Source organism: Salvia splendens, chromosome 20, assembly GCF_004379255.2.
Source record: "Salvia splendens isolate huo1 chromosome 20, SspV2, whole genome shotgun sequence".
Classification (NCBI taxonomy): Eukaryota; Viridiplantae; Streptophyta; class Magnoliopsida; order Lamiales; family Lamiaceae; genus Salvia; species Salvia splendens.
Window position 1 is genome coordinate 12,473,947 of NC_056051.1, and position 72,089 is coordinate 12,546,035.

Genomic DNA, 72,089 nt, shown 5'->3' on the forward strand with positions numbered 1-72,089 from the left:
GTTCAATGTTATTGGGCAGAAAAATAAAAATAAGATGTGATTAGGTGACTATTGGTAAACTGTCGTACATTAAACACATAACAGTTTTGGACTTCCAATCTAGTCTGTTGGTGGGCACAGAAAAGTTGTAAAGACGAAAGGATGGAAAGCTAAAGATGGCGACAAGCACACGGTGGTCCCTATTTCAGATGGCTGGGTTATCGTCCTCACAAAGCAACACAGAAATACAAAAACTCAACTCCATGGATGAAGGCTCAAACAAAAACACAACGCAATATCAGATCGGAACTCGATTTGCAAAATCAAATGACTAATCATACTGAACCAACAATTACGCCCACTGGTTGACAGATAGTACAAGATTGCAAAAATCAAATGGATCTCATGCATTCTATCAAGACCACCCTTCCAATACTCAATCAAAATCTCTAGATCCACTATCTCAAACAATTCTTCTTGGAAACAAAAGGATAGAAGGTTAATCCTCATATCTAACAACTATAAAGGTAAATAAGAAATTGGAATGAAAATCATGCATAATAAATTGAAAGACTCTATTGAAACCGCGATCCAAACACGATACCCAAGTTGTTAATCAAACTAAAATCTCCTTCAAAATGTTAACACACTAGAAAACATTAAACTAGAATTGCAAGATGAAATGAATGAAATTGTTGTAGAATCTGGTGAAGCTTCTGACTGGACAACGAACTGGAACGGTGAGGTAAGTGAAATTGGTAACTGAGCACACTTCTCTCTTCTTGTGACCTCATATTTATAGGACTGACTTCCTCTGATCTTTAGGGTTTCTCCCCTCATGAAATGGGATCCTTGCCCTTCTTAGGAGTTGGTTATTCTGGGCAATTTTCTTCTATCTCCAACTTGAGCTTGATAGCTTGCATTTTGGGCAGTATAACACTCTTTTTTTCAATTCCTTCATCCGAACTCCTCTTGACTCCTTTCACTTGCACCTAATCCTGCACACTTCAGCAACTGTTTTACATATTATCCGTTAAAAACATGGTAAACTGACTAGTAACCAAGGCACTAAATGAGTCTCATCAGATTTCAGTCAAGAAACTCTAAACCAGCTAAAGCCACATTTGGTGAGCTGTTTAAATACAAAGACAAGGCGCGATTAGAGGAGAAGATAGTGCGTTTCGTGACGAAAGATGCACAAGGGGTTTTGTCACAAAAGAGAAATACACGAGGTTGGCAACCATAGTAGTGCAAAGGTGAGGGTGTGTGAGGATATGATTATGAAACCAACGGTTGAGAAGCAGGACATGCAGGAACTGGGAAGACCTCCATATCGATAGAATGATGTTCTTATAATGACATTGGGTTTGAGCCCAAATGATGATGGAAATATGATTGAGGCGGTACTGTGCCATACGCAAGGAAGGGAGCTGGTTTTGGAGAATTTTTAGTCATTTTTTAATGATTTAAAGTTGGAATTGTCAAGGCCTATTTATCGAAGCTTTGGAAACTCTGATTAAAATGCATAACTTACATGTCATTGTGTTGTTTGAACCACACATTAGTGGGGATCAAGTTGACAGAACAATCAAAAGGTATTACGCAACAGTGGAAGCGGCAGGTTTTCTGGAGGTATTTGGTTATTATGGGATGACTTTTGGCATGTTGAGATCCTTGCAACAGCTTTGCAGTATATTCATGTTTGTATTTGGGATGAGAGGAATATGAATTTTTTGGTTATGGTTGTCTACGGGCATCCTGCTCCAGTATCACGCAACATGCTTTGGGAGCAACTGTTAGAAGTCAAGGAGAATGCGTACTCCTATGGGTCTTAATGGGAGATTTTAATGCTATTGCTCAGAGCTCGGAGTGAAGGGGAGGCCCAGACAAATGTTCTAGAAGTTTGTTAGTTGGCTACACACATCGATGCTGCTCAGTCTTGGGTTTCTAGGGCCACAATTTACTTAGCGATGAGGAAATCTTTGTGAGAGTTTGGACAAACGCCTCTGTTGTTCAAATTGGAGGTTGGTGTTCCCACATGCTTCCATGACTCACCTAGCACATTACCATCGACCATTATTGTTAAAGCTTTGCATTTTTCCTCTTGAGACCATTCCATTTTCTTAGAGCTTGGATGTCACGTGATCAATATAATGACTTTGTCACTTCCTCATGGATACAAAGACATGGTTGCATAGATTCTATCCATCATTTTACGAAGCAAATTAAGGTGTGGAATAAAGAAGTTTTTGGGATATTTTTCGGTGAAAAAAGAATCTCTTTACTAGAATTGCAGAGCTACAAAGAATACTAAAATACAGAGGGTCGTCTAGTCTTTTGGCACTAGAGCCTAAACTAAAGAAAGAGTTGGATTTAGTTCTCCAGCAAGAGGAATCATTATGTCAACAGAAATCTCAGAGTGACTGGATCAAACTAGAGGACCAAAATACCTCTTTCTTCTATTTGAGGATGGTTCGAAGAAGAAAGAGCAACATAATAGAGCTGCTTAAAAATGGAGATGGTGAGTGGGTAAATGACCCGGTTAGATTACAAACGTTGGTAATTCTATGAACGTCGCGCATTGCAGTCAAATGCTGGTGGGAATTTAGGTGGAAATTCAAGGAAAGAAAGAAGATATTACCTTATGAAGCCAAATCTTTTCCTTAACCTATAAATACCGTAGGGGTGTGTTATATTGCTAACTAATTCCTAAATTGCTAACTACAACTAAATGATAGATATTGTATCATGAAATTAATGCACAATATCATCCATTCATAAGTGATGGGGTACGAACTAAACCCTAATGGCAAGCCCAATAACAGTGACGGCCCATCAGCCCAGAGCCCAAGAAAGAGTATCTGTTCGGCACCAAAGAGTTCGGCACGACCAAAGAGTTCGGACTCAGCCTACAGCTCGGTAAAAGCCGACCAGTCAAGCTCTCCTCTCAGATCGGCAAGAGCTGATCGGTAAAGTCCAGCAGTTCGGTCTCAGCATTCGACCGAACTAGGAGTTAGTGGACTCATGAAAGGCCTCCACGACCTCCACTATACCCACGATCTATTTAGTGGTACGAAGCAGTTATTGAGCAGTTATTGCTCACCCACGATCTTGTTAGTGGGGCTGCAAACCACGATCCTAGTTCAATGTACAAATAGAACTTAGATCAGGTAGAAGGTAAAGCTCTCTAGAGATAAAATATCATATAGCAAGTCTGTGTTGTAAGCTGTAATCCCAGATCAAGCAATACAATCTTGCCCTCCCTTCTTCCCGTGGACGTAGATTTACTTCAGTAAATCGAACCACGTAAATTCATTGTGTCGTAGTCTTTATTCTCTACCAGCATTTACTAACATCAAAAATTCGCGGATTCATCACTGGCGCCGTCTGTGGGAATCAGAGAACAAAATTTGTGATAAAGCGAATTTTTGATCCATTCTTTCCACCCAAAAAATGCATACCAGATCGCAGAGTACCCGTATTCCTGCCCGTGAGAACCAGGAGGAAGCCAATCCATCCCATAGGTCTGGAAAACAGCCTAGGGATAAATCCACCACCAGTTCTCATGGCGAAGGAACAAGCCGCTCCAAAAATCGTCCCACTGAGTCTTCCCAGCAGCCCGATTTGAATGAGGCTGTCAAGCAGTTTTTGGCGGCGAAGCAGGAGGAATTCTTAACCTTCCTGCAAAAAAGCCAAAAGCAGCCGGAGACGAAAACGGCGGATTCTCCTTCTCCCTCCGCACAAGAAAGTCACTACCGCAGTAGTGTCGCATCTCCCAGGAGAAAGAATCCCCGTCCCCAACATGTTCCAGTTCCTCCTCGGTACCGGAATCACAGGAGAACTCAATCTCCTCCATACCGACGAGATATCGGATTCGCCGTGTACGGAGCACTGAAGACTCCGTTCTCGGACGACATCACCCGAACTCCCCTACCACAGAACTACCGAACTCCGTCGATGACTTACGACGGGCTCGTGGACCCTCACGATTTCTTGGGGCGCTATCAATATAACATGGCGAACCAGGGTCTCAACGAGGTCCACATGTGCAAGCTGTTTCCCGAGCTGCTCATCGGGAACGCGAGAAGGTGGTTCGATAGCCTCCCCCAGGGCAGCATCAGATCTTACCGAGATCTAATGGATGCCTTCCACAGGAGGTTCTTTCAGAAAGCGGAAGCCCGAATCACTTCGGCTCAGCTGCTTTCCATTCGTCAAGGTCGCGACGAAAAAATCAGCGACTTTATGACAAGATTCCACAAGGAATGCCTGCAAGTAGACGATCTCAACGATCTGCTTGTCATCTCGGCATTCCAAAATGGAATCCTGCCCGGAGCTCTCTACAGGAAACTCGTTGAGTGCGGTCCGCAGACAGCTCAGGAAATGTGGGACATTGCGGACCAGTACTCCCGGGCCGATGAGGCAGACCGTCGCAAACGGTCGTTAGACAGCTCATCGACCCGAGGAGACAGAAGGAAGCCCGATCATAGCGATCAGGGGCATCCTCGCCGGACTCCATTTGAAAGAATTCAAAGGGCTCCGGTGCAAGACAGATTGGGACCCCGTCTCAATCCCGAGAAGCCGCCCGCTCAGTTCGTACCGCTGAACAAGCCGAGAGCGGAAATTTTCGAACTGCACTCTGACCTATTCGAAAAGCCAAAGCGGATGACGAAATCAGCCGCGCGCCGACCACAGGATAGCTACTGCTCCTACCATCAAGACCACGGTCACGATACTGAGGAGTGCAGAAACTTGGCTGCAGGTATCGATGTTCTTGTGAAGGCAGGGACATTGAAAAAATACCAAAGCAAGCAGCCAAAGAAGAATAAGAAGCAGAGTGGTGCGAACTGCGCTCCTCAGGATCCGAAAAGGCAGCCGGATCCCGAAGACGATGACGAGCCGCAATATGATGGAGTAATCCAGACTATTGACGCTCTCCCTGCCGGGAAGACCAAGTCGTCCCTAAAGTCAGAGCGCAGAGGCTCCAATCGAGAGGAGCCAACGCATAAAAGGCTGAAGCAGGACGAAGTGATTACGTTCTCGGATGCTGATCCCGTCCCGGCCATCTCTCCTCACCAAGACGCCATTGTCATCCAAGCCGGAGTGGCAAACAAACTGATCCACAGGGTGTTTGTGGATACAGGAGCGTCGGTTAGCATTCTTTTTAAAGAGTGCTTTGACAAACTAGAAGTGGACCCAGCTCGGCTCAGTCCGGCTCCGCTTCCCCTGAAGAGCTTCGCCCAGGAGGACACCCGCCCTGAAGGTATTATCAGCCTTCCGATCACGGTGGGGAAAGCGCCTACTAGCTCCAGTACGATGATTGAGTTTTCGTAGTGAAAGCTCGGTCCCCGTACAACATCATCCTGGGAAGAGACTGGCTCAACACAGTTCGGGCCGTTTGCTCCACTTATCACCTCACCATCAAGATCCCTACTAAAGGAGGGATAGCGGTCATCCGAGGTGACCAAAAGAGAGCAAAGGAATGTCTGCAAATTGCGCTTAGAAGTGCCGAGCAGTCAGATCGGCACCACCAAGCATAGCAATCACAGCAGCCGGAGTCAGAGGCGATGACCGAAGTCATACCGGAGCCGAACTCGATGACAGTTCAGCTGTACGAAGACGATCCATCCAGAACGGTTAAGATCGGCTTCGCGGGAACGCCCCTACTTCGGGAAAAAACCATCCAGCTCCTCAAGGAGTATAAAGACGTCTTTGCATGGTCTCCGTTGGACATGACCGGAGTGCCCCCCGAGGTAATCACTCATCGGTTAAATATTGATCCTTCAGTCCGGCCGATAAAACAGAAGCAAAGACTCTTTGCGGCAGAACGAAGTCAAGTCATCCATGACGAAGTCCGTCAATTATTGAAGGCGGATGTGTTATTCGAAGTGAAGTATCCTTCGTGGGTGGCCAATCCTGTCATGATCAAGAAAAAGGAAGGAGGATGGCGGATGTGCATAGATTTCACCGATCTAAATAAGCACTGTCCCAAAGATTGCTATCCCCTTCCGAACATAGATAAAAAAGTAGAAGCTTTGATAGGCTTTGAAATTTTTTGTTTTCTTGATCTGTACAAAGGATACCATCAAGTTTTAATGGATGAGATTGACGCTTCAAAAACGGCCTTCATTACTGATTTCGGCATTTTCGCTTATAAAAAGATGCCATTCGGTTTAAAGAATGCCGGAGCCACTTATCAAAGGATGGTAGACAAGCTTTTTCGGCACCTGATTGGAAAGGAGGTCGAAGTGTATGTTGACGATATAGTCGTCAAAAGCAAAAGCACTTCGGAGTACGAGCACAACCTCAAGTCCACTCTCAACGTGCTCAAGAAAGCCAACCTCAAACTTAATCCCCAAAAGTGTACCTTTTTGGTAGATTCGGGAAAGTTTCTGGGTTGTTGGGTTTCAAAGGACGGACTCAAGGCAAACCCCTCAAAAGTTCAAGTTGTTCAAAACATGGCGATGCCGAAGTCCATACATGACGTGCAAAGGCTAACCGGATGTCTAGCCGCACTGAATCGATTCCTTTCTCAAGCAGCCGAAAAGCAACTGCCGTTCTTCACGGTGTTGAAAAAGGCACCAAAGTTCGAGTGGGGAGCCGAGCAGAAAAAGGCCTTTGACGAGCTCAAAAGTTATCTAGCCGAGCTTCCTATTCTCTCTGCTCCAACCGAAGCCGAAGTAATATTCTTATACTTAGCGGCATCGGATCAAACCATCAGCGCGGTGCTTGTACGAGAAGAAGGCCTAAAGCAGCTTCCCATCTACTTTACAAGCCGAGCATTAAGAGGTCCAGAAACCAGGTATCAACCTCTGGAAAAGATTGCTCTGGCATTAGTAAATGCAGCAAGGAGACTGCGGCCATACTTCTATGCTCACAAGGTATGCGTCTTAACTGATCTGCCACTTCGGCAAGTGTTGACCAAACCAGAAGCATCAGGCAGAATCGCCAAGTGGGCTATAGAGTTGGGAGAGCACACAATTGAATATCTACCTCGGAAAGCCATCAAGGGACAAGCCTTGGCAGATTTTCTTGCAGAAGCGAAGTTCGATCAAGCAATTCCTGTTATTGCCGAACAGAAGAATTCTGCCAGTGCCGAACTAGCACAGCCCTTGGAATCCGAAGTAGAGCCGCCGGACTGCTGGAGCGGGTTCGTAGATGGAGCTTCGAACAAGATGGGAAGTGGAGCTGGTATTTTACTTGTCGCTCCCGACGGACACGAGGTAGCCTACTCACTTCGGTTCCTATTCCCCACTACTAATAATGAAGCCGAGTACGAAGCCCTCCTGGCCGGACTCCAGTTAGCGCAAAGTCTGCTCGTCAAATCTCTCAAAGTCCATTGTGATTCACAAGTCATAGTAAATCACATGTTGGGTACAAGTGAAGCCCGTGACGAGAGAATGAAGAAGTATTTGGACAAAGCGCAAAGCATCAGCCGAAGTTTCTCCTATTTTCGGATAATCCGCATTCCCAGAGCGGAAAATAGCCGAGCAGATACCTTAAGTAAGTTGGCCTCAGATCCGAGCTCAAAGGCGGAAGAATTAATGCACCGAAGCATTGATGAAGCCGAGGTACACTCAGTATCCAACTCGCCGAACTGGATGACGCCGATCTTGCAGTATCTGGATCAAGGACAATTGCCCGAGGATAAGAGAGAAGCTCGGAAGATCACGTGCCGAGCACTTCGGTACGAACTTCATGAAGGAGTCCTCTTTAGAAAGTCTTACCTCCAGCCGTTATTGCGGTGCGTAGGACCAGAAGAGACGGACTACATCCTCAGAGAAGTTCATGAAGGATCGTGCGGTAGCCACATCGGAGCCAGAGCTTTAGCTAAAAAAGTTCTGAGATGGGGATATTATTGGCCAACCATGGTACAAGAGGCAGTGCAGCTCGTCAAGAAGTGTACGAAGTGCCAAATTCATGCAAATGTCCCAAGGATGCCGCAGACCGATCTATACACTATGCAAAGCCCTTGGCCTTTCATGCAATGGGGCATAGACATAGTGGGACCACTTCCTCAAGCTCCTCGGCAAATGAAATTCCTTATCGTTGCCGTGGACTACTTCACGAAGTGGGTGGAGGCTGAGCCATTAGCTACGATAACGAGCTCAAAGGCATTGGACTTCGTCTGGAAGAACATAGTGTGCCGATTTGGCATACCCCGCATCCTCGTCTCGGATAATGGGACTCAGTTCACCGACAAGACGTTCAAGAATTGGTGCCAAGAGCTGAACATTCAACAGCGGTTCACTTCGGTCTCCCATCCCCAAGCAAACGGACAAACGGAAGTAACGAACCGGATTCTGGTGAAAGGGTTAAAAGCTCGGTTAGAACAAGCCAAAGGACAATGGGTAGAAAATCTCCCTCAAGTCCTATGGTCCTACCGAACTACACCCAAAACCTCCAACGGTGAAACTCCGTATAGTCTGGTGTACGGCACTGAAGCCGTAATTCCGGTGGAGATCGGCGTACCCAGTCCCCGAACTCTAAATTTCTCCTCAGAAATGAATGACGACGGACTGAGAGCAGAACTAGATCTCGCCGAAGAAAGAAGAGAGTTGGCGTGCATAAAAGCAGCCAAGTATAAGGAGCAAGTAGCCCGGTATTATAACCAAAGGGCGAAAAAGCTTCAATTTCAAGTGGGAGATCTCGTCTTGAGAAACAACGAAGTAAGCCGAGCAGAAAAGCTGGGCAAACTCGAGCCCACATGGGAGGGTCCGTATCGGGTGTCAGAAGTCCTCGGCAAAGGGTCTTATAAATTGACTCACATGTCAGGAGAACAAGTACCCCGAACATGGCACGTCTCCAACCTCAAGAAGTTCCACTTGTAAGAGACAAAGTCCGGTCAGTCTGTCTTGTGTCTAGTTCGGTCATAGGGGTACATGTTTTTATTTGTTTGTTTTTTACTTGTACCTTTTACTTGTCGTTTTATAAAAAGTTTAAAGTTTTTTTTCTTTCATCTTTTTCATTTTTTCTCTATGTGTTTTATCTCTATGTGCTTGTCGTCTCTTACAAATGGTACCGAGGTATATCGTTCTTTAAAGGCTGATCCCCTTTTTAGATCGATTATTAAAGACTATTGTGAGTCCAAGCTTCTAAGGAGGATACAAGACCACAATTCAGCTTAACAAGCAGTTCGTCTGAAACGAACTACAACAAGCCAACGATTGTGAGTCCAAGCTTCCAAGGAGGATACAAGACCGCAATTCAGCTTAACAAGCACTTCGTCTGAAACGAACTGCAATAAGCCAACGATTGTGAGTCCAAGCTTCTCAGGAAGATACAAGACCATAATTCGGCTTAAGAAATAAGCACTTCGTCTGAAACGAACTGCAATAAGGGAAAGTCCGATCCATGCGATAAACCTCGCCGAATGAGGACGACCAAGTTCGGTCAAAGAAGTTTACTTCATAAGACCGAGGACGACCATGTCCAGTCAAAGAGGTTACTTCATAAGACCACTTCGGTTAACTGGGAAAGTCCGATCCACGCGATAAAACTCGCCGAATTAGGACAAGGGAAAGTTCGATCCCGGCGACAAAAATCGCCAAATTAGAACACAAACCAAGTCCGGTCAAAGAAGTTTCCTTCATAAGATCAAAGACGAGTCCGATCAAAGAAGCTCACTTCATAAGACCGATGACGAGCACGATGAAATTGTTTCGCAGAACTGTAAGTAAGCAGTGATAAAAGCGAAAGGAAAAAATTTCATTTATTAAATCTCGTTCGGCAGACAATTCAGCTCCCCTACGAGAAGGCATTACGCCATTACAAAGGACTATTCTACTGTCCGCGGTTGCTAAAGTTAAGCCACCTATCTGCAAAATCCTCTGGAAGCCGAGTTCGGTTGTTCCGAGCAGATGAAGAATAAGCAGGTCGACGAGATGCTATCCTCGACCCAACGCCTCTTCCCCGAGCCCGAGAAGTCCTAACACCTCGGCGATGAAGAGTCTCTGCAATAAGCATCTGTCGATCTAGCTCACTCATAGTCGCAACTCCTCGGCGAATTTCAGTCCGTCCCTGCCTTGACGATTCTGGTTGCTCCTGAGCCCGTTCTCGTCTTGACGTTTCCGGCTGTTCCTGAGTTCGTTGCTGACTTGGAGCAAGATTTTGAGCAAGGGAACCAGAGGTTTGATCTGGAGTGCGAGCATCTGTTGGCACGATATGCCGAAGGAATCTTTCTATGGAGGGGCGCCGAGAAAGAACAATGTTGTACCGAGAAGCCCAACGCCGCAGTGATGTCACAACTTGTTGGCAAGCCGGGCTCTCCAGCACATTGTTCCTACGGAGTACATGATATTCCTCCCACAGTTCGTCAACTCGACTCTGAACATCCGAGATGGTAACTCCCCCGCGCTCACGGATATAATCCTCATACGCAGTCCTCTCAGCAATGGCCGTATTCAGCTCGGCCTCCAGATCTTTCTTATCGGACTCTAAGTCCTTGATATCGGTCTCCAGCTTCACTAAACGAGCCAGAAGCTCGTCATTCTTCGTCTGATCGGCTATAGCTCTTTTCTCAGCTTCGTCTAAAGCCGAAGAGTACAGCCGTTTCCAGTGAAGTATCTCCATCTCCTTGGGTACAAAGCAGCTATATTAGTTCGGCAGCTGTACCGAGCAGATAGTAAAATACAACAGGAGTAAAGGCGAGTACGAAAAGCTATATGAAGACAAGTGTAGAGAATTTTTCATTCACAAGGAAAATTTTTTACACTAGGAGGGCTTCAAGGCCATTTTACAAGGAAGAAACTAGACTAAGAGAAGGGAGACGAAATCATACTCCGCCAGCTTCGTCTCCGGCTCCTCGGTCTGGCTCAGCTTCTTTCTCCTGAGCTACCTCAGCCTCGGCCTCGCCTCCTGCCGGCCTCGCCTCCGCCTCCTGATCGGCTTCCTTCTCCGGATGCCCGGCCTGCTCGACTTCGGCCTCCTGCTCCAGCGGCTCGGCCTCACCCTCTCCGTTGTAAGTCGAAGCGGGTGAAACGGGTCCCACGGAGGCAAAGATAGCCTCCAGGTTCTCGTCCCGATCAGCTCGACAACTCCGGACTCGGTCTGCAGAAAGCAGGACCGAGGATGAAGCGAGCTCCTCAAGGAGCGGCAGATTCTGAAGCCGAGCTGCTATCTCTCGGCTGTACAGAGGCAGCACGACGTCGGCCCCCTGCTCGCCCTTATCGGTAATTAGCCTTACCAGACTACCGACAAAGGCCGAGAACTGGCTGCTCAAAAAGAGTTTCTCCGTGTAAACACGGAGAGCCTCCCCCTGGGCAGCCACGGCGGCTGCCTCCTTCTGAGCCTCCCGGTGCTTCGTCTGCTCTTGCAGGATGATGAGCTGGTTTTTGGCTGACCGAGCTTCATCCTGAGCCGAGATCCTAGCAGCTCGGGCCCTCTCAAATTTGGCCTCAGCCTGTTCGGCCAGACTACGAGCAAGATGCAACTTCTTCTGCATCTCCTCGTAGTCGTGGGATGCTTTGGAGAGCTCCACGGAGACGAGCTTCGCTCTCTGAAGATGAACAAGGAAAAAAGTCAACAGAAGGGCCATCAAAAAATGTGGAAAAGAAGCCAAGTCAGAAAGCTTACCTCCACAAAATTCGTCGGCCATTGAAAAGGCTCAGGGACGTGTTCCGGGATGTCTGCAACCACCTCGGAGATGACCACGTCTTTCCTCGGCACTCTTGGGGACTCATGAAATTTCCCCTTCCCTTTAGCCGAAGACGGCTCCGGCTCTTTCGGATCCGAAGAAGAGGTTTTTTGCCTCTTCGGATTCTTTTCGGCTTCAGACGCCGACCGAGGGGCTCTCTGCCTCTCCGGCCCCACAAGCTCGGAGGATTTGCGGACGGCCTTGTTCAGCAAGTTCACTGTCAAACATCAAAAAAAAAACAAAGTCAGATTTTCTTCGTTAAAGCAGTAGAGCATAAAGAAAGAGAAAGCCTCACCCTCGGCCTCTTCGTCCGAAGACGAGATGTCGAACATGACGTCGCCCTTGACGAGCTCAGACTCCGTGTATTGTTTCCTAACTATGGGAATCTTGTTGAGCTCGCCATCGAGCTCGTCCAACGGTTCAGGCCGAGGATGACGGATAACGGACTTCGGCCCTCTCCAGGGAAAACTAGGAGCCGCGGTCCTATCATAGTAGAAGAAGCGGTTTTGCCACTTCGGCCACTTCGTTTTACAAAAGGCCCTAAAGGGCTGTACAGGGATCAAGTAGAACCAAGACCCCTTCCTCTTAAATTGAAAGAATTTAAGGATCGCCTTCAAAGACAAATCCCTTCCTAACCTACGGAGTTCGGCAGCGAAGGCCGACAAGTGCCTCCAAGAGTTCGGAGTCACCTGGCCTAAAGGAAGCTGAAAAAAATCTAGTAAATCTATAAAGGCAGAAGGGAGGGGGAAACGAAGCCCGCATTCTAAGCAGGCCTCGTACACGGTGGCGTAACCCTCCGGCGGGGAGTCAGCCCTATGATCACCGTCAGGTACCACCGCCTTCCCCCCAGGAAAAAAGTATTTTTCGGGTAGGGATATCACAGTATCCTTACTCAAAATACTATGGAAATACTCTACGGTCTTCTCCCCGGACTCTTTCCGGCCAGAAGACCCCTTACCGCCTCTCCTACCGCTACCCGACTCCGAAGAAGAAATAGAAGCCATTTTTCTTACTTTTTGAAGGTGAAGAAAGTCTGAGGAAGCTCTTGAAAGCGGAAGAAAATTTCTCGAGAAAGAGAGAGTATAGAAGACGCAACAGCAAAAGTGTTCAAATGAGGAAGAAAGAGCATATTTATCAGATTCGGGAAATATTTCGAAATCGTTGCGCTGTTTCGAATCCCACCTTTTCAGGATTCAACGGCCGGATTTTACTGTCGCATTTAATGCAGGCACGCGCAAGGCACGTCCCCTGACGTCAGCCTCCCCCTTACCGTTATCCAGAATGCCGAAGTGATTCACCTCGCCGAAGTGATTCACTTCGCTTTTCGGGGGGGGTAGTGATGGGGTACGAACTAAACCCTAATGGCAAGCCCAATAACAGTGACGGCCCATCAGCCCAGAGCCCAAGAAAGAGTATCTGTTCGGCACCAAAGAGTTCGGCACGACCAAAGAGTTCGGACTCAGCCTACAGCTCGGTAAAAGCCGACCAGTCAAGCTCTCCTCTCAGATCGGCAAGAGCTGATCGGTAAAGTCCAGCAGTTCGGTCTCAGCATTCGACCGAACTAGGAGTTAGTGGACTCATGAAAGGCCTCCACGACCTCCACTATACCCACGATCTATTTAGTGGTACGAAGCAGTTATTGAGCAGTTATTGCTCACCCACGATCTTGTTAGTGGGGCTGCAAACCACGATCCTAGTTCAATGTACAAATAGAACTTAGATCAGGTAGAAGGTAAAGCTCTCTAGAGATAAAATATCATATAGCAAGTCTGTGTTGTAAGCTGTAATCCCAGATCAAGCAATACAATCTTGCCCTCCCTTCTTCCCGTGGACGTAGATTTACTTCAGTAAATCGAACCACGTAAATTCATTGTGTCGTAGTCTTTATTCTCTACCAGCATTTACTAACATAAAAAATTCGCGGATTCATCAATAAGTATCAATACAATACACATAAATGTCAATAAGGGGTATTAATGTCAATTGACTAAAAGTTAGTTATAACGAACTTTCAAAAAATATCTACAAATTTTAAATGATTATAACTATTTCAATTAAAATAATATTTTTACACAACTTATATCAAATTAAAGATAGTTTTATAAGGATTCTAACGAGGTCTAACTTGCATATGCTCTGATGTCAAAATTTGTATTTTGTTTTTGAATTTTCGTATTTTTGAAAAAGCAGCTCAATGTCAATGTAGCTATCATAATAAGATTGAGTATGTTTTCTCAAACCAAGTTAAATGCAAACTGCGAAACTATTACACTGTTTCCATTCAACGTTCCTCGTCTCATATGCTTTCTCAAACCAAGTTAAATGCAAACTGCAAACTATTTCACTGTTTCCATTTAATTGCTTTCTTACTTGCTCTTATTTATTGTTTTTCTTAGTTTAATCAAATTCTAACTTTGTGTCTAAATAGTATATGAGGTTGAGTATGTGGTAGACGGTCTATAAAATTAATTCCTATGTTCGATATCCGGTACTGACCTTTTAGCTATACTAGATTTACCCTTTATACTTGCAGGTAATTTTAGTGTTAATAATAAGTGCATGAAAGAGGAGATCCATTCTATGAGAAAGAAGAAGGGCATTATGGCAATAAAGGTTGATATGGAGAAAGCATATGATATCGTGAGTTGGACTTTCCTATTTGATACTCTAAATGAAGCGGGGTTGTCTGCATTTCTCATAGATGTGATTATGAAGTGTGTGTGGACCACCTCAATGTAAATTTTGTAGAATGGGAGCTTAACCGATGAAAGGAGGAAGAGGAACCATTGAAAGGCTGCTTGATCGGATCTGAGAAAAAACAAAGTTGAGACCGATTAGGAACTGCATCGTGCACTGTTGTTCCTGGTAATCATGCCATTTCGACGCACTACTGCATCTGCAAGTTCCACAGCTACACCAAGCAATAGGCTGAGAGTGCTAGAATTCATCCCATACAATACGCAAGTTGGTGAAATAAGCACTGCTTGCCCTTATGAGAGATACATGATTTTCTGTTGCAATGATAAGCTCGAGCAGTGTCGAGCTAAGAAAAGTGCAGACGTAGATCGGACCAGATCTCATGAGCACCGTCAAGGTACATGATAATGGAACATATCTTAGCAGAAATAGAATTCCGCAGCCACGATACAACCATGTTGTTGCATCGAATCCAAGCAGAGAATAACAGATCATCATCGGCCGGCTGAAGAAGAATGTCGTTGATAAAAGCAATTTTGTTCTTCGCTATAAGAGCAGTCGTCACCGATCTACTCCAATTGATGTAAATTGGAGCCAGTGAGAACATGAGGAACAAGTTGAAGGCTCGGATTATCACTGAGATGCAGATAATACGGGCTAGAACTATCCTCCATTGGAGGAACCGGAGGAGCTGCATTAGCACCTCGTTTGTTGTGATTCATATCAGAGAAGATGAAGAAACAAACAAGCGGAAGGATTTAATTGTCAACTGATACCAAGCACTTTATTGATTCAAAACTTTAGAAGTTACAAAGCAGCAACAACAGCTATTTATTCTAAGGCTACAAAGCCAGCTAGCTAAACAAGCAATATCCACGTCTAACTAACTCACAACTAATTCTTTATTCTTATCTATTTGCTGGTGAGGTGCCAACTCATCAGATGCTAACTCAGCATGCATGCACACGGCGCCATTTTATTCATCACAGCACCAACTCTTCCAACTTTAATTTCTATCTCATTCTTTTAAAAATTCACTGCATTGCTTGCTCGTATATGTAACCAAAAGCACAAAACAACATATCCCCTGGACAGCTTATAACTTGTAAATGCTACTCAATATTTTAATAATGTTATTCAAGTTCAGCTGCTATATAGTGGGGAGGGGAGGGGGGGGGAGAGTTTTAGTTTGTTATTCCTATTTTTTTACATGATCTTTGTTGGTACTTATATTGCAGCTGATATTTCCAATGTGAAGCTGATTATGTTAATTATTACCATCATTATTTGTAATGGTATTCTTATGTTACCCAGAGAAAAACTATTTGAATGCTCCAATTTTGTTTAATTTTTAATATGCAGCTTCTGGCCGATAGTTGCAAATCCCCTACATCCAGTGAAGTTGAATATCAATAATGTTCCAACAGACGGATGAGTTTGTGCTGTTCACCTTGTGTTTCTGTAATAATGACGCCTTTCTAGTTTACTGGGTTTTTGCCTGGTTTATCCTGTGAAGGTATCAAAAGTTTTATGTAGTTGTGGATGTGTAAAACTAAAAAAAAGCATTTTTGGGTCTTATCTGTTTGGTTTGGATATGCTACATTTTAGCTCTAACCCTAGTCAGAGCATTGAGAGAACATTTAAACTCCTGAGGTCAGATTGTCAAAACAGGAATATGATATTCAGGTTGGTTGCTATGGCATCAGTATTTTATTGCTTCAGTGCAGATTTGCTAAGGTATTTGTCATTAGGCATGGTGCATGCTTCTTAATGACAAGGTACATTTAGGATGCAGTGGCCACTGTATACAGATCTGCAAATCAATGGTATTACTTATTCCCCTAACTTCCATTGAGAGTTGAGATCCCTCAGATTTCAGATGTAATATTGTGACGCCCCGGGTTTTTAATCCTTTATTTATGATTAAGTCGGATTTATTAGCTCGATTAATTTTTCGTCAGATGGCTTAAAAGGTTTCCGTTGTAATTCCCGACGTTGGGTCAAATAAAGTGTTGCGTTGGAATAATTCAAGTTCATGGAAATTTACTCCAATGATAAAAGTAAGAAATGTGCTTTTAATTAAGTTTCACCTTGGAGATACAGTTACACAGAAATATGGAGATGCTAATAGTACATGCTTACATGTATGAAAGGGACAATACAAATCTTGGGATTGCTAGAGTAATATAGAAAATAAGAGCTCCAAGAGGAAGTCTTCTTTCTCTCTTTTCTCCATCCACTTCTTCTCGATTCCCACCTCCACAAAGTTTTAGAAGAGGAATTAGAAGGCGAAATAGGGCAGCCTAGGGGCTGCAGTGCAAGGCCAGAAATCAGCCATTTTAGCCACCTCCCAAAGTTTTACCAAGGAAGGAAAACCAACAAAGGGGTCACAGTGAGACAAGCTCACTAGGAGAGCTCCAAATAGACAACCAAATCCTCTGTTTCCCATCATCCAAGGCTGAGGTAACAGCCAAGAAGAATCAGCCAAAACATTCACCAAAATAGCATAAAGAGCACAATCATCAAACTCAAAAGGGGGCCAAGTATGGAGCCTCAAAATAGAAGCACCATTCCCCGAAATCTGGCACAAAATGCCAATGTTTAGAGCTATATAAACAGACCCTCACCATCTCCTCTCTCCCCACTTTGGAACACCCAAATTTTCACATAATACGAGTGCAGCAAAGGGGAGAGGAAGGAGCAAGGAGGGCAGCCGCATAGACCGAAGAAACTGTCCAAACCAAGGTAATTTTCCTCAACGCCATCTCTCGCATCATGCTAGTCAAATAGATACCGAGTATAGAAACTCGATAAGAAACCCACAGTAGCATGAACAAACATCACATAAGTTTCACCTCAACAATCAAGAATTTCCCCAATCACCTCAATGACCATAATAGAAGATAGCAAATAGAATGATACCATAACCAAAGGCAGATTTTCACCCCACATGCTTGATCAGTTTAAGAACAATCAAATAACAACAAGTAAAGGGGAAGTGGGGAAGGGTGACTTAGCTTAGACGACGGGGCAACGGAGAGCACGACGGGGGAAGCTGACGGAGCCCGGCGTCCGACGAGGCAGCGTTTCGCCAGAGAGAGCGAGGAGAAGGCGACGCCTTCTCTGTCAGATAGCCGTCGGCTAAGCAGGCCCGACGAAAAAACAGAGGGAGGCCGAGAGATAGAACCGGAGGCGCTGTCTCCCGAGGCATGCGGCGGAGCGCGCACCGGCGCTGGACGGAGGGAGACGGAGCTGCTACGTTCCAGAGGAAACTCGCCGGAAAAAGGTGAGAAGAGGAATTAGCGCCGCTACTTCGTTCCTAGTCTACGGACTCACGGTTGGAGAACAGAAGCTGCGTTTCACAGGCGGAGAAGAGAGATGGTCGGCGCGGTGGAGATTCGACAACCGATTGAAACGGCGATTTTGCCGAGGGAGGGACGGAGTAGGCGCCGCTGTACAGTTCCCAAATTAGGGATTTTGTTGGAGGAATTGAAAGTAAGAATGAAGGAGGGGGAAGGGTTGACCGAAGGGAATGTTTAGAATGCTTAGTGGATTGGTCTTGGGCCAAAGAAATTATTCAAGAGTTGGGCCTTCAAAATTAATTAATTGAACTAGTATTGTGGAAGTAGGATCTAGGGCCGAGGAATAAAAAAAAGGAGAGACTGGGCTTGGAGTTAATTATTTTGGACTAGAAATAAATTAAATGGGAATGAAGCATTCACCAATTTTAATTAGTAGTGGGGCCGAGGAAAATTGTTGGTCTCGAGAATTTATTGAGTTCCTGAGATGGAAAATATTGAAGTTGAGAAGCGAAGGGCCGACCGGCGTCGCCCCGCGACGCCATGGGCGGCCTTAAGAAAAATCTGAAGAAGAAGGAATTTAAGGAGGGATTTTAAGAATCCATATTTTATTAAGAGAAATAGAATTTCTCCAAGAGAAGTAAAGAGAATAATTAAGTGCTGCAGAGCAGTAAAGCCGAGTTAGGATTTAAGAAAAATCCAATGAGCCGAAACTAAGAGATAGATGCTATCCTATAGGATGCATGCATTCTTTTTCAGAAAAATAGTTCAAGTACTAATTAGCGTGTTACGCTATTTATTTTCAAGGGAGAAAATATTCAAGGGCATGTGAGGCCTAACGAGGAATTTAATTGGAGATAAGCATACGAGGTGGGCTTTCTTTTAATATCCAGCACTATAGTGTGGATATAAAGCAAATATTTTGAAGTTACGAAATATCATCTTTTCTCAAAATGGAGATGTGATTTATTTTAAAAGTTGTTGTCATGCCATAAAATGTTTGTTTTCGAGACCTGTCTGATAGGGCTATATGCCGAGAGTTTGGCGATGCCAAAAGTTTGGTAACGAATTCGGTTCCCAATAGGACCGCAAATCCTATTCGGAATAATGTGCACAAGAGCCGTGAGCCATCCTAGAGAGGTTGGCCGGCGAGGGTACTGTTGAAGGTGGCCACCTTCACGGTACACTAGATTCTCAGACATGGCAGGATACACCAAGAACATAGACTGCAGTCGGACTTTTAAGATCACAAAAGAATTTAGTATGCTCGGGCCTTTTTAAGAAAAACCTCCGTGTGATACTGTTGATGGATGACAACTTATATATGTATGTTTTGTTTTCGGCACGTGTCCACTGAGTACTCCTGTACTCAGCCCTACATGTATTTATAAATGTGCAGGTTGAACGTCAAGGGGAAGAAATATTGATCGGAGTCGATGTTATTAAATAATCAAGTGGATTTCTCTACGATTCGTGTCTTCATACACGAAGTCGTTTAGTAAGGACCTATTCCGCTGTACTTTTGTCAAGTGAGAATTTCAAAGTCTCACCTTCGAACTCTGATTTAGTTGATATGGTGAATCATTCTATTTTGAGATCTTGTAATCAAATACTTGGCTTCTAATTTGTGGTATCAATTGATTGGCCTTTCGGCAAGTCCCTTGAGTTCTTTCCTCGTTTCGTTAATTCCACTTATTAGTCACGGATTTCCCGCTTTTGCTATCATTAGCAGAGTGCGGTCGTGACAAATATGACTAATAAAACTGTTTTCTTTCATCTCCTGTTAAGACATGTTCATGTTCGTTTGCTCTCTGATCTAATGGGGATGGAGTTGCTCTCTAATCTAGTCATCTACATTTTGTGCCTTATTTTTTAATTTAATTATGAAGAAAGTTTTCTTAAAAACTTTAGGCTATCGTGTTTTATTTGGGAATTGCTTGAAGTATGCTCTTTATAAAATTAGTCGAATAAAGTAATTCCCATCTCTTTCCATTTGTTTTTCACATGTCAATGTGGGGCTTCTTAATTGTTATTATGCTAGTGTTTAATTATCTTTCCTTGCATTTCTCATTCAATAGGTGTAGCAGGGAGGGCAATAAACAGAACTGGTTGTCAGCTGCTGTGAGCAAATAGCCAAGATGATGACCTGTTGTAAGTTTTATGATAAACTCTTTGGCAATAAACTCTCACTCAACAACACTCGGCTTTATTGATATGGAAGAAGGAAATGAACACCCAAAAGGAAATCCTCACAAAGGTGGCCTACGATACTATCATCGTCCCAAATACTAAATTTCCCAGATGAATTTACCATTGTGGAGACTCAATATTTATTTTTCTTTTTATTTTTAATCTAAATAATTGTATTAACTTTTTTCAATAAAAATGTAGCATTTCCAAATTTTATTTTGAAGTGAATTTTTCTATAGCACGAGTATTCTTCTCTGCCAAAAACATAATTTTTTTATTATTTCGATTTTATATGCTACTATACTAAACAACTCAAAATATTGTGAACTTTAAGTGAAAAACAATCATTAATTTTAATTCTCCAATAAGTAATGAATTGTAGTAATATTTATTATTTATGTAGGAATTGTATTAAAGTATATCCTCTTTTATATTGAGATAACAGTAATTTAAACTAGTAAGAAATTTGTTTTAATATTATCGAAAGTGCCAACATGGCAGAAACACTGATAATCAAACCGATGTCGTTTATTGTGTAACCTGCTTACTTGTTGTGTCTTGAGAGTGAACCTAATTTCCTCAAACATGTGAATTATATTCTTGCCACTAGCTTCAACAATAAATGCATTAAATGACTTAGCGATGTTACTAATAATCATGTCGCTACATGCAGAGGTGGAAATGAAAGCCTTATAAAATTTCTTTGTGTCCCTGCCAATGAAGTCTTTATAAGCGTCTCGACTCTCTAACTTAATTTCTTGAATGGCTTATTTGAATTTCTAGATATAGGTGCTTTTAACTGCCTTCCAATACGGTTTCTTTAGATCATGTTCCTTGTGTGCCTTCTTCCAATTCATGTACACATGGCGTGCACAATTTCTGTGTTTAACAAATGTCGCTAAAGTATTGATTGCATTTGTAAGCCCCTGCATATTCAAACACTTAGAATAGTTAATAAAAATTTTAGTTAATAACAGAATTAAATCATAAATGTATACCTCCTGTTGATCACTGATAAATGTCTATCCCGCTCCATCTTCAATTTTAAGATCCTCAATAAGAAACTTTAGAAACCATGTCCAACATTGCTCATTCTCTACCTCAACTATAGCCCAAGCAATTAGATATATTTTATTGTTTCCATCCTGTCCAACGGCACTCACTAAAATTCCACCCAAGAAAGTCTTTAAGAAGCAGCCATCAAGTGCAATCAGAGGCCTACAACTCATCTTGAAGCCTTTCACTAGTGAACTAAAGCTTATGTACAGTCCTTTGAAAACATCCCCATTACCCAAAAGCAAATCAAATCTGCCCTCTTTATCAACTTTTCTTAGTTCAACTATGTAACTCTTGAGTAAACCATAATGTTCTTCAATTGATCCTCTTAAGAGCTCTACAACAATGGTCTTAGCTTTGTAAAGTCTATTTTTATTGACTTCACTTGCATATCTTTGTAGATGCCCATTGCTAAATCCCTCACGATGAAGTTTGGTCGCAATCTAAACACATTCAAGTATTTTTTGGCAATGCATTTTGAATTTATAAGCTTGTTATTCATATCCCTTGGACAATCGTGTTCACCATCACATGCCTTGATTTCAACAATCTTTTTACTTTTTCTCTCTACCTCTCTCTTATTTTACCAATTTTACATTAAAACCTATGCTCACCCCAAAGTGTATATTCTTTGGGGATATAGGGAGTACTAACAAAATGGACGGCACATACTACACAATACACAAAATAAACATACTAAACACGCTAAACAAAAAATAACATACTTCACACACACAGTATTGAAAAAATACACACACTATACACACTACACTCAGTATACATACTCGCACCATATACATAATATATACATCGTAGCACACATTGCACATTGCTCACAAAGTATATACACCATGCAAAGTACACATAAAATGCACGTACCGGTGAATATACAAAAAATAGACACAGTATGCAGTAAACAGTTTACACACACCATAAACACACAAGACATTATAAATATATTATACACACAATATACAAAATTCATGCACTGCACACACACATAAACAATATACATGTAATGCAAACATAAATACACACTACACATATTATACATAATACACATAAAATACACACTTATACACAATACATAAAATAAACATACTAAACACACTGCATAAAAAATAACACACTCTATGCACTTAGTATAAACAAAATACACACACTACACACTGTACAATATACACACAATATACATGAACTGCACATACTGTACATAAAGTATGCATACAGAGTACACCAACACATATCATACACTATACACAATTTACACACGATAAAAAAAATACACAAAATACCTACACCGTCGGCACTACACAAATATAATCCCTTCATTCCCTTATAGTTGAGGAAAAACTTTTCGGTACGAAGTTTAAGAAAGGGATGACGAGTGTGTTAAATAAATAGATAAAAAAACGTAAAAAGTGAACAAAGTAGAGAGAATAAAGTAAGAGAGAGTAAAGTAAGATAGGGAAAAAGGTTACTATATATGAAAATGACTCAACTATGAGGGAACTTCCCAAAATAGAAAAATGACTCAACTATAAAGGGACGGAGGGAGTAAATACTTTACAGCATACATACAAAACAAACACAACACACTGTACACAATGTACGATATAAACACACTACACTTAGTATACATACGCGCCATATACTATAAACACTAAACACACTATGATTAAAATACACAAACATACACAAAATAAAGTCCTACAAAGATACATACGTCCATTGCACACACTACATTTACTATCACAAAATACATAATTTATATATACTATGCAACAAATGTACACATAAAATACACAATTCATACATAAATAAAATACAGAAACATAATATAAATAAAATACACAAAACATTAAGTGGACTGCACATACTGCACACTAAATGGACCCCGCATACTACACACATTTCATACAAAATACACACTAGTACGTAATACACAAAATAAACACACTTTACATATAGTAAAAACAAAATACACACACTGCCCACACAAAATACCCAATACACACACTATACACACTTCTCTCAGTATACTGCGCGCTATATACATAAATATACATCATAGCACACACTGCACATTGCACAAAATACACAATACACGCGTTGCACCAACACAATATAAATAAAACATGCCCACATACACACTATACACAAAATAAACACACAACACTCTATACAAAAAGTAACACACACTTCATACACATGCGAACTATATACATAATATACTTCATAGCATAATCTAGTACACAATACTAAAAATAAACATACTAAACACACTATACAAAAAATTACGCATGCACACAGTATGGACAAAAAACCCACAATATACACGCAATGCACACATTGTAGACAAAGTATGCATACACTATACAAAATACACTAACGTATGCTACACTACATACAAAATACAACACTATTAACAAAAAACACACATGATACACAATACACAGAGTGTACCACAAACTATACAAAAAAAACAATACATACACACTGAGGTACTACACAAGAAAACACACTTTGCATATATATATATATGTGTGTGTGTGTGTGTGTGTGAGATCAAATACTAACTTTTTACAGTAATAACTAATACTAAGCGTCAAATACTATCTAGAGAAACAAGAGTTTTGGGGATTTTTTGAAAATAAAACAAGTAAAAGGAAGTAACCAACTAATTGCAAATAAATCACAAAGATAAAAGATAAAAGATAAGAGATAAGAGAATTCCAAGGATGTGCGTTAACTGTTATTGTTATACAAATTCCAACTACAATACTCTAACATAGTTCTTACTTTGATAGAACGAGTCACGTAGTTTATGCTCATGCGATGCAAACGTTGATTACAAATATTAGGGTTGTCAATCCTAAATATGTAACTTCTAGAAGCTCCTAAACCCTAAAACCCATAACTTTGAACCCTAAACCCTAAAGACCCTTGAAAAGTCCTCACTCTCAATTAACAGTGTTGTTTTAAAGGAAGTTAATTGTAGTGTCTATTAAATGGATCTAACTCACCAACCTCCTCTCACGATTATGTAGCAAGTTATATTAAATCATCACCGAATGTGTCACTCAAGCGTAAAGTATTATGGAACAACTCAAGGAAGAAACAAAGTAAGAACAACGGATGTTAAATAGAAATATTAATTGTATAACCAAAGTCATTACTAACACATCCCTAGAATCGTATGAGTTTAGTTACACATGATAGAATAAATTAAAAACATAGATTGAAAGGAAGACAATGAAAACATAAGAACTAAAGCAAATAAAACTCGAAGGTTGAATCCTTGTAGCCTTGATGATCTTCTTGAATCCTTCTCCAACCCCTTGCACAATGAAGTACTCTTAACTTTTGAATTTTGGAAATATTAGGCAAAGAGAAGGTCTAGATGAAGGTTTAGGGTTGGAGGAGGAGCCTTGGGGCTCCCCCAATTTTGAAGGCTATGAATTGGTTAATAGTATGAATGATATATAGGCTTGAAAAAGGTTTAAACATGGTAAAAGGTGTCCTCCAAGTAATAGGAAAGATGGAATTTTCATGCCTCATAGGTTAATAAAAAGATTTGGCTTAACAAGGTAATAGTTTTTTTCTTTCCTTAAATTCCCGCCAGCACATAATAGCATTGCGCAGTCTTCGTAGAATGACCATAACTTTCTTTAGAGAACTCTGATTGAGATGATCTTGGTACTATTGCGAAGCTCTTTCAAAGAAAAAGAAAATGGTACGTAGCACGCCCTGATCAGACTTCAGAATCGCCGGAAATTCGGGTTTGAACTGGGATTGCTGCGCGCAAACAGGTTCAGCGGCCGCTGGGAGCTGCCCAGCGGGCCGCTGGACAGCTCCAGAACTCTCTGGAGTAGTTTCCAGCGACCGCTGCATTGTTTCCAGCGGGCCGCTGGTTTGCACTTCAGTTCCAGCTTCCAGAATTTGACGTTTTGATGTCCCCTTTCAGCTCTATTTTGCACATTTCTCACAAAACACGTAAAAATACCAAAATGGATAAAATATACAAACTATGGACATGAAATGTGATTTTGACATTAAAACGGACCAAATAAAAGCCTTAAAATAGTGCAAAATACAAGCGTATCACATCTCAATAGCAAAAATAATCAGAAACCAAAAGGAAGAAATGAGAAAGAAAAGATGCAGTCTGCTAAGGACATGACAACTTCAACCCAAATATGGTATAGAGAAAACCAAGGCCACAATCCCAGAAAAGGTATCTCTCTTTCTCTCTCTCTTGATGATACACACTCCTATGTGAGAGTTGGATATGAATTTTATGTATGTATAGGGTGAGAGGCGGATAACGCATGACCCGCTCCAGAAGATGGCAACGGAGAAGAAAGAACAGAGGATCTATGAGGCTGAGCTCCGGAAGCGTGAAGCCCAAGCTCTGCACGAGGCTTAGCGCTGCAACAATACTAGCGGCGAAACAACTGGGACTAGTGCTAGGACTGGCTTTGGAATCGGCGACACTTACTAAATACTACTCCACTAAACTACATCTTGTAACTACCTACCTTGTACTTAATAAAATGGGTGAATGTGTCCATCTCTCTCAACACACTCACACTTGACTCTTTGTATATTGGGATGTATTTTCATTTCCAATGAATTCTCATTTTAAATATTTACCTCTTGTTGTACCATTTCTTCTCATTTTTCCAATTGAATTGCTTCAACTAGTGTGACACATTTTCTTAGCATTACTTCGTTGTCACCCTATTTTTTGGAAATGAAAAAGGGTGTATTTGGTCAATAAATTTTAAGCAAGGGGTACAATGGTAATCTGGCTATATTTTTCATATGTTTTCATCATTCAACCAAACAAACTAATGAACATTTTCATGGGTCAATTTTCTTCTACCAAACATTATAACTTATGGAAATTACTATCCCCAAACCTATGAAAAGATTCCTATATGTATATCCATGAAAACACTATCAGTGAACCAATCACACACTTAGAATAAATAAAAATGTTCTGTGTTATTTTGAGAAGTGGTATGAAAGCTTGACCTGTGTTATGAAAAATACATGATTAAAGTAAAAAATGGTTCTAAACATATAGCCAGAATACGAATTTGGTCCAAAACATTCACTTTTTGAAAACCGGGTCCTAAACATTTGAAATCGTTATCGAAGTGGTCCTAATTTGACGGAACCGTTAATTTCCAACGGCCAGCACCCAATTAACGATTTTTTACTTAATTAGTAGTATAATGATACATAATAATTTAATGGAGCAGTGGCGATGAGCTCATGGAGCAGCAATACTGCTCGACTAGGCAGAGGCGATGGAAACGAAACCATCTTCCGGCAACAGTGACGACGTCGGCTAAGAGGTAACAACGTCGGACCATCGAGAAAGAAAATTGAGAGAGAGATGAGGAGGGCCGAAAGGAATGGGTGTTGATGGCGACAACAATGGTGGACGGTGACGGTTTTGATCGGACAGCAGAAATGCTGAGAAACATACGATGACGGCGAGTTGTGGAGGAGAGAGGAGAGAGAGAGAGACACGACGGGGTTGAGCGCCGGAGAGAGAGAGCTCTATTTAGGAAGAACGAATGAGAGATGGAAGAGAAGGAAGAAGAGAGAGAAAGAGTCTATTTTGGAATTTACTTTTTCAATTTTTATTTTATTTTCTTTGAGTAGTTATGCATTATATGTTAGGATCGTCGACAGAAACATTAGTTCGATATTTTCCACTTTGAGTCAAGCCCGCACGGATTTATTTTTTATCACTCCCAAAAGGCCTCAAACTAATTGGGGTTGGACAGGAATTATATACACCTTCCAACTTCCCTCTCTCATCCGATGTGGGACGAGTTTGTAACCCAACAAACCTCCCCTCAAACCGAGACCACATCGGCAACGCAGTCGACCCCAGTGGCGGATCCAGAAATTTATATTCGGGGGTACGAATCATATGATAAATCATTATATAACATACCAAAAATAAAAACTAATACTAAAAGCAATATATTTGGAAATATTATAAAATTTTAGAGTCATACATTTTAAAATACAAAATTAAACTACATTATATCTAATTTATTTTTCAACGAGTCTTCATTTCTTTAAAACGATTCACTATATCGCCATCGGATACTTGTAGAAACACATTTTTCTCAATGAAAGTGACCAAACAATCATTCAAAGGTTGATCACCCATACTATTTCGCAACTTATTCTTCACAAATGTCATTCCAGGAAACACTCTCTTTACACTTGCAGTGGCAACCGGAATAATCAAAATAAACTTGATAAGCAAAACTACAAGCGAATAAACCACATCTCGTTTTGTTTCAACAAGCTTCACCAAAAGAGAACTAATATCTCGCAAATTCTGAAAGTCTTCATCACTTTTCATATCTCCAATGAATATATCAAGTTGGCACTCAAGGTCTACCAAATCAATGTTTGAAAAATCGGAAGGATAAAAAGTGGCAAGTTTGAGTACCTTTTCCTTGTTAAAAGAAGAGAAGCCATCTTTATGATTGAAGCAAGCCATACATCTGAGCAACTCCATATTAACTTCATCGAATCGATTATCAAGTTCTTGAAGTAATAAGTCAATCACTTCGATAAACACATTAACACGAAAATGATGAAGATATGAAACTTGTTGAACAAAACGTTTTGATCTTCCATGAGGGCTATAATAAGCTTTCATATCTGGAACAACAAGGCCATGTTATTGCAAATTGAGATTACCTTGTTCAAGTGAATCTCCCATCCATCCTCATTTTCTGTAGTTGATCTTTGGTTAAAGTGACAAGCCTCGTAGCATTAATGATGATGTCTTGATCACTTCTTTGCAAAGCAAGACACAAATTGTTAGTGTACCCAAATATTGTAATCATTAGTTGTATCATAAACACAAAATCAAATGACTCTAGTAAGTATAAAATGTCTTGAGCTTTTTCCTTATCATCGAAAGTGGAATCTTTCTTTCCAATCATCGTAAGAACTTTAAAATTTGTAGAAAATAGGTCCATGATATTCAAAAGAGTCTTGTAGTAAGAACTCCAACAAGTGTCTCCAGGCCTCTTCAAACTAAGTTCTTGATTCAACCGCGATTCTGAATTCTGGTTCACCAATTTCCAAGGCTTGAGCAACTTTTTGTGCTTGAACTTCGCGAAGCAATTCATTTCTTTTACAAGAAACTCCAATTACATTCAACAAAATTCCAACAGTTTCAAAAAGCCAACTACAATCATTGTTCTTTTTTGGAATGGCTACCAATGTTAGTTGAAGCAGGTGGGCAAAACAATGTACGTAGTAAGCGCTTAGAGTATCTTTCATGATCAAAGTCTTGAGTACATGTATCTCACCCTTCATGTTACTAGCCACATCATATTCTTGCCCTCGAATCTTGGATGGGCTTAATGAATGTTCAACAAGTAAAGTCATAATTGCACTTCTAAGAGACAAAGATGTAGTATCACCAACATGAACAAGACCAATGAATCGTTCAACTACCATTCCCCTTTTCTTTTCAACATAGCTCAAACAAAGAGCCAATTATTCCTTTTAGGATACATCACTAGATTCATCGGCTAATATAGCTAAGTAGTCATCACCAAGATCATCCACAATTCTCTTCATTGTTTCTTTAGCACAACAATTGATGATGTCTTTTTAAATATGGGTTGTTCCAGTCTTGGCCCTGGGTCATCTTGGGCCCGACTCTACCTCGAGTCCTTCAGGGCCCAACCCTAACCGGGGCTCATCCAGGCGCAACCCATAGCCACCTGGGCTCTGATACCACTTCTTAGGATCGTCGACTGCAACATTAGTTTGATATTGTCCGCTTTGGGTCAAGCCCGCACGGATTTGTTTTTGGGTCACTCCCAAAAGGCCTCAAACTAATTGGAGTTGGACAGAAATTATATACACCTTCCAACTTCTCTCTCTCATCCGATGTGGGGCGGGTTTGTAACCCAACATTATAGTATATTAATTAAGTTAAAAAATCATTAATTAGGCATTGACCGTTAGTTTTTGACGGATCCGTAAAAAAGGGCCACTTCAACATCAATTTCAAATGTTTATGACCATTTCGATAATGATTTCAAATATTTAGGACCCAATTTTTAAAAATAAATATTTTGAACCAAATTTATATTCTAGCTATATGATTAGGACCAATTTTGACCATTACTCAAAATACATTCATCCCATAAGAGATAAACTTATCTGCATAAACTGACACTCATTTCACAATTCTGGGCAATATATAATATATGACTGAAGGATAATTAAACTGCAAAAGAGAATATCAGAGAGTTGCAATGATTATCCATTTTTTTGCAGGAACTAACTATCCATGCAAAATAACCTCATCATTTTGTGCAGGTACTAATTATCCGTACATAATAACCTCGGTTTTTTTTGCCAGGAACTCATTTTTAATACACTGCGTTGATGGGTTAGCAAGTTAACAACTTAAAAAAAAGTTAGCAACGAATCACACCCATCTATAATAATGAGAAAATATTCCATAGTCTAGATATACCAAGTTGGCAATACGACTTGGTATACCCTAATAGTTTTTAGACAAGTGTAATATAATATGAAAAGTATGTACACCTAATTTATTGAAATAATATGAAAAGTATGTACACCTAATTTATTGAAATAATATGAAAAGTATGTACACCTAATTTATTGAAATTTTCTTCACCTTTTTCCTTTATTTTTTCGTAAAAAAACTTTTGAGGCATATAAAATTGAAGTTCTGTTCTACTGCTCTATTTTATATTTTAAAATTTGCTTTAATTTTTGCTTTATTTTATATTTTAAAATTTGCTTTAATTTTTTATATACTATTCTATTGAAATTAATTAATATATATACTAATTAAAGTTTGCATAATTTAAACTTTGTTAGTAGTACATTAATTTATTAATTACATCTATATCTTTTTAAATTTTACTTTATTTATTTTATTTTAATAGCAAACAAAAAAATTATGTTAACTTTGTTAGGATATTTCCGAAAAAAGTTTGGAATTAAATAAATTAGTATATGTTTAAATTATGTTAACTTTCTTATCATATTTGTTGATTAATTTTAATTTGTAAAACTTTTAATAGTATATATAAAAATTTAAAAAATTAAAAATAGAAAAATAAACAGTAGAAGAAAACTCTAATTTTATACGCATCCAAAAATTTAAATGAAAGAAACAAAGGCTAAAAAATTGAGTAAATTTTCCATATATTAGGTGTATATAGTTTTCATATTTTATATGATCATTAATCACAATTGTCAGAAAACTATCAGTTAAGCATACCAACTCATATGGCCAACTTGGTGTGTAGACTAGGGAATATTTTCTCCTATAATAATAATCAAAACGGTTGCAGAGAAATAAATAAGAATGCAACATTAAAACCTACGCATACAATAAATGGGCCAAAAAATCGGACATTAAATAACCTACTACAGGAATACAAATAGGGTTCAATAAAGAGTGATGTTATACAACCATAAGGTGGAGTCGTGGACAACCACTGACCACACCGGGATGAATTAGTAAATTTTTATATTAATTACTACATAAAATAATAGTTGGTGGATAAATTAGAATTACTTTTATAACCTAATTTTCTGTTTTAGAATTACCTCCATTTTAGTTTGGAGTGATGCTAAATGACCATAATATGGTCAGTCATAAACTTAAAATATTAATAAAAATTTGTGTGATTTATGCTAATTCAAAAAAATTGATACACCTCAAAAAGAGTAAAATATTGAGACTATTGTGCCCTTTACTTGAAATATACAACTCATACTATCTTTTATGCAAATATAAGTATAATATAACCCATGTAGTTGTATATATATATTTTTATATTTTTAATTTATTATACTCAGTAGTTTGTAAATGCATCGGTTTCATTTTCTTTTCTTTTTTTTAATTTTAATTATCAATCATATCCTAGTTTGATTCCATATTGATTTATAAAATATGATACTAATATATACAATTCAACAAATATTATTTTAATCTATCTCAAATTCAACTAATGGTTCAATTGATTTTAATTTCAAATTTGAAAAATTGAATAATCAATTCATCTTTAATTCAATTTTTAGAACTATAGATCTCAGTTAATCTCTAAATTAAGTTGAGTACTAACTTGATTAATTTGTAGATAAATTAAAATTCTACTTTTTTCTTATTGGTAATTATACTCCCAGTTGATACATCTAAACTAAATTGGTCGTATAATTACTTAAACATTGATTAAAATATTAATTTATTACATTATTTTCATAGCTATTATTATTCATTAATAATTACATAAATTATGAAAATATATATAATATTACAAAGTATAGCTATTTTTTCGTATTGGTAATTTTTATTGAACCATTTACTAATTGTGTTTACTATAATATTCATTTGCGAATTAAATATTATGATGGTTGGTTGTAGTTGAATATATATCAAATTTGCAATTACTACATCTTTATGATAAAAAAAAAATTATGCACTTTGCATAGAGGTATGAGATCCCCTGTGGTGCAAGAATGCATAAAAAATATTGTTGTGCAAGAAACACAAAGGGTAATGAATGAAAGTATGAAAAGCGGGTTATTCTATTTTATTATCTTTATTTTATTGTAAACTGTTTTTTATATTTAAACAATAAAAAAGATTATAAAATTTATTTACATTCATAAATTAGCATACTTACAAGTTACACATACAAATTATCATATTTTTAAATATAAATAAATTTAGTAGCATTCATATTTATAAATTTAATAAATATTTATAATAAATTTTTTTGTTTAAGTGTAGAAATTGGGCAGTTCATAACAAATACTTCGTAAAGAGTACATAAATAGAATAATATTTGTTTCATTCATAACCTTGTGTATTTCTTGAATATCAGCATTTGATGTGCGTTCCTGCACCGCATGGGATCTCATCTCCTTTGCATGTAGGTAATTAAACAACTACCCATCATACCATCATCCATGTAAGCTAAAGAATACAATAGTGATTCAAAATATAGTAAAAGCCTCTTCAAACAAAATTTCATGCGGATATTATGTTTTTACATTATTTTGAATAACGAATATTGTGGCTAATATAATTTAAATTGAAAAACAATTATTAGATTATAAAATAAAATAATTAAAAATAGAATAAAACCTTGAATGATAGAGTTAAGTACTCCCTCCGTCCACGAAAAATAGGACACATAGTGAATGACACGAGTTTTAATGTGGAATTAGTAAAGTAAGAGTGAAAGAAAAAAAGTAAAAGAGAAGTAGTGTTAATGGAATGTAGGGTCCGGTCCATATTATTAGTAAGAGAGAGTGAAAAAAGTAAGAGAGAAGCAGTGTTAGTGGAATGTGATTTCATATTATTAGTAAGAGAGAGAGAGAAAAAAAAAATAAGAGAGAAGTTGTTGAAAACTTTCACTTTTTTAATGTGTTCTATTTTTTGTGCATAACCAAAAATGACAAATGTGCTTTATTTTTCATGGACGGATGGAGTATTTGTTTTGAAATAGAGTAAATTTAGTAATTAATTTGATACAAGTACTATAATAAAATAATCATATATGAAAAAGTAAATGTCAAAATTAGTCATGAACATATGCTCATTTTATGATTTTGATCCTAAACTTGATCTTTTGATTTTTTGCCTCCCGAACATTTTAAATTGGATCACAATTGGTCCTACACTAATTGTTATGTATGTTTTCAACGGTCAACGGGTTTAATCCCGATTTTAACAAAATTAAGCTATTAATTATGATTACTTACTCACTAATTATATTGTTAATAATTTTAATAAATTATCATTTAAAAAATAAAATAAAAAAAGAAAATGAAATAGAACTGGTTATTCAAAAAACTTGAATTTATGTAAATAATCGCATTAGAATTTTGTTTACGGCAATTTACAACAATGTAGACAGTAGACTTCTCTTCTTCCTCTTGTCTTTGCGCTGCGAAAAAGCTGACTTCTCTGCTCTCTTCTATTTTCGCAGATAACCTCTTGTATCGGCCGCTCGAGATCACATATAATGGCGGCGAGCCAGAGATCCATCTGCTCGCATCACATATAACAAAAAAGAAGAGATTAAGAAGAAAAGATGAACTCGTGTTCTGGATGTAAAAATGGGGAAAAAGGTTGAGGAGTTAAAAAAATTATAAGTGAATTATCAAAATTTCTATCACTACTTTACCCCTTGCCTTAAATCTCCCATAAATGTTTGCTTAGCTTATATATACGCTCTATACTAGTAATCATTTCTTATCTTATTTTCTTAGATTTTATTTCTTTTTAGTCGTAGTATTTGTTCTTGAAGGTGTCTTAATATGCATAAAGCAGTGGAAACGGAATGATAAAATAGTAAGGCACTTCCAATTATACTACGGATTAATTTACTGTTTAGTTATAGTGAATAATTTAATTTTAACCAGAACACACACTATAATATAATGTTAATAATTTGTCAAAATAATTCAGATTTAATTATTTACTAAATTTTAAATTTTATAACTAATCTTGAATATAAAATACTAACTTTGGTATTATATCACAACATACTCAATATTAAGGAAATGTAATGCCACATAGATCCAAAAATTAATTTTACTCAAACCATTTACATCATTTTTAGTATATGTTTCACAAAATTTTTGTAGTAGCTTTATATCTGACGTTTTGTAGAAAAACATAAAAATGAGTTTGAGTTTACAGTATGATTCAAAAAATTTCTACATAAAAAATGAGATTTGGTGTATGGTTGGAGATGGTCTAAGTTTAAAAGCCATAATAAATAGAACTTATAATTTTATAAGTTAAAAAATCACAAGTATGTAAATTGATATATGAACAAATTCTACTACTACTAAGTTATAGAAAAATGTTATTTTGTTTTATATTAATTTATTAAGTTATAGAAAAAAATGGACAAAATGAGTTTTGATTTTTAAACAAATTAGTGGAGTATAAAATTAATGAGTCCTTAATTTTTACCAATTCTATCTTTCTTTCAATCAATTATTTTTTACATCTCTTATTAAGTCAATAGATTTTTAAAATAATTTTATAATTAAGTTAATAATCATGAAATTTAATAAATTTTATATTTAATTGAATAATTTGATATTCAAATGGTAGATCCATACACAGTTGAAATAATTGGATGTTTCATTGATTTTATATTGAATTGATAATTTCAATTAACCTTAAATTTGTTTGAAAAAGTACAAAAATTGAAAAAGAAAATTAAAACAATATTGTTAAAACTATATAATAAAGTATAATATAAATAGAAATAAAGTAGTAGTATTAAAAAAAGTTGAGTAGTAAATTCAATGGTATTGTGAATTAAAAAGAAAGAGTAATATTGTCAGCTAAATTAAGCATTAAATGAGGTAATTATTTTATTAATATCTAAAAGCTCATATATTTACTGAAATGTGATTTATGGTCAGCCATATTATGGCCCCATTGTAACACATGCCTTTTCTTTAATTGTTTATTTTTCGTATCTAATCTCTTTTACCTCGCGTTGTGATCGAGTGAGATATTTAAAGTAAGTATCATGTCGTCAAATGAATGAAGTTCTTTTAGCATTGAAGAACTAATAGCTAGTTTGAGAGGTTCAATTTACAAATAAAAGTCCAAAAGCGTTTTTACAAAGAGTTCGACGCTAGAATAGAATAAGAAAAACAATTTCGGACATCACATGAGTCGTGCCGGGAGGGACTCGTGCCGGGAGGGACTCGCGCCGGACAGCCGTGCCGAGTACCGGGCAGCCCCGGGACAGCTGTCTCCCGTCCTCCGGGTCTTGCTCGATCACCACTTTTGCACTCCCGATACCTACACGAAAGGATAGACCACGTATCAAATACACTTTCGACATCAAATCAAGACGAAAAGTGGATAAGAATCGCATCACGTCAAGCACATTTTCCAAAAAAAACAGCCGCATTAATTAGTCGTCAAATCGAAACGAAAAGACGTGATTTTTGTCTTTTGTGAAAAAAAAATATATTCAAAATTCATTCCATTTTCTTCCCTTATCTATAAAATTTACCTCCATTCACTCAATTCCTTTACTTCAAAAACAAGAATTACCATCAAAGTTAATTCAAGGGAGGATATCATCAAGTAAGATATAGAAGGTGAAAGCTAAAGGAAAAAACCGAGTTTCTCATCGTCACCTCTTCTTCCTCATCTCCTCGGAGTATGTTCATTCAATCTATACTCTTTCATACCAACATTTATAGATCAACCATGCTCTCCACTACATGCTCAACTTAGCCATCATATAATTGAACCAATAGACTTGAACTTCAAACCATTTTATTTCCTTAATTATCTATAGACCAAGTATGCTAGGATTCTTTTAGCATGCTAAATGTAGAGATTTCATCCAACGCCATCACATACTTTTCATGCTATCAAGGACTTGAAACATGTATGTTCATACTTAAATGTTCTTTAACTAAAATTTTGCAATCAAGAGTTTTGAGCCCATTGTTTTCTTATATGAACAAACTTGAAACTATGAACTTCTTTCAACCACAATCTTAATATCAAGCTTTAAAACAATGACTTAACTTTAAGAGTTTGAACTCAACGCACCCCGCTACCTCCCGACGTCGCCACTGCCCTCGACGCCCCAGCTGCCAGCGAAGCTCCGGCGGCTGCAACGTCGCTCCGGAAGACCCTGCTGCCCCACCCCCCCCCCGACGGCGGCTGGGCTCACACGCCGGCGAGCCCGACAAAGCGACGGGGCTGCCGGACCTGTTTTGGAAGAACTGGAGTGAGAGATGAAGGGGAAAGCATGTGTATGTTCATGTATGTGCGTGTGTGTGTTAAAGAGAAAGAGAAAGATGAGAAAATAGAGACGTACCTGGTGACGACGACGCAGCTGCGTGAGAGGGAGCGGACGGTGGGAGTACGAGCAGCAGCGTGACCTGCTGACAGCGGCGAGGTGGGCGGCGTGCAGCCGGCGGTGCGAGTGTCGTTCGCCGGCGACACAATGACCGGCCGAGCCCCGGTGAACGAAGAAGAACGAGAGAGAGTGAGAGATCGGTGAGAGAGAAAGAGGGGAGAAGAGAGAGGCGAGACAAATCTGATTTTGGGATGGTGATTATAGGGTTCACTTTTGAATTTTAGGACTTGGGCTCTTGTTGGGCCAAAACTTTAATATTTTTGTTTAGGCTCCATTAAATCTTTTCTTTGGGCCGAGAATTGAGAGGAAATGAGAGAGGTTTAGCTCTTCAATTTAATTGATGGTTTGATGGTGGTTTCCAATTAATTTTTAAATCGTTTGGTTTGATTAAATAATTAATCTCACGATTAATTATTTTCTTTTCAAATCTCTAAAGTCAATTAATATTTGATCTCTTGATGAATTTCTTATGGATGAGTTAAAATATGGGCTTAATGAGTTTTTTTGATTTTTTTTCAAGTAATTAAAGTCTCTAAATTATTTAGAGTGTCGCGAGCTTGAATTGAATGAACTTTCTTTTAATCTAAACCCTGAACGTAGGATGCATACCTCATGTAAGATCATTGCATACCATCTTTTATGAATGTTCTTACGACTAATTGAATTAATACCCTCTTTCAAGAAGGGCGTGTTCAAGGAGTTGATTTTCGAAACCGAGCTTGAGAAGGGTATTTTTGGAAGCATCGAGGTGGGTTTTATATCCAACACATTAAGTGTGGATAAAATTTATCAAGCATATATGAAATGATTTTTGTTTGATAAAATCGCACTTTTTTTTTTGCAAATGTTATCGTGCCATAAATTATTTATTTTATGATGCCTATCTGTTTTGGCTATGCCAAAAAGGAATAAAACGAATTCAGACTCCAATAGGACTGAAAATCCTATTCGAGTTAGTGTACACAAAGGAATGGACCGTGTGTCATCGTAAGGGTTGGCCGGTCAATGTGATCGTGGAAGGTGGCCACCTTCCCGACACACTATGAATGATCAGATATGGCGGATTACAAGGATGAACTTAGTCTGATCAGACGAACTTTATGAAAATGAACTTAGTAAGCTCGGGCCTTTAAGAAAAACCTCGTGTGTTACTGCTATGGCATGATGACAATGACTTTTTATTATATATGTGTAATTTTCGGCAATGTGTTCACTGAGTACCCCGTACTCAGCCCTGCATGTATTTATAAATGTACAGGTTGAGCTGATGATGAAATGGTGGCTGAGTGGAGTTGGTGGCTGTCTCACATCTTTTGTAGGATTTTCTGTGGCATATGTCTTCACACATATTGCCGTGTTTTGCAACTTCTTCCGTTGTGCCTCGTTGTAATATTTTGTACTAAATAGGTCATAAGGACAATACTTTGTTTTGAGATGACGCTTCGCAAACTCTCTTTTGGATTGTATAATCCTGCATATTGTCTTATGAACCTTTTCTGTCTTATCAAGAAGTGTTTGATGCTCCATTATCCTTATCCCCTTTCTATCCCCTCTTCTTATTCCCCTCCCCTAGTCACGTTTCCCCGAGCATTGATATCCTTAGCAAGGTGCGGTCGTGACAGAGTGGTATCAAAGCATAGGTTTTCCGCTTTGAAATCGTGAATCTTCCTTCGCAACGAAAAGTCTAGACTTATTCCTCTAGATTAAACTAACAGACCAACCAAAACTCAGCACCAGTTTCATCGCACTCAACCTGGAGAAAGGTAAATTTATTCTTTCTAGTGGGACGTTCCTTTCAAAAGTACAATAGTGGAGGTAATAAAAGAAGTGATATCTCGAGCCGAGACGCAATGCTTTGTAACATAGTAGACGCCACCCGAGGCGTGCGGCTTCGGCCGAGTGTAACCATTTCTTTCACAGCAGAAGTATTTTTGTACATACTTGTTATACTTTCTCTCTTGTTTATCGTTTCAATAAAACTTCTCGTGTAGATGAATCAGCGCCGGACTGCTCGTAAGCAAGTCACGCCCCAGGCTATCGCAGACAATGCGATACTTGCCTACCGATCCTACAGGCCTCGTCCTGAGTCAAGCATAATGAGGATCTTATATAAGTTCTTCGAGTTGTGGGAGGAAGCCAACAAACACGGTATCTCCGGACTTGATGGCATACGACATTTGATTCCCTTACTACCAGATGATTGGGAGATATGGACGACCAGGTTATCAGAAGATTACATCTATCGTCGGGCCGACACTTTAGAAGATGTGGGAGACTTCCCAGGTTTCATATCTGCCATTTTCCAGCAGTACGCGGAGTATCAGAATTTCCCGCCAGCCTCCCCAGACATTCAGGCATCACACCCACCCCAATGGGACACTCCTGCTCACCTTACTGTCGAGTCTTATGGCTAGTATCATCATGAGGCTGGACCTTCACACAGACAAGAGGTGGACCTGCCCCCAGGTTTTGATCGACCCCAAGGAGTACGTCAGTTCCCTGGCCAGGAGCATGACCCCACATGGCGAGGCAAGGCCCCCATGGCAGCCGCCCCGGACGACGATGAGGATCTGACGGAGTATCCTGCTGATGACGAGGCAACACCCCAGATGAGGAGCTCCTACGAGTACCGACAGTTTCCAGAGGTGCCTGATCGAGTACCCCTTCTACCTCTTGCTGAGGAGATTCGTGACGACGTACGTCAGTTGTCAGCAGAGCTACAAGCCCGTCTCAACGCCCTCAGGGCAGAGCTGGAGGATTTTGTTGTCCCTGATGTTGCGATGCCTCCTCCTGTACCCGAAGAGTTGCCAGGAGAGGCCGAGGATCACCCGGTCGAGATCAGCAGTGACTCGGATCACGGAGATGATTTTGAGGGAAGTTCTGGGTTGAGCTCACTAGATTCCAATGAAGATCTGTAGAGTAGTGATAGTTCGTGTGTCATCAGCAACTGACCCTTTATGAGGCAGTCCTGATGCTAGTTTTTTTTCTTGCTTCCTTTTTCCTTTTCTTGCAGTCCCCTTTTTGTGACGTGAAAACTGTTTCACTCTTCAGTTTCACGATCTTTTCATCTTTTGACCGTGTAGAAATTGGGACTTTTGGTTGCATAAGGAGTCAGCTCTGTACAGAAAGACCTCCCTAGAGGCAATTTTGGTTTGATGTGTATATATGTATATATCTATCTGCAATGCTTTATGCTTACAAATTATGTTTACTTGTGAAGTTCCTTATGCTCCCTTATTGTTCATCCTCAAATATAATCATATCTGGGAACCCACAGTGTGATCTTGATTGTATGAGTTTTTCGAATGTGAGTACCTTATTTTTTTCCTTTTTCTTCTTCGTTCTTTTCCAATAAGAATGCCACCTAGAAGGGCTGGACGTCCTAGAGGACAAGGGAGGGGGCGCGGGGAAAGAGTGCTCCCAATTGACGAGGGAAATCAAGAGGAGTGGCGCGACATCACACCAGCTCCACCTTCACCACCACCTCCACCTCCGCCACCACTGGTGCAGGTTCAGATACCTGAGTGAAGGATTGAAGAAGTCTTTCTCCGGCAAAACCCACCAGTCTTTAACGGATTGGGCGACCCGGTCGAGGCTGAGACCTGGATTCGCGCTATAGAACGCATATTCAACTTCCTGCACTGCACAGACACAGAGCGCATGACATGCGTGTCTTTCCAGTTGGCCGGATCGACCGACTTCTGGTGGGAGGCACGTAGGAAGACCATGACCTCGGACCAACTGGCAGATTTAACATGGGAACAGTTCAAGGCAGGAATATACGATAAATATTTTCCCAAGAGTTACAGAAAGAAGAAAGAAATGGAATTTTATCACCTTAAACAAGCAAGGATGTCAGTTACTGAGTATGATAGAGTTTTCTGCGATATGTCCCGATATGCCCCGGAGCAAGTCGATACTGATGAGAAGATGGCGGAGAAATTTTGTGTCGGTCTAAGACATGAGATTAGGATGACGCTAGCTAGCCACGGGGGATTGTCCTACTCGGAATCCCTAAGCAGAGCTTTGGACATAGAGGCAGCAGCAATGCCCAACGAGAGGAACACCCAGACTACAGCCCAGGGACCTCCGCAGCTGCATCCCCAAAGATTCAAAGAAAAGCGCAAATGGGATGGTACCCGAGGCCCTCAGGAACAGAAACGGCCATGGCAACCACAATCTCGCCCCCAGGACTTTGGAAGACAAAATGCCCCAACAGGAGGATATCAGTCAAATCTAAGACCGTGTTTCAAATGCAACAAAGTACACACGGGGATCTGCAGAGCAGGGACAGACATTTGCTTCGTGTGTGGCAAGAATGGTCACTTTGCTAGAAACTGCCCTAACAAATCTCCCGGGATAGGGGCAAGGTCGAATCAATCAGCACAACGCCCACAGCTGCGAGCAATACAAATGCAACCTTGGCAGCCCCTGCAGCTACCTCCTCCACCGCAGTAACAACAAGCTCTACGACCGGGACTCCCCTCACAGGCCCGCGTCTATGCTCTGAGACAGAAGAAGCCAGAAAGGGACCAAGGAAATCTAGCAGGTATGGCCATGCTCCTCGATGTGCCTATTATTCTCTTATTTAATACTGGTGCGTCGTACTCCTTCATATCAGCACTCTGCGTAGATTCCTTAGACCTCCCCACGGATCAAACTGAACATAAAATTAGGGTGTCTTCGCCAGTCGGGGGAATAGTCGAAATTGACCGTTTTGCTCAAACATAGAGATTTTCTTAGGAGGACATAAGTTGTTAGACAACAACTTGAACATTATGTCGATGTGGGACATCAACATAATCCTTGGAATGGATTGGTTAGCTGAGAATTTTGCCACCATCCTATGCAAACAGCGACAAATTTCTTTCCACCCTCCAGGGAAAGAACCCACGAACTTTCACGGGATCACGATGAGTAAGCGGAAATCCATAATCTCTGCACTACAAGCTGCAACGCTTGTACGAAAAGGCTATCGAGAGTTGAACAAGTTGACCCTCAAGAACAAATATCCGTTGCCAAGAATTGATGACTTGTTCGACCAACTTCAAGGGGCGAGTGTATTTTCAAAAATGGATTTAAAATCCGGCTACCACCAACTGAAGATTCGACAAGACGACATACCAAAGACGGCTTTTCGAACACGGTATGTCCACTACGAGTTTGTTGTGATGCCCTTCGGGTTGACGAATGCACCTGCAGTATTCATGGATCTTATGAACAGGTGCAGTATTCATGGATCTCATGAACAAGGTATTCCACCCCTACCTTGACGAATGCACCTGTTCATGAGATCCATGAATACTGCAGGTGCATTCGTCAAGCCTTACCTCGCCATGTGGGGTCATGCTCCTGGCCAGGGAACTGACGTACTCCTTGGGGTCGATCAAAACCTGGGGGCAGGTCCACCTCTTGTCTGTGTGAAGGTCCAGCCTCATGATGATACTGGCCATAAGACTCGACAGTAAGGTGAGCAGGAGTGTCCCATTGGAGTGGGTGTGATGCCTGAATGTCTGGGGAGGCTGGCGGGAAATTCTGATACTCCGCGTACTGCTGGAAAATGGCAGATATGAAACCTGGGAAGTCTCCCACATCTTCTAAAGTGTCGGCCCGACGATAGATGTAATCTTCTAATAACCTGGTCGTCCATATCTCCCAATCATCTGGTAGTAAGGGAATCAAATGTCGTATGCCATCAAGTCCGGAGATACCGTGTTTGTTGGCTTCCTCCCACAACTCGAAGAACTTATATAAGATCCTCATTATGCTTGACTCAGGACGAGGCCTGTAGGATCGGTAGGCAAGTATCGCATTGTCTGCAATAGCCTGGGGCGTGACTTGCTTACGAGCAGTCCGGCGCTGATTCATCTACACGAGAAGTTTTATTGAAACGATAAACAAGAGAGAAAGTATAACAAGTATGTACAAAAATACTTCTGCTGTGAAAGAAATGGTTACACTCGGCCGAAGCCGCACGCCTCGGGTGGCGTCTACTATGTTACAAAGCATTGCGTCTCGGCTCGAGATATCACTTCTTTTATTACCTCCACTATTGTACTTTTGAAAGGAACGTCCCACTAGAAAGAATAAATTTACCTTTCTCCAGGTTGAGTGCGATGAAACTGGTGCTGAGTTTTGGTTGGTCTGTTAGTTTAATCTAGAGGAATAAGTCTAGACTTTTCGTTGCGAAGGAAGATTCACGATTTCAAAGCGGAAAACCTATGCTTTGATACCACTCTGTCACGACCGCACCTTGCTAAGGATATCAATGCTCGGGGAAACGTGACTAGGGGAGGGGAATAAGAAGAGGGGATAGAAAGGGGATAAGGATAATGGAGCATCAAACACTTCTTGATAAGACAGAAAAGGTTCATAAGACAATATGCAGGATTATACAATCCAAAAGAGAGTTTGCGAAGCGTCATCTCAAAACAAAGTATTGTCCTTATGACCTATTTAGTACAAAATATTACAACGAGGCACAACGGAAGAAGTTGCAAAACACAGCAATATGTGTGAAGACATATGCCACAGAAAATCCTACAAAAGATGTGAGACAGCCACCAACTCCACTCAGCCACCATTTCATCATCAGCTCAACCTGTACATTTATAAATACATGCAGGGCTGAGTACGGGGTACTCAGTGAACACATTGCCGAAAATTACACATATATAATAAAAAGTCATTGTCATCATGCCATAGCAGTAACACACGAGGTTTTTCTTAAAGACCCGAGCTTACTAAGTTCATTTTCATAAAGTTCGTCTGATCAGACTAAGTTCATCCTTGTAATCCGCCATATCTGATCATTCATAGTGTGTCGGGAAGGTGGCCACCTTCCACGATCACATTGACCGGCCAACCCTTACGATGACACACGGTCCATTCCTTTGTGTACACTAACTCGAATAGGATTTTCAGTCCTATTGGAGTCTGAATTCGTTTTATTCCTTTTTGGCATAGCCAAAACAGATAGGCATCATAAAATAAATAATTTATGGCACGATAACATTTGCAAAAAAAAAAGTGCGATTTTATCAAACAAAAATCATTTCATATATGCTTGATAAATTTTATCCACACTTAATGTGTTGGATATAAAACCCACCTCGATGCTTCCAAAAATACCCTTCTCAAGCTCGGTTTCGAAAATCAACTCCTTGAACACGCCCTTCTTGAAAGAGGGTATTAATTCAATTAGTCGTAAGAACATTCATAAAAGATGGTATGCAATGATCTTACATGAGGTATGCATCCTACGTTCAGGGTTTAGATTAAAAGAAAGTTCATTCAATTCAAGCTCGCGACACTCTAAATAATTTAGAGACTTTAATTACTTGAAAAAAAATCAAAAAAACTCATTAAGCCCATATTTTAACTCATCCATAAGAAATTCATCAAGAGATCAAATATTAATTGACTTCAGAGATTTGAAAAGAAAATAATTAATCGTGAGATTAATTATTTAATCAAACCAAACTGATTTAAAAATTAATTGGAAACCACCATCAAACCATCAATTAAATTGAAGAGCTAAACCTCTCTCATTTCCTCTCAATTCTCGGCCCAAAGAAAAGATTTAATGGAGCCTAAACAAAAATATTAAAGTTTTGGCCCAACAAGAGCCCAAGTCCTAAAATTCAAAAGTGAACCCTATAATCACCATCCCAAAATCAGATTTGTCTCGCCTCTCTCTTCTCCCCTCTTTCTCTCTCACCGATCTCTCACTCTCTCTCGTTCTTCTTCGTTCACCGGGGCTCGGCCGGTCATTGTGTCGCCGGCGAACGACACTCGCACCGCCGGCTGCACGCCGCCCACCTCGCCGCTGTCAGCAGGTCACGCTGCTGCTCGTACTCCCACCGTCCGCTCCCTCTCACGCAGCTGCGTCGTCGTCACCAGGTACGTCTCTATTTTCTCATCTTTCTCTTTCTCTTTAACACACACACGCACATACATGAACATACACATGCTTTCCCCTTCATCTCTCACTCCAGTTCTTCCAAAACAGGTCCGGCAGCCCCGTCGCTTTGTCGGGCTCGCCGGCGTGTGAGCCCAGCCACCGTCGGGGGGGGGGGGGTTGGGGCAGCAGGGTCATTCCGGAGCGACGTTGCAGCCGCCAGAGCTTCACTGGCAGCAGGGTGCGTTGAGTTCAAACTCTTAAAGTTAAGTCATTGTTTTAAAGCTTGATATTAAGATTGTGGTTGAAAGAAGTTCATAGTTTCAAGTTTGTTCATATAAGAAAACAATGTGCTCAAAACTCTTGATTGCAAAATTTTAGTTAAAGAACATTTAAGTATGAACATACATGTTTCAAGTCCTTGATAGCATGAAAAGTATGTGATGGTGTTGGATGAAATCTCTACATTTAGCATGCTAAAAGAATCCTAGCATACTTGGTCTATAGATAATTAAGGAAATAAAATGGTTTGAAGTTCAAGTCTATTGGTTCAATTATATGATGGCTAAGTTGAGCATGTAGTGGAGAGCATGGTTGATCTATAAATGTTGGTATGAAAGAGTATAGTTTGAATGAACATACTCCGAGGAGATGAGGAAGAAGAGGTGACGATGAGAAACTCGGTTTGTTCCTTTAGCTTTCACCTTCTATATCTTACTTGATGATATCCTCCCTTGAATTAACTTTGATGGTAATTCTTGTTTTTGAAGTAAAGGAATTGAGTGAATGGAGGTAAATTTTATAGATAAGGGAAGAAAATGGAATGAATTTTGAATATATTTTTTTTTCACAAAAGACAAAAATCACGTCTTTTCGTTTCGATTTGACGACTAATTAATGCGGCTTTTTTTTTGGAAAACGTGCTTGACGTGATGCGATTCTTATCCACTTTTCGTCTTGATTTGATGTCGAAAGTGTATTTGATACGTGGTCTATCCTTTCGTGTAGGTATCGGGAGTGCAAAAGTGGTGATCGAGCAAGACCCGGAGGACGGGAGACGGCTGTCCCGGGGCTGCCCGGTACTCGGCACGGCTGTCCGGCGCGAGTCCCTCCCGGCACGACTCATGTGATGTCCGAAATTGTTTTTCTTATTCTATTCTAGTGTCGAACTCGTTGTAAAAACGCTTTTGGACTTTTATTTGTAAATTGAACCTCTCAAACTAGCTATTAGTTCTTCAATGCTAAAAGAACTTCATTCATTTGACGACATGATACTTACTTTAAACATCTCACTCGATCACAACGCGAGGTAAAAGAGATTAGATACGAAAAAAAACAATTAAAGAAAAGGCGGGTGTTACACCCATAGACTTACCCTTCCCTTTAATTTGAGAGAGTGAGAGAGAACGCACACGTTTTAACTTTAGAACTGAAATATCCATTAATTACTACCAATTTAATATCAAAACATTGGAAATTGAATCAAAATAGACAACGCCTTTATCTTGATTCTATCTGTTTGTTTCTTTGTTTGTTTTTTTTTCTCTTTCTATTTTTCACTTTTCATTCTTTTCTTCCAATTGATTCAATTCTAAATGAGTGGTATTACATCTTAAATTCCAATCATTTAACTTAACTAATTTTAAGCATAATGTAGTGGAGTGTTTGTTTGTATAATAATTTACATCCTTTTGTCTCAAGTTAATTAGGATATTTCTTTTGCTAAAAAAAGCTGTATTAAAGATTTAAAGTTAAGAAAATAAAGTAAAAAAGATAAAGAGAAAATAAAATATGAAAATTGATACAATTTTTGCCAAAAAAATGACTCAACTACCTTGGGACAACTCAAAAAAGAAATACAACTCAACTACATTGAAACGACGAGGCATAAAGGAGAGTCTTACAATTAAATTTAGTATCTGATTATTATCAAGAATTTTAAAAAAAATTATTAAATTAACCAGTTTGATTGATACTTATATTCAATTGAATCATCCGAGATTTCAATTGTTTTTATATTAAATTGAATCATAATTGAGCAGTTTAATTGAATTTTAATTAGATCCAAATGAGTATTTATGCTTTCAGTTAATCTTATAATCATTTGAACATTTTAAGTTGATTTAACAATCCAATCAAACTTGGATTCATTTTAAATTCAATTTATTTTAGATCCAATCGAATGATCGGGAATATTTTGATAGTTGATTCAGTTTAACTAATTAAATGAATATTGGTTTCAACTGAATAATTAAGTTTAATTTTAAATTTAATTGAATAAATAAGTTAAATACTTACTAGATTCAGTTTAACAATTAAGTTGAATTTTATATCTAATTAAATAATTCAGTTATATTTATATTCATTTTATACTATTTATCATAGATCCAACCGAAGGATCCTGACATTTAATTTGAATTGAACTATTTATTGCAAACTGGACTCAATTAAACATTTACTTTAAATTTAAATTCAATATAGCTAAAATTTAATTGAACAATTAACTTGAATTTTAGATTCAGTTTAACAATTCAATATAGTTTAGATTATTCTTAGTTCAATTAATCTGAAATCCACTTAAAATATTAAGATATATTGATTAAGATGTACTATATACATTCAAATGGATATAATATTCATTTGAGCCCTTGAGTTTACTTTTAAGTAATATTCAAAAACTAAGTTGGAAATTAGGATCAATAAAACAATTCAATTTAACACGTTCAAATGTTATCTAAGAAAACCAATTACATGTCAATTAACCAAATTCAACTTAACCACGTGCAGGTTACCATTTACCAGTAACAAAAATTACATCTTAATCACATTAAAAAATAATTAATCAAACACTTAATATCATTAATATTCATTTTGATAATAAATAATCGGCTGAAAACAATTTACTAATTGGTCTATATATTTTGCACTATTAGATCTTGACCATATTAAAAATTTAATGAATCAAATATTAATGTCATTACAAATTTTTTTACAAACCAAATAGGTAGATGAAAATAATTCATTGCTTGATATATCTATGTCTGTGTTAAATCTTAAACACATTACGATTAATTTAATAAATTAAAATACTAATATCATTAGGATTTCTTTTACAAATTAAGGAGTAATTGAATGAGATTAATTCACTAGTTGATCTATCTATTTTGTATATCAGATCTTAACTAGGATTTTTTTCATAAACCAAACAGTTTGGATGAAAATAGGTCATTATTTGATAATCTATTTTAGTGATATTAGATCTTATTAAGCTTATTAAAAAAATTCTGTGATCAAACACTAATGTAGTAATTAAAATTACTTTTACAAATAAAACCGTTAATGAGAATAATTTACTAAATAATCTATCTAATTGTATGATATTAGACTTAAGCACATTAAAAAGTTATGTAAACAACAAACATCATTAGGATTTGTTATTAGGAACGAACCCCTTTTTTCATACCAATAAGAATTTAAGATATTATTCGATTACTTATCTCTAATCTTATTTTCTGTTTTGACTCAACAAATTTGGTAGTATGAAATACAATATAACATTTCAGTTTATAATTTAATACTTCATCCTTCCCTTCTCAAGATAGTTGAGTTGTATTTTTCTTGCATATATGTGGGAAAGGTAAAATAATTTTCCATAGCATATAAAACCGTTGCTTGCAATTATTTATGGTTAAGGTTTAAGAAAATGTGTGGATTCTTAGCTGCAAATATTTATATTCTTGGAGTAATAGGATATAACAGCCTTTTACATTGGGAAGAAAAAACTGTTAAAGATTTAAATTCTATTTGTAAATTTTTTAAACCATATTACAGTAAAAGCCCAATCTAAAGCCCTAAGGGCGTGTTCAGTGTTCGCCATTCCAAATGTATTGATTAAACTCCTTTGCTATTTGTATAAGGTTGGGCGCACATATTCTTAAATCAATTGGCTTGTTCGAGGAGGCAGAAATAAACTCATATTTGCATTTATGGTTTATTTATTTATTCTCTTTATATGAGTGTGTTCCCAAAAATACCCCTTCAAACTCCAAACAAAAATTTTCAGCAGGCATTACCCCAAAAGACCCCATTACAATTTTCAACTTCTTTTTGTGCATCAGACCAGAGTCTCCAACAGCATGGTGAAGAGGCGTATCCCCTTCCATACCAATAGTCTCCAACATTCGCTCCACACTATCATTAGCAGAGCTTAAAGTAGTTGGGCAATTTCCAGATAGCCGGGTTCATCAATCTTACGATCAAAAGCATCTACGGCTTGGCGGAGGGCGTCGAGGTTGCCAGACTCGGTAGCTGAGGCGAGGGGACGAAGGAGAATAGGTGTATCGGAATGATCGATGTCATCGGCGTAGTCGACGCCTTCTTCCTTGAAGAGAGCGGCGGCGCCTTCGTCGTCATCACATTGTCCATCAGCCACCGCCATCTTTGGAATGATCCCTCTGCAACAGCACTACAATTTTCAACCTTTTTGATCAATCTAGTTCAGAAAACAAAGATTGGATGAAAAAAAGGGCACCAATCAAATTAAAAGAACGAATTTAATCAGAATGTAGTACTAATCAGCATAACAAAAGGTAGAATGAAAACCTTATGCCCCCTTTCAATGTATTTCATCGCCACGAGCTCTTTCCGCCTCCTTGTTTCACATAAGGCTCACCACACCAAAATTTCCACTCCCTAAATCCATCACAAGTGCATATTTCTCTATTTTTTATTCTCTTCTCGCTTCGCTAAATTGTGCACAAAATCCCAAATCAGCCAACCACACAATCACGGAAAAAAAATCAACCTTGCTCCACACCCTACAATAGCTGAATCAGGGAAATCAAACGCCAATAAGAAGAAAAATTGAATTGAATTGAATTGTAGAATCAAAACGGAAAAATTGGGCGAGAAATCCGGAATAAAGTTGCGTTCAATTCTGGGGTAAAAACATAATCTCCCCTTCAATTCGGGGTGTGAGCAGCGTGCCCAGAGTAGTTTTCCAAAACGCCGATGCACGCACCGGCTGTATGTCGGAGAAGAAAGAGTGGATGCCGGGTTGCCTAGGGTTTGCCAAATGTGAATGTGAGGAAGGAGAGAGAATCAGCGATGGTAAGGGAAGATGAGGGGCAAAAATGTAATTGCACAATCATTTCTTGATGTAAAAAGTGAAACGAGAATTGAAAATCACCTAGTTCGTCAGTTTTTTTTCTTGCGTTAAATGCACTGAATAGTGCGGGCTTCCTCATATCTAACGGGCTGGACAGTAATAAAACCATAACCCTGAACACCTGATTTAGCCCAGAATTGAGCCCATTTCTGGGCATTTCAGGGAAGGTGAACGGGTCCTAATACTTTTGGAAGCCAACACCACCCAATTCTATCTCCGCCGCCAAGACGACCAACGCCGCTTCTGCCTCACCGACGTCCTGCCTCGTCATTTCTTCCTGCTCTACTTCACGACCGCTTGCCTCACGCCGTCGCCGTCCACCGGATGTTCTTTCGGCCAGCCGTCGTCCTCTACTTCTCCCCTCTTTTCCTCCTCCCTCTCATTTCACGCCACCGGCGTTGTTGTCGTCCTGCCGTCACACTCTTTTCCTTCACGCCGCCGTCGCCCTTAATCCCGGTGAGGTATCTTTCTCTCAAGTTTTCAAAATTTGTAAAATAAACGCAATGTTTCGGTCTTCAAATATTCAGAAATAGGTAAATTGAAAGATTCTACCTTTGTCCACTGCCGGAAAGTTCACCGGAGTTGTCGGGCAGAATCTCCCCCAAGCACTGCAATCAGAGAATTAGTTTACAGTAGTTCACATGAAATCATAAATACAGCTTCAATTAATTGTTCACTTATTTATAAGAATTTCAAAATGTTCACTTATTTATAAGAATTTCATAATACCAGGGCCAGCCTTCTCCCCCTACCAGTTTGCATTTTAGCCGTTGCTGCCGGGATTCCAGCCTTTTGACTGATGCTTCTCGCCGGTTCGAACACTCCAGCAGCCGCTGCCGTCATCAGCCTGAGGTAAGGTTTATTTTCTTTTATTTTAATTTGAAATTCAAGATTTAAAACTTCAGATTTTCACTAAAAAGTTTTTAAAATGGATAGATTGTGAAATTACTGTTAAATCAGGCTCAATCTCGAATCTACGCTCGAGCCCCCTGTTCTTCTAGTTGTATGCTTATTTAGGTTCCATATGTTTATTTTTCAAGTTGAACACTACTCACTTCGAATTTGAATGTGAACAAAGTTGGAGTTTTGATGATAACAATAAGCATTCTTGGTTATGATTTTGGGGCAGAGGCTATGTCCTAATTGATTTTAAAAATGCATGCTTGGAACAAAAGATTTTGACGAGAACTTACTTAAAGAGGTGAAAGGCTTGTTGAATTGAAATATGGACAAGTCTCTCTTTTCTTCAGAGTTGCACTAAACATTTTACAGAACACAGATTATAAATTAGAGGCTATTTGAACCCTAAATAGTATCCATTTCCGACTATTCACGGCTATATGTCCATATTGCCAGGAAATCATTCAAGAGCTAGAAGAGAAGATGGTGAGCGCGCCCAAGTAGATGCCTCTTTCTCCCTCTCTTTTCAAAATTGAAAAAAATGATGTTGCAATGCTGCGGCAGTTCTTTGGCACAAGCTTCAGCTCCATCTTCTTCACCGTGTAAGCTTCGCAGCTTTCGCTCCCCTGTGAGCTCGCTATTGTGGGGGTTCAGTTGTCACCAATACCATGGTAAAGATGTGGTTTTTCTAGGGTTTAAGCTCCAGTGTCTTTCCAAGGACGTATATTTGTCCCAAAAAAGCTTGAATAAAGGAAAAAAGAAGAAGTACGGTGGCGTTTTGCCGGGGATTTTGCGTGAATTGGAGGGCAGGAGAGATGTTGAAACCCTTCTCGATTCCTATTGCGGGAAGCTCAATCCGAAGGAGCAAACTTTGATTCTCAAAGAGCAGAGTAGGTGGGATAAGGTAATTAGGGTTTTTAATTGGTTTAAATCCCAGCAAGATTATGCCCCAAATGTGATACATTACAATGTGGTGCTTCGCGCATTGGGTAGGGCTCAGAAATGGGATGAGCTGCGCCTCTGCTGGATCGAGATGTCCGATAAGGGCGTTGTGGCAACGAACAACACGTATGGGATGCTTGTGGATGTGTATGGGAAGGCAGGGCTTGTGAAGGAGGCTCTTTTGTGGATCAAACACATGAAACTAAGGGGGGTCTTCCCCGACGAGGTCACAATGTCCACTGTCATTAAGGTGTTGAAGGATGCGGGCAAGTTTGATAAGGCAGATAAGTTCTATAAGGATTGGTGTGTTGGGAGAGTTGAGTTGGATTATCTAGATTTTGAGAGTGATGAGGAAGCTTTGAGTTTGAAGCAGTTCTTGCTGACTGAGCTCTTTCGAAGTGGGGGGAGATCGCGAGATTTTGGTGGTGTGGAGGAGAGTGATGTGACGAGGAAGCCGCGCCTCACGACTACTTATAACACGCTCATTGATTTGTATGGGAAGGCGGGGCGTTTGGAGGAGGCTGCGGGTGTGTTTTCTGATATGTTGAAGGCCAGTGTGCCATTGGACGCTTTCACGTTTAACACTATGATTTTCATATGTGGGAGTGAGGGGCATTTGTCTGAGGCAGAGGCTTTGCTTGATGCAATGGAGGAGAGAGGTATTAGACCAGATACGAAGACGTATAACATTTTTTTGAAACTTTATGCAGATTTAGGGGATGTGGATGCAGCACTAGGGTGGTTTACGAAGATTAGGGAGTTTGGTCTTTTCCCCGATGATGCAACACATAGGGTTGTGATCAAGATATTGAGTGAACATAATATGGTTGAAGAAGTTGAATCTGTGATCCAAGAAATTGAGAGGTTTGGGAAGTGTGTTGATCAGAGTTCTCTGCCATTGCTTGCTAAGATGTATGTTGGTGTTGGGATGAATGAGAGAGTGAAGTTGTTGATTGAGAGGGTGAAGTCCCGTGGTGGCTTTTCATCGCGGATTTATGCAGCTCTCCTCGATGTTTATGCTGAGAACGGACTTTGGGCTGAAGCTGAGGCTTTGTTTTATGGCGAGAGGGATGGATTTGGGCAGAAGAGGGATGTGTTGGAGTATAATGTGATGATCAAAGCTTATGGTAAGGCTCAAATGTACGACAAAGCAATCTCTCTTTTCAAGAGCATGAGGAATCAAGGAACGTGGCCGGATGAGTGCACGTACAACTCTATTATCCAGATGCTTGCTGCAAGTGGTTTTGCAGACAGAGCAAGGGAATTCTTGAATGAAATGATGGACGCAAGACTTAAGCCTTCATGCTTGACGTTCTCTGCTCTGATTGCTAGGTTTGCAGAGAAGAAAAGCTTCTCTATTGCAATTGATGTGTTGCAAGAGATGCTTCTGTTGGATGTGAGACCTAACGAGATCGTGTATGGCTCGTTGATCAATGCGTTTGCAGAGGATGGGAAGTTTGAGGAAGCAAATGTGTACTTCAAGGCCATGGAGGACTCTGGGATTTCTCCTAACCAAGTGATCTTGACTTCAATGATCAAGGCTTATGGTAAAATCGGATCCGTTGAGGGGGCGAGGGGGATGTACGAGAGGATGAAGATGCTCGATGGGGGTCCGGATATCGTGGCATCTAACAGCATTCTGAATGTGTATGCTGAATTGGGGATGCTTTCTGAGGCGGAGGCAATGTATGATCATTTGAGGGAGACAAGTTTGGCCGATGGGGTCACCTTTGCAACCATGATGCTCGTCTACAAGAACATGGGGATGCTCGACTCAGCCATTGAGGTAGCTGAGCAGATGAGGGAGTCGGGTTTCTTGAGAGACTGCGTTGGTTACAACAAAGTCATGGCATGCTATGCTGCACACGGACAGCTTGTCGAGTGTGGCAAGCTTTTGCACGAGATGGTGGTGGTGGGGAAGGTCTCCCCAAACAAAGAGACATTCAAGGTCCTCTTCACGGTCTTGAAGAAGGGCGGTGTTCCGGCTGAGGCTGTGCGCGACCTCCAAACATCCTACTACGAGGGCAGGCCGTTTGCCAAGCAGGCGGTGGTGACCTCGGCTTTCTCCATTGTGGGGTTGCACGCCTATGCTCTCGAGTGGTGTGGGATTTTTAGGAAGGAGGAAGTAGGGCTGAGGTCGAACGCTTCTGCTTACAATGCTGCTATCCGGGCCTACGTTGCTTATGGGAAGATAGATGACGCATTGAAGATGTTCATGAGGATGCAGGACGAAGGGGTCGAGCCCGATGTTATGACGTTGATCAATCTCGTGCATTGCTACGGGAGAGCTGGGATGGTCGAGGGGGTGAAGCGCGTGCACAGCCAGTTGAAACACGGGGAGGTCGCGCCTAGTGAGGCGCTGGTGAAGGCGGTGGTCGAGGCTTACAAGAGCACGAAACGGCCCGATCTTGCGGAGCTGATCACGCAGGAGATGAAGCTTGCTTCTAAGTTTGAGCAGTTTGCAGACGGTGGAAGTGAAGATATTGATGAAAGAGATATACCTTTAGCTTGTGGAAGTGATGGTGATGATCTAGAATATTGATAGAAATACGTGTTGTAATTGTTATTTAAGAATTTTGTGTATTTGTAGGTCAAATTTTACTATTTCACCTCGCACAATGTAGATTTACATATGTACAGATTGTGAAAGTAATAGATGATTTTGAATCTTGATGAAACAGAATACATTTTTCAGTTTCAACTCTTTCTGTAATATTTTGCAGGAAAATGGTGGACAAGGCTCAGAACAAGGAAGTTCATGACAAATCGCCTCCTCTCGAGGAAGCAATTCATCATCGATGTGTTGCATCCTGGAAGAGCTAATGTCTCCAAGGTCTGTTTTTTTGTTACATTGTTAGTTTGCCTTCATTAATTTTGTTTTTGCTACATTATATAGCTCAGAAGTGTATACGTACTGCAGTGCCAATATTGTTTGTCATAGATTAGATTTTCAGTAGCAAAAGTCCTACAAATATTGCTTTCAAACATAAGTTGGGGTGCAGTATTACCTACTCCCTCCGTTCCACAGTAATGGGGACGTTTCTTTTCGGCACGGAGATTAAGAAAAATTGTGTTAGGTGAGTTAAGTAAAGTGAGAATAAAGTGGAAAATGAAAAAGGTAGAGAGATGATGAGAGAAAAAGTAAGAGAGAGTAAAATAGGAGTAGAAAAATGTGTTGACTTTTACTAAAAAAATGAAATGACTCTATTACTATGGAACGTACCAAAATGGCAAAATGGCTCTATTACTATGGAACGGAGGGAGTACTTCATAAAGGTATTCATAATTACTGAGGAGGAGAAATGTAATTTTCTTAAGCTTGCTGTCAAATAAATGAGTAGCAGTGAAAAAGAATATATATGAAGTTGCTGATACTGAAATATTTATTCTCTGTTTATTAGCGTATAGATAGTCCCAAACACATTCATTGTTGCAGCACCTATTGTGTGCTTGTTCCTATAATGCTCAAGGCTGTACTTGGTAACAGGAACTTCTGGAATGGTAAGTTTTGGATTTGCTTTCGGTAAATTTCTGAGGTGGGAATTTGGGATTTCTATCAAATTGGAGGACAAAGTGATCTATGTGTTCTGGGTTGAGGCTGGTGATTGTTTTTGCTCGCAATCGCACAGCCGTTTTATGATATGCAGGTATTCCAAAGACTGCTTAATTTGGGCGAAAATTTGCTTAAGTTGTTGGAAAGAGATTGCTTATTTGAGAGTAGAGAGGTTTCAATTTATTCGAACGATTCTTTATTTTGGGTGAGAATTTGCTTAAGTTGTTGGAAAGATTTGCTTAATTTGAGAGTAAAAAGGTTTCAATTTATTCGAAAGATTGCTTATTTTGGGTGAGAATTTGGTTAAGTTGTTTGAAAGATTGATTATTTTGAGAATAGAGAGGTTTCAATTTATTCGAAAGATTGTTTATTTTGGGCATGAATTTGCTTAATTTGTTTATAATTGTGCATTAATAGTTTGCTTGTTTTGTTTGAAAGATTGCTTACTTTGTGCTAAACTTTGCTTCATTTATTTGATGATTTGCTTCATTTGTATGACAGTTTGTTTATTTAGTCTTTGGAAAATTGCAGATATTTAGCCTTAGCACTAATTGAAGCTAAAAACACGTTGGTAGGATAGTGTTAGCATCATACTTTTTGGTTTTTTTATGCATATTTTAAATCATAGAAAATGCAATATTTTTTTTACAGTTGATGCAATAAATATGTATTCATTTACGAACTGCATATGAATTGCACTTGCCTAACTCAAGTGATTTTATTTAACCAGCAGGTAACAAGTGCCAAAAGGGAGGAAGCAATTAGTATGAGTCTGGAAATGACGATGGTGAAAATGTGCAGCAAAGACAAAAGGACATCATAAAATGACTATATTTCAAGAATTCTCCAGAAAATTTTGCGAGTCTGGCTGCAACAATTTGAAAAGATGTTTCCTAATTTTAATGGATATGCTCTGATTGAAACACCCGGGGATGTCTCAAACCAAAGATTCGGAGTTTTGTAGACTACAAGTCTAATGTCGTCGAGTACAATTGTAATTTTGTAGTGGAATTGTGATCATCTTATGATCCATTATTTTGGACTAATAGAATGTCTTTTAACATTGTTCGTGACATATTGTGCAAACGTGTGTGCTCATGTATTTTAGACGAGTATTGTATCCAATATGTTTAATAATGCAATTTTATTGGTATTAAATGCGCACTCTATTTGTTTAAGTGCAATGTATATTCTGGTACCATGAAATGAGATGATATGATTATTATGGTGCAATGATTGTGATGATTGTGTATTGTAAGCAACCATATATTTATAAAATGCAAGCAATTTCTAGTGTATTAAATGCAACTGTTTGTGCATTTAGATGCAATTATTATTTTGTAAAGCATACGATCACTTGGTAAAGCATAAAACTCAAATACATTTTTAGTTAGACTGTGCATCATAAAAAATTAAATCTTTTACTGAAACTGAAACTGAAATAAAATAATTAAATATGGGGATGAAATACATTTTTAGTTATACTGAAATATTACATTCTAATGAATTATTGATATTCATGATAGACGCTTGTCATTGAAATTATGGAATTCGACAATGTAGAGTTTGAGTCTTACAGTTATTATGTAAATTTATTTATTTAGGATAGTTAAAATCAATTTTGATTATTGATTGAGAGATTTATGTGTTGAAGAAATTGTATAACCTTAGAAGAAAGAAAAAATAACTTCCCATGTATAAAATAGTTAATGCATCAAGAATTAGGGGAGGGAATATAACTGACTGAATTTAATTGGCATATATATAGGGTCAAAATTGCACGACGCTTTGTGTTTCCCTTTCTACCCTTTAATGCAATAATAAGTATATATGCAGCACAATAACTAAATCCCAGGTGGATGTTTCTAAATTGTCCGATATGTTAGTCTAATGGAAGATATTTGTAGGATGCCGTGAACTCAAAATCAGTTATTTTTGAAGTGCTTCCCTATCAATACACTACAAAAATGCGCGATTTAGTGACGGATAATTCCATCATTAAATAGCGAAATTTAGGCACTTAACTCATATAGTGACGGATTAAGTACTAATGGATCCGTCAATGAAAAGCTTGTCAGTAAAAAATATTAGTGACAGATTTTTCCATCACCAAAGTTACAATGACGGAAATCAATGATGGTTACGGTAGTAATTTTGTATTAGTGACGAAATATTCTGTCACCAATTAGTGACGGTATTTTCCAGTCATTTATCTGTCACTAAATCTTAAAATTTTTGCTGCCGTCACTAATTACGTCAGCAATTAGCATTTTTTTTGTAGTGATATATCTGGTTCGGATGAAGAAAGTGATACGAGAATTATTCTAGTAAGATATTCATTACTCATCAAGTTATGAGGGTTGCTGCCTTAGTCGGTTGATGGCATGAACAACACATGGTGAAAGTGTTGAGTTTATTAAACTCAATTACTTTAAGATTAAGAAAAGTGATGAAGTAGGTGCATCACCTAGTTATTATACGTGGAAGAAATTTTGTTTCCTCATGGCTACATGAAAGCCACGTACCATATTGATCATTAGGCGGTGGAATATATGGTTAGTATGTGATGGCTTTCTAATTAGGCTAATCATGACACGTAGTGGATATGTGTATACTAGATAGCTAGTTTATCCATCTTTGAATATCTATAAATAGGTGTAGTTGTAGTTCATTGTATAAAAAAAAAAGAAAGAAAAAGAAGTGAGTGAGTTGGAGAGGAAAAGAGCCGTAGCTCAAGTGAGGAAAATTGAGAGAGTTGTGTTGTGCTGAAGCACTTTTGTGTATTTTGTAATCCATTTTGTGAGAAGCCTATTAATACTTAACCTCCATATTTCATCCTTGTTGAGTGTCCTTATATTTAGTGTGTCAAATATCCAACATGAAGAACCCAGTCCTGACTTTGGCTTAGCACAAGAATTATATATTAGGCGACTTTATTATGGAAATGACACTGCTTGTAAGGATCAGCTGAAACTGACTAGGCATTGATTTTCTATACGCGAGGGCTGTGAGCCATCCAGAGGGTAGGCCGGTTATGATGTCCGCGGAAGGTGTCCACCTTCCAGGCAAACATCATTCAGATATGGTATGAAAAGGGAGAAGTTAGATTGATCAATTGAACGTTTAGCTCACAAAAGAATTTAGTTAGTTTGGGCCTTTAAAGAAAACCCCCCGTGTGTTATTGTTGATGGCTTGACAACTATATAATGTATGTTTTGATTTTTCGGCATGTGTTCACTGAGCAGAGTACTCCTGTACTCAACCCCGCATGTATTTCTATATTTGCAGGTTGAACATCCAGGTGAAGACGTGGTGATCGGAGTCGATGCTAATTAAATAATCAAGGGGATCTTTCAACGATTCGTGTTTTTATTCATGAAGTCGTTTAGTATGGACTTTTTCCGCTGTATTTTGCTAAGTGAGAATTGTAAACTCTCACCATCGAAACTGATTCATTTTGATGAAATGCTTATTGTATTTCCAAGTCCTTGTAATCGAATACTCGACGCCTATTTTATGACATCGTTTGACTTGACATTTGTGCATATTCTTAAGTTCTACCCCTTTTCTTTCCAAGCTTCTTTAATCCATCTTATTAGTCGCGGTTTAACCGCATTTTCTATCCTTAGCAAAGTGCGGCCGTGACAGAGAATGCAAGAGTATACATCACTGTTTATAGCCAATGTGGAGGATATGGAGTCAATATTGCCATTAAGGCTGATTTGTAATGGTCGGCGGTTAGAAACGTTACAAACGTCAATCATGGAGCATGAACCTGGACGGATGTATCTAGACACCTCTCACGTAGTTGTTCATTCCAGAAATGTATCTGGACGGCCCGTTCTATGTGCACACATAGAATTCTACGAAGCTTTCTCCGTATGCCACATTGTTTTGTCTACGTGTCCAAAATGAGATTAATTAATTACATATCTCTATATATCGTGATATACTTTAATATATTATTTTTCACTCACCGGGAATCGGTTTAGAGAAAGTGAATATACCACAATCATATACTCGGAACGTAGATCGATTATAAATTATTTAATTTATTCAAAATTTAATATTCCGTCACTTGTACAATCCATCAAATTGCATTGACCGGACTACGATCCCAACAATAGTCTCATTTCAAAAATGAAAAACTTTTTTCGTACTTTATCAACATTTTCTCCTCTCTTTTACATTTCTCTTTCTCTCTCATGCTTTATCTACTTTTTTCTCCTCTTTTACTCTTACTTTACATATTTTTTTATTAAAACCCATGTTATCCACTAATAGGACTATGAGAGTATATTGAAGGTATATTATATTTGGAATTGATTGATTGCTATCCTTGCGCTAGGTCACACATGATTAACATTGACATGGCGATGGATTTTATTATGAATGACCGTCCAATGCAGCTAAAAAGGAGTTTCATCGCAGCCCAAATAAATTCACTGTTGTCTCCCTCGACCTTATTGTCGTTCTCCACGTATATTATATCAGTGAACCCAATCAGTGGATTACACCGTGGATTTTCCACAATTTATAGTATTTATTATTGTTTTAGCTTCACAAAGTACACTTTATCCTTAGTTTTTGTTCCATAAAATTCATAAGAAATTTCTAAGAGATCCATAAATGTATCTTAGGAATTTTAGTACATTCAATTTTAAAGTTATTTCACACATATTATCCATCTTTGTCGGCGACGACGAAACAAAAATATCTCACAACCTTGAAGAGTAAGTTGGGCCCCCAACATTATTATTCTAGCTTTGCCACTGCCTATAAAGATTAAAGTTTGGGCTAAAGTATATTTATTTGTTATGGAAATAAGTGTAGATACCATTTTGTGATTTTCTATTTGATGAGAGACCAATAGAAAATAAATGATCTTATATTTATATAAATATAAGATTAGGTTATGGGCCCAGACGTCAGAAGAACATTCGATATCTCTGTATTCTCTCGGTAGACTATTGCGAAAAATGTCTCTGATCTTTTGGAAGATCCATAGCCACTGCAAAGCAATTTCGCCGTTCAATTCTGGATGGATCAAGATACGTTTCTGCTCTACAGTTTATGCTCCTTCTCCGTCGTTCTCGGTTAATCGTCATAGCAAGCTTTATGTAATTGTTCATTCAATTATTCAACCTTAAATAATAAGAAAACTGAAGAATCAAATACAGAATCGACGCGAGATTCACGAACAAATGTGGGACGATATTATTATGAATACAAAGCAAACGAAGGCGATTACAACACACTATCACTCAGCTCGCTACTCAATCGGAGAAAACAACTCGATTGTGGATCACTCACCTAGCTAGCTCAAGAATCACAAAGTGTATTCACTTCTCTATCTAGTTTCTTGAATCACACGAATATATGGAGAAAAACAAGATGTGAAACTGAAAACTGAAAAACTAGTCGTTGTAACTGAACGAGCTGTTCAAATACAACGGTTGGTAGCCGAGCTTAATCGAGCTCGGTGTTGGAGAAGGTTAATCGAGTTCGGTGTTAGCCGAGCTTAATCGAGTTCGGTGTTAGCCGAGCTTAATCGAGTTCGGTGTTAGCCGAGCTTAATCGAGTTCGGTGTTAGCCGAGCTTAATCGAGTTCGGTCCTCAATAATGACTTGGGCCGATGGTTGGTCCAGCCACACCAAAACCCAACAAATCTCCACCTTGGCTGCATCCACCATCCGGCCAGCCAAAACTCCACCTTCACCAAAATTCCCTCATCTTCTTGCAGTCAAGTTAACCAAGTCTAAACAATGCTCGAACTTAGCACTTGGTAGGGGTTTAGTCATCATGTCAGCTGCATTTTCAGAGGTGTGGACCTTCTTGACTGCCACCACGCCTTTGCTTATCTCATCTCTTACAAAATGAAGTTTGATGTCGATGTGTTTACTTCTCTCATGGAAAGTCTGGTGCTTGGCCAAGCTAATGGCGCTGTTGCTGTCACACAAGATAGTTACAGCCTCTTGCACCACACCAAAATCCCCCAATATTCCCTTTAGCCATTTAGCTTCTTTAACCGCTTCTGCTAAGGATATATACTCTGCCTCCGTTGTAGAGAGCGCAACCACAGATTGGAGATTAGACTTCCAACTGATTGCTGTACCAAAGAGCTTGAAGATATAGGCAGATTGGGATTTTCTGCTATCAATATTTGCAGCATAGTCTGCATCACAGTAGCCTATGAGCTCATCCTCACCGTCTGCTGTGCAGAACAACAATCCCAAATCTTGTGTGCCCACCAAATACTTCATTATCCACTTCAAAGCTTGCCAATGTGTGCTACCCGGGTCTGCCATGTATCTGCTGGTCAGGCTTATGGCATGTGACAGATCAGGCCGAGTACACAACATCATGTACATAATACTCCCAACAATACTTGCATAAGGCACCTTAGACATCAACTTCCTTTCCTGATCATTAGCTGGTTTCTGACTGACAGACAGCTTGAAGTGTGGACTTGTTGGAGTTGATACCTTTCTAGAGTCAATCATCTGAAATTTGATTAACATCTTCTTGATGTAGCTATGCTGCATCAACCATAACTTCCTAGCAGCTCTCTCTCTTATGATATCCATGCCAAGAATTCTCTTTGCATTTCCCAAGTCCTTCATTTCAAAAGCTTCTTCCAAATCCTCCTTCACTTGCTTCACATCTGCCTTACTAGGGCCTGCCACAAGCATATCATCCACATAAAGTAACAAGTAAGCAACAGCTTTACCTCCCTTGTACCTTATGTAAACACAGCTATCAAAGGCAGATTTCTTGAAGCCAAGTCTCTCCATCTGTCTGTCAAAAATCAGGTACCACTGCCGGCTGCTTTGTTTCAGTCCATAGAGGCTTCTCTTCAAACAACAGACCTTATCCTCATCTCCCGGCCTTATGAATCCTTGTGGCTGCTCCGTATAGATTGTCTCCTCCAACTCACCATGCAAAAAAGCTGTTTTTACATCAAGTTGTTGCAATTCCCAATCTCTCCGAGCCACAATTGCCAAGAGTATCCTTATTGAGCTGTGTTTCACCACAGGAGAGAAGACCTCGGTGTAATCTATCCCCTCCTCCTGTGTGAAACCCCTTGCAACCAAGCGAGCCTTGTATCTGATACTATCATTCTCAGAGGCCTCCACCTTTTTCTTGTAAATCCATTTGCAAGAGATAGGTCTTTGTTGAATCTGTGATCTGAGAACTAGGATCCAAGTTTTGTTTTTGATGAGAGAGTCTATCTCATCCTTCATAGCCATTTTCCATTTCTCTTTGTCTTTGCTGCCAATAGCTTCCTTATAGGTGCTTGGTTCTGAGATCTCCAACTCCTCTGCAACACACAAGGCATAGTATACAAAATCTGCATCTCTGAACCTTGCTGGTGGTCTGATTTCCCTTCTGGTTCTGTCTCTGGCCAGAGCATATTGCTGAACTTGTGGCTCTGGATCAGAGACATGTGGAGTATTATCAGTAGGCTGCTCATTCTCCTCATCTGAGGACATCATTGGCTCTTGGAAATCAGCAGCATCTGAGGCTCTATGTTCTGGTTCAAGTTGATCAAAACTGACCCCAGCAGGTTCTGGAGTTGTCACTGTCTGCAGAGTAGGCTTGAATGGCATAATTGACTCATCAAAAATGACATCTCGACTGATGATGACTTTTTGATTCCCTTCTTCTGTGCACCAAAGTCTATATGCCTTAGCACCATCTTGGTAGCCAAGGAAAATGCATTTTAGTGCTCTAGGTTCTAGCTTTCCTTGCCTTGTGTGAGCAAAGGCTCTACAACCAAAAATCCTAAGCTTCTCATAACCTCCTAGGCTTCCATACCATCTGCCATCTGGAGTATCAAAACCAATGGCTGAGCATGGACATTTATTGATCAATTTGGCTGCTGTGGAGACAGCTTCTGCCCAGAATTTCTTAGGCACTCCAGATTCAAAAATCATGCATCTTACTCTCTCAAGGAGAGTCCTATTCATTCTCTCCGCGGTTCCATTTTGTTGTGGATTCCCCGGAGCTGTCCTATGCCTCTTCACTCCCCTTTGCACACAGAAGTTATCAAATTCCCTTGATAGGAACTCAAGCCCGTTGTCTGTCCTCAGACACTTCAAGCCATGCCCTTTCTCAACTTCAACTGCCTTGTACCATGCACTGAACTTGCTGAATGTGTCTGATTTCTCCTTGAGGATCCATACCCAAACCTTCCTGCTATAGTCATCTACTACACTCAAGAAGTACCTTCCACCACCTATGGAATTAACCGGGCTAGGACCCCATAGATCACTGTGACAATAATCCAGAGGTCTTGTGGAGTTGTGCTTTCCTGAGCCAAAAGGCAATTTCTTTCCCTTTCCCAGTAAGCAAGACTCACACATTTTTACACTCTCCCTATCATCACATGCAAAAACGCCCTTCTTGATCAATTCTTTAAGCCCTTTATCACCCACATGGCCTAATCTCTTGTGCCACAACACCAGATTCTGTTCCTCAGCAACATAGGAATCTCCCACAATGACCTCAGCCTCCAGATAATATAATCTATTTATCCTAGAGGCTGACATAACAATGGCACCACCATTCATAATCCTCATACTCCCACCAGAAAATACACAAGAAAATCCTTTCATTTCAAGCACACCAACATATACAAGGTTCCTCTTAATAGTAGGTATATACCTTACTTCAGTCAGCAATTTAATAGAACCATCATGCACCTTAAAACGAATATTACCAATGCCTTTAACAACACACACCTGGTTGTTGCCGAGCAAGACTGATCCCTGTGCTTCAGTCAGGTTCTCAAACCAATTCTTGTGGCTGCATATGTGGAAAGAGCACCCGGAGTCCACGATCCAAGAGTCTGCAATGGGCCTCTCAGTCACATTCATGACCTGAGCCGGCTCCAAATCTGCTGCACAGTCAGCAGTGTTCTGATCAGAATTGCCATCAGCCTGCTTCTTCTTTAAGGCCCAGCAATTTTTCTTGATGTGCCCAGGTTTCTTGCAATAGTTGCAAGACCTGGACTCCTTCTGATCCCACTCCCTTTGGCCTTTTCCTTTCCATTTTTCAGAACCCTGCCTCTTCCATTTTTCAGGTTTCTTGATATTGGCTTTCACGTTCAAGCTTTCCCCAGCCTGATCACGCAGTCTTGTTGAAGAACTCTGAAAATCCTTCAATTTCAGGGCCGAATACACCTCTTCATAGGTGATCTTGGAGTCTCTTCCAAGGAGTATAGCGTCCTTGAATTGTTCGAAGCTCTTCGGTAATGAATTGAGAAGCATAAGTGCTTTATCTTCATCCTTGACCTGCTCATCGATGTTCTCCAGATCATCCATGCATTTACCAAAATCTTCGAGCTGCTCCAAGATGCTCTTCGCCTCTGATATCTGGAAGGTGAAAAGCTTCTGTTTCAGATGAAGGCGATTTGCAAGAGACTTCGTCATATAGATGGACTCAAGCTTCCTCCATACTGCCGCAGCGGTCTCCTCCTTCGAAACCTCCCTCAGGACTCGATCGCTGAGACTCAGGATCAGAGTGCTATACGCCTTTTGTTGAAGTTCTTGAGCCTTTGGATCGACCTTTTCATCCGCACCCTTGGCGGTGTCGGCCTCCCCATTTTTGACGATTTCCCAAAGCCCTTGTTGCATCATCACGGCCTTCATCTTCAATCTCCATAGACCGAAGTCATTCTTGCCCGTAAACTTCTCCAATTCGAATTTCGCCGTAGACATCGCGCCGATTTCTTTCCCACAGACGGCGCCAATTTGAAGAATCAAATACAGAATCGACGCGAGATTCACGAACAAATGTGGGACGATATTATTACGAATACAAAGCAAACGAAGGCGATTACAACACACTATCACTCAGCTCGCTACTCAATCGGAGAAAACAACTCGATTGTGGATCACTCACCTAGCTAGCTCAAGAATCACAAAGTGTATTCACTTCTCTATCTAGTTTCTTGAATCACACGAATATATGGAGAAAAACAAGATGTGAAACTGAAAACTGAAAAACTAGTCGTTGTAACTGAACGAGCTGTTCAAATACAACGGTTGGTAGCCGAGCTTAATCGAGCTCGGTGTTGGAGAAGGTTAATCGAGTTCGGTGTTAGCCGAGCTTAATCGAGTTCGGTGTTAGCCGAGCTTAATCGAGTTCGGTGTTAGCCGAGCTTAATCGAGTTCGGTCCTCAATAATGACTTGGGCCGATGGTTGGTCCAGCCACACCAAAACCCAACAAAAACAAATAGCTTTAAATAATGGGTGGATTTTCCGTGGTTATATGGGTGTTGGAGTGGCAACAAAATAGATAAAATTAAACAAAAGTGATATAAAGCTTTTAAATAATGGGTGGATTTTCCGTGGTTATATGGGTGTTGGAGTGGCAACAAAATAGATAAAATTAAACAAAAGTGATATAAAGCTTATAAATAGTTAAATTTAAGGATGGGTTGTGGATTAAAAGAATATTGAAATTGACAGATTGCCTTTTGGCCAATCAATTAAATAAATATATCAGATAAACATAATAGTGCAGAGTATCAATCAACAAAATTGAAGTTGACACATTGCCTTTTGGCCAATCAATTAAATAAACATAACAGTCCAGAGTATCACTTATCAAATGTATGATCTCAATTCAAATTTAACTAAAGTAGTTGTCCGATATCTTTTCATTTGTATTATTATATATCCAAATCAATGCAAAATCGATAGAAATCACGACACAATTTTATATTCCATGGCCGATACACCAAATCTGCAAATTGTAATTTAAATTTGAATTGCAACAATACGATTAGTTTTTGTGATCTAATTATTAGACGGTTTATTTAATTATTAGGATACGTTCTGGTTATGGAAAATAGTGTATATTATCATTATTTTTTACTATATTCACATATATAAGCTGAATAATTTTCATTAATACTCTAATAATCCAATCAATTTATGATAAAGTTTTTAGTTATATTTCAAATAACATTAATTGTGGGTGATAAGTATTATGGGCAGAGGAATATTCACAATTTATTAGAGTAGATGTAAAAATATGTACATTTATAGTCGCAATACTTTGTTGAGATAAACACCAAGTGCCCATATTGGGAAAATATTTCTGTAAGCCGAGTAGCTTATCATGCAGTTTTTATTGAACACACCGATTATTTCCTGCAAACAAAAATTAAAACATATAATTATATGTTAGTAATGATATGGAAGAATTAATAAGAATCAATCAATCCAAATAAAACATTACTCATCCAAATAATAGAGACTTTAGGAACTACACCAGTAAAGTATGAGAGAGAGAAATGTAAGTGAATAGTAGTGGGAACCACCTTATTAGTATTGTTATCTGTTGTGTCGTGAAAAGATTTCCAAAAATAGAAAGTCTAACAATTTTGTGCTATAAACTAAAATGACAAAATGAGACTATTTTTAGGGACTAGAGAATTTATTTTATACCTGTTGCGGGAAATCTCCATTAGGCATTTGCGAATTAAGAAGCACCTTAGCTGCATGATGAAGCGGAGCCGGGTCCCTAGTTACTTGGCCTGCTTCAACAAGTGCTAGCAAAGCCCATGCAGTGCTAACTATGTGGGATTTGTTGTTGTCAATGTTTGTGTAGACCTATATATATAATGCAGTTGCAACATTATTAGTATTAGTATTAGTCTTAGTCTTAGTATTAGTTAGTAATTGCAATACCATATTTTGGCTTGAGAGATAGGATTCAGCCCAGCCACCAGAGGCAAGTTGTTTGGAGAGTAAAAAATGACAAGCTTTTCTGAGAGATGGGCTGTTGTGATAGGTCTTGCCGCTTGCTATCAGTCCACTTATTCCGAACCATGTTCCGTAGAGGTAGCATACACCCCAACTTCCATACCATGACCCATCAGCTAACTGTATGCTCTCAATGAAGTTCACAGCTTTGTCTATGCATCTTTCGATCTCCTTTGCTCGATATCCCGGATGCATTTTCTTGAACACCTTCAGGCCTTGGATTGCTGCTGATGTGCATTCCACATACCTATTTCATTATTTATATTTATAAGCTAGAACAATTCAATTGCATTTTTATGTGAATGTTGATAATGCTCACTGGTAGTCGATAATGATGTCCCCGAACGTCTCTGCAGGATTGATCATCTCTAGCCAATGGTACGATCTCGTGAGTTCGTACGATGCAAAGCCTCCACTGCTATTCTGCAAGAAGGAATTGGTCTAGGGTATATCAGTATGTGCACAAAATTAGTTGAATAGCAGCTGAAGCATAACCTGAAGGGATAAGACTAGGTCGACTGCCTCATACAACTTCTCCGCTTCTAATGCTTCTCCACTTATATCCGAATCCACCTGCGCCAGCATAAGGGCTGCCTTTAGCCCTTCTGCTGTACAATCTGAGACTGGCCAGCCGTTGTCTGTGGTTGAAAAAGGCCAACCGCCTTTAGACCTATGCCGGTACCAACAACTCAAGCTTTCCTCTCTCATCTATCATTCACACACATGCTATCCTCGTTATAGTTACAATTTTCATCACCATACACTATATACACAAATTCTCAACGGTCGTCTAACTTACTTGCGAACGTTTGATGAAGTCGTGAGCCCTTTGAAGCATCACATCATATTCACTAGAAAGATTGGTGTTGATTATTGCTTGGACAGCCAAAGCACAATCCCAAAACTGACTCCCATTGTATCCCTGCCATCGCCAAATTAAACAAATATTTGCTTCAGGTAGTGATAAAATGCAAACTCTATATATTTTATAAACTCCAAACTATGATCTGGACCATTAAAAAATATCAACAAATGACAAAATAACGGCAACAAAAAATGTCAACACAATGTGAACACAACATCAACCGTTGACATTGTGTTGATATTTTTTGTTGCTGTTATTTTGTCATCTGTTGATATTTTCTGACGGTCCAGCTCATAGTTTGAAGTTTGTACAATATATAGAGTTCGCGTTTGATTACATCCCTATTTGCTTCATGCATATATATATATTCGTCTTTATAAATATACGCACGCACCTGCATCTTCATGCCATCTTCTGCCAGCCACAGATAGTCCTTCACTCTCGAAATGTGCCTTTTCACTGCCAACGAATTGGGATTGTCTATCCACTGGCACAGCATGTTTAGCACCTTATTCACAGGTCCAATGCATAGATAATTAGTGGTTTCGTCTTCGTGTTGGATGTGATCCATAACATAGCGAAGCGCTCTATGTCTCATCTTTGAGAGCGGCCATCGCGTAAGAAGAGGCTCTGCAAACATGTCGAGACATTTCCAGAGAATGTCTTGCATAAGTGGATGTGGGGAGTACATATCCTCCTTGCAGCATTCGAATCTGGCAGAATTCCATTGAATGAGGTGGTAGGGCTGAGCATAGAGCTCTCTCCTGAGAGATAGAACAACAGCATTGATTGGCCCTACGAACCTCTTAGCGAAGAGATACGACATGGGAAGATAGACCATGCGACAGTGGCACCACATGCGGCCCGGATGGATTGGGAGGAAATACGGTAGAAGCCAGAGCTCCGGAGGCATAGGGTTGTTCCCATCCCAATCATACACACCAAGGACAGAGAGAAAACACTTTCCCCATGAGGGAATGTAAGTAGCGCCACCATGATCGAGAATCCACGTCCTGGCCTTGCTCATCGCTCCATCTCCCTCGTCCATTCCTTCTCCCATCAGCCGCAGGCTCACGTAGTTAAGGGCAGTGCAAAACATGCCACTCTGCCCTTCTATATGCAACCCCCACCCTCCATCAATATTCTGCACTTTCACTTTCATTCATCAAATATCTACCTAAGTTCACTGAATCTATCATCTACTTTTAGGAGTGTTTTGCTTTTCAAAGCATACACAACAATATTATAGGTTAATTCATTATGCACCAAGACAGATTAGGATAATCAATCCATAAATTTTTTTTACAGTTTAACCAAATTTTACTCCATTTGTCCGGTTATTTGTAGCGTATATGAATTGGGAGTAGTGATCAGTAAACTAAATTCCTATAACAAACTGTATAGCTAAAATTTTTAGATATTACGGTAGTTATTTTTAGAATGTTTTAGTTCATACAAGAGGTAAACCGAGACCATTTTAAATCACATTTTAATTCATACAAACTTACATTGTACTCCCCCCGTCTCATAAAAAATGTCACACGCATGAGAAGACACAAGATTTTAGGAGATTTTGTTTTGTGTGTTAGATGGAAAGAGAAAATATAATAATTATATTATTGTGAGAGAGAACATTTTCTAAAAATGGAAATGTGACATCTTTTGTGTAATAAACTAAAAAGAAAAGTGACACATCTTTTATGGGACGGAGGGAGTATTAAAAAGACCATGTTATCTAAAAATAACTTCCCTGTTTAATTATACGATTTGTCAACGAGATTTTGTAAAAATTGACAATATTTATTTTATTATTCTTTTCCAATAATTTTTCCTAATCCTAATATAATTTTCAATAAAGGTCTCCGTCTTATAGAAATAAGTTGAATTTCCTTTTTTCATCCGTTTGATTGAAATAGTAGTTCATATCCATTTACATAAACATTTTCTCATTCTCTTTTACTTTATGACTTACGGGCCATACCATCCGCTATAATATTTCAACTATTTTTTCTTCTTCTTTCTTATTTACCAATTACGTATTAAAGCATCTGTCATCTCCAATTAGCCTATTTCTACCGTCAATCAAAGTATATGTCACTAATCTTCTGACCTGATGGTTATAGATGTACCGGCGTATCTCTTTCTGGTGTTCCGCCGGAAGGATGGTGTTTAGAACGTCCATTACAAACAATGATATAATCTGTGAAAAAATTGGATAAAAAGCTCAACGTTGATTTTTCTAGTAAATATAACAATAGTACTAGTTAGTTAGCTATAAAGGAATCATACTATTACTCTCTCAGCCCCATTTCAAGTAAGATATTTCTTTTGGTCACATGTTTTTATGAGTGAAAAAAAGTAGGGAGAAAAAAGTAGGACATAGGATAAAGTAAGAGATATGTAGTTTTGTTTTTTTGCCAAAAAAGAAAATATCCCACTTATAGTGGAACAACCTAAAAAGGAATACGTCTCACTTATAATGGACGAAAGGAGTATTACTAGAAAAAGAAGTAGAAGAAAGAATCGTGCTGCAACCCTTTTTGTATGACTTTTTAATGTGTGTGCGTATGTTGGATAGTAGTAAAGTGGTAACCTTGAGACCAAAGATATCGGGTTCAAATCCTTTTTTTAATGTGTGATGTGTTGGCTAGTGGTAAAATTATTAAACCCTTAAACCCAGAGTCCAAGTTCTCGAGTTCGAATCTTGTGTTACGATTTTTAAATTTATGTATATTTATCAATTTAAAAAGAAGAAGAAGAATTTTTTTTACCAAGAATGGGAGGAGAAACAAAGGGCCGGCATAATCACCGGCCCAATGTCCATCCTCGGCTTGAAGAGTGGCGTAAAATCTCAGCGCCCCTCGCAACGCTGCCACCACACTTTCCTCACTCACTTCTTCTCCGCCTCCTACCTTCGCCAGATCCACCTCACAAATGTTCTTCTTTGCAAACTATTATAATCATGAATAAATTATCAATATCTCAACATCCTTCATCTCCTATATACATTCCAAACAAAAAAAAACAGACCTGAATGCGCATTAGGAGATCAGAACTATGTCTGACCTCGTAGCGACTTCTCACAAAGTCGCTACGAGCCTTGTCAAAGAGCAATTGCTCTTCTTCTGACCCGGGGGTCAGGTCGAATTCCCAAAACTGTCTTCCGGTGTGATTGTTGAAGCTTGTGAGCCAAGGATCATCATCACCTTTAGAGAGTTTCAGTCTCCACATTTTCGATTTTCGTTTTGTCTTATCGACTTGCAACTATATTGAGTTTCACTAATTAATCATTGTGACACTATATATAGTGACAAACGGCCTTGTTCGCTGCGGATTAGAAAATTACAATATTGAAGAGATGGAGACATAAATATTTGTTGATGGCAATAAGTGACTTGAATCTACAAGCTAATGTTTTTAATACGGTCACAAGTTTTTTCTTGTAATCAACACAGCAATAAAATATACTATCAACATATGAAATTGAAATGAAGCCTCTCCACGACATGAAGCATTTATTAAAAATGATGCAACCAAAAATTGGAACCAATATAATTATAAACGATAGTACTACATTTTTCTATTAGCAAACTAGACAGAAATTTAAAGGTTGCATCATGGTGGACTCAAATTCGAGAACTTCGGCATTTGACATTATTACTCCCTTCTCCACAATAGATTATAGTATAAATTTTGCTACTTAAAGTTAATAGAAAATAGCATTTTTTCTTTTGTGTCAATGGACTCAAACTTGAGATATTTTATCTCAAATATTAATTATATAAATATAAATACTCCCTTTATCCATTAAAATAACCATTTTTTCTATTTTTGAAAGTTATTTTTTTCGCTTATAAAGTGAACCTCATTTTTTACTAACAATATTTTAATTATTTTTTCTATTTACATTTCTCCTCCTTAATCAATTTCATATTAAAAACAGTATCATCCTTAAAGTTCTTATTTTTAAGGGACAGAGGAAGTATTGCGTACCATTAGAATGAAATACTGGGACACATAAAATTGATCTCGATATGTAAGTTGTTAATTAATACTCCATCCGTCCCATTTCATGTGACACATTTATTTTTCACATGTGTTTTGGAAAATCATAATAAATAATTAAAATGGAGAGAAAGTAAAGTAAAATAGAGAATAATGTAGAGGAGAGTCTCATCTACATTATTTCCTCCCTCACTTTAGTTTCCCCAATAATTTTACTATTTATTAATAATTTTTTCAAAATACTTGGGGAAAAAGAAATGTGTCACGCGAAAGAGACAGAGGAGTAATTTTTTAAAGAAATCAAATGAATAACAACAATAAGGAAAATGTAAGAATATTTTAATTTAAAAATATTAAGTATATAATGATTAATACACTTCTAATCTTTTTGTTCAACTTCAGTTGCACCTATTGGCCATCTCCCTGGTCCCTGGTTTAGATGGTCCATGCATTTAATGGTGAAATTACGTTTAATATGTTACTCAACTTGTTGGCCAATGGCGTGCATCTATTGAAATTTAGAGAATACTAATTAATTTCTGTCACAACATGAATAACTTATATTGTTATGCAGCATTCATGAACTTTAAAATAATTGTATTTGAAAGAAAACAAGCGACTATGAGGACCACGTTGAAATAAACATATATCTCGATTTAATGAAGGGTAAATGTTCTCAAATTATAATTTAAATCGCAATGATATGATTAAAATTCAAAGAAAACATTTATATAGTTGATAAGTTTGACAACAAACCTTGTCGCACATACAATCGAAGAGTTAATAAAATCTCAAGTTATATTTAAAATATAGTCAAGCTAAAAATATTAAATATTTCATGGACATGGATCAGACACTCAGAGTGTCCACAATAGTGGAACAATCACGCTTCAGCCAAAAAAAAAATTGTCCGCCTAATTAGTGGCGGAACTAGAAATTTAAATAAGCGGGGCTGATATTTTAAAAAATATATATATATATATTATGAAAATGTTTAATTTTACATATAATGTCTGTACAATTTTTACGACACACTAGATGATACTCCCTTTGTCCGCGAATATAAGTCTTGTTTTTCATTTTAGTCCGTCCGCGAATAGGAGTCCCGGTTCCTTTTTACTGTAAATGATAATAAAATCTCACATTCCTCTAAC

General features: G+C 39.1%; 3 protein-coding genes and 3 long non-coding RNA genes across 11 annotated transcripts; 3 read left to right on the forward strand and 3 right to left on the reverse strand.

Annotated features, from left to right (window-relative positions):
• Positions 1-26,938: 26,938 nt before the first annotated feature.
• LOC121781489 lies at positions 26,939-27,553 on the reverse strand. The gene has a single exon (XM_042179222.1). The coding sequence runs from the start codon at positions 27,551-27,553 to the stop codon at positions 26,939-26,941; it is 615 nt and encodes a 204-aa protein (XP_042035156.1).
• A 6,924-nt stretch (positions 27,554-34,477) lies between these two features.
• LOC121780739 lies at positions 34,478-35,995 on the reverse strand. 2 transcript variants are annotated; one of them, XR_006046084.1, is made up of 3 exons: positions 35,784-35,995; positions 35,489-35,674; positions 34,478-34,744 (listed from the first exon to the last, which is right to left on the reverse strand). It is a non-coding gene; the product is annotated as an uncharacterized LOC121780739 (long non-coding RNA). The 2 variants fall into 2 exon arrangements; XR_006046083.1 differs by having other exon boundaries at positions 34,478-35,674.
• Positions 35,996-43,515: 7,520 nt separating this feature from the next.
• Positions 43,516-44,992, forward strand: LOC121780780. Its single transcript, XR_006046092.1, has 2 exons — positions 43,516-43,727; positions 43,837-44,992. It is a non-coding gene; the product is annotated as an uncharacterized LOC121780780 (long non-coding RNA).
• Positions 44,993-50,137: 5,145 nt separating this feature from the next.
• LOC121782868 (pentatricopeptide repeat-containing protein At1g73710-like) lies at positions 50,138-55,373 on the forward strand. Of its 5 annotated transcripts, none has more exons than XR_006046467.1 (4): positions 50,138-53,256; positions 53,458-53,567; positions 54,222-54,381; positions 55,018-55,373. XR_006046467.1 is itself a non-coding variant. In XM_042180847.1 (3 exons), exons 1-3 carry the CDS (start codon positions 50,334-50,336, stop codon positions 54,237-54,239), a joined length of 3,051 nt encoding a protein of 1,016 aa, XP_042036781.1. In that variant the 5' UTR covers positions 50,138-50,333; the 3' UTR covers positions 54,240-55,373. The 5 variants fall into 5 exon arrangements, 3 of the variants coding, with proteins under 3 accessions (XP_042036781.1, XP_042036779.1, XP_042036780.1); XR_006046468.1 differs by having other exon boundaries at positions 55,021-55,373; XM_042180847.1 differs by having other exon boundaries at positions 54,222-55,373.
• Positions 55,374-56,986: 1,613 nt separating this feature from the next.
• On the forward strand, positions 56,987-57,847 carry LOC121781853. The gene is made up of 2 exons (XR_006046195.1): positions 56,987-57,372; positions 57,576-57,847. It is a non-coding gene; the product is annotated as an uncharacterized LOC121781853 (long non-coding RNA).
• A 7,381-nt stretch (positions 57,848-65,228) lies between these two features.
• LOC121780628 (probable oxidosqualene cyclase) lies at positions 65,229-70,182 on the reverse strand. Its single transcript, XM_042178242.1, has 10 exons — positions 69,961-70,182; positions 69,702-69,881; positions 69,041-69,130; positions 67,325-68,074; positions 66,865-66,987; positions 66,561-66,773; positions 66,385-66,488; positions 65,991-66,312; positions 65,748-65,912; positions 65,229-65,450 (listed from the first exon to the last, which is right to left on the reverse strand). The coding sequence occupies exons 1-10, from the start codon at positions 70,159-70,161 to the stop codon at positions 65,340-65,342; spliced, it is 2,259 nt and encodes a 752-aa protein (XP_042034176.1). The 5' UTR covers positions 70,162-70,182; the 3' UTR covers positions 65,229-65,339.
• Between the last annotated feature and the right edge of the window lie 1,907 nt (positions 70,183-72,089).

What these genes read in the sequence shown, in the direction of transcription:
- LOC121780628 (XM_042178242.1), bottom strand. Translation starts at nt 70,161, where the DNA reads ATGTGGAGACTGAAACTCTCTAAAGGTGATGATGATCCTTGGCTCACA. An exon ending in TGTTTCTCCTCCCATTCTTG is followed by an intron (nt 69,131 to 69,701) that starts GTAAAAAAAATT and finishes ATTTTTTCACAG; the next exon opens with ATTATATCATTGTTTGTAAT. An exon ending in GGTACATCTATAACCATCAG is followed by an intron (nt 68,075 to 69,040) that starts GTCAGAAGATTA and finishes GTGAAAGTGCAG; the next exon opens with AATATTGATGGAGGGTGGGG.
- LOC121781489 (XM_042179222.1), bottom strand. Translation starts at nt 27,553, where the DNA reads ATGAAAGCTTATTATAGCCCTCATGGAAGATCAAAACGTTTTGTTCAA.
- LOC121782868 (XM_042180845.1), top strand. Translation starts at nt 50,334, where the DNA reads ATGATGTTGCAATGCTGCGGCAGTTCTTTGGCACAAGCTTCAGCTCCA. An exon ending in TTTAGCTTGTGGAAGTGATG is followed by an intron (nt 53,257 to 53,457) that starts GTGATGATCTAG and finishes AATATTTTGCAG; the next exon opens with GAAAATGGTGGACAAGGCTC. An exon ending in GAAGAGCTAATGTCTCCAAG is followed by an intron (nt 53,568 to 55,017) that starts GTCTGTTTTTTT and finishes TTATTTAACCAG; the next exon opens with CAGGTAACAAGTGCCAAAAG.